Source organism: Gossypium raimondii, chromosome 11 (assembly GCF_025698545.1).
Source record: "Gossypium raimondii isolate GPD5lz chromosome 11, ASM2569854v1, whole genome shotgun sequence".
Classification (NCBI taxonomy): domain Eukaryota; kingdom Viridiplantae; phylum Streptophyta; class Magnoliopsida; order Malvales; family Malvaceae; genus Gossypium; species Gossypium raimondii.
In genome coordinates this window covers 14,990,176-15,062,264 of record NC_068575.1, presented here as the reverse complement: position 1 = coordinate 15,062,264, position 72,089 = coordinate 14,990,176, and the positions used below count along the sequence as shown (strand labels likewise).

Sequence of the window (72,089 nt, the reverse complement as noted above, 5' to 3'; positions counted from 1 at the left end):
AACAATATAAATTTAAATACTTAAAGAGATAAAAATTAAATGAAGAACAAAAATAATTTTTTTATAAAATTAAAAGTAGAAATAAATCATAATGTCAAAATTGAATAACTCAAATTATCGCATTTTTTCATAAGTCCCAATGTCTCAAACTTTATACAACTAAGACTTCATTATCAAATATTTTTCTTTAAAAATTCATTTTATGGAAAGCTTTTAAAAAATTGAAAAATATTTCGTTTAGTTTGAAAATAGATTTAATTTTCCCTAAACTAAAATATATATTTTAATGATTGCCACGTGATATTTTCATCTAGCGTGATACAATCAACTTTGTGAAGTTTGCTTTAATATTCTAGAAGCACTTAATAAGGTCCAACACAGGCACCATGACTAATTAATATGCCAATAATTGAGGCTTGCTTATGCACTTCATATTCTTATGGTTAAATGTAAGTAATATGATTAAACATTTTGCCTTTACTTTTTGCATGTAAATATAATTATGTTGAAAATTATAAGTCGGTGACGGAGCATGATAGGGTCATGATTCCTTAAAATAATAAATTTTTATTTTAAACATTTTATAATTTATAAAATTAATAATTAATAATAATAAAATTATATCTTGACCTAAAAAATAATAAAAATTTAATTTAACTCTTAAAAAATTATAATATTGTAAACTATTGAAATGATCCTAAAAATATACCATTTAACTTTTACACTACGTTTCGCCACTTACTTACCAAAAGGTGGGTGAAGACGGCAGTGATTGTCATGACTCTATTTTGACAAACATGTGTAGTTAAAGATACCTACGGATAAGATTATTCCCACTGCTTCACACCCCATCTAGAATACCATTTAAAATAATGGTCATTGATCCAAAAATTCTAAAAGAGCTAACTTTTCATCAGCTGGACAAAATATCACTAAGATTATAATTGTTTATATAATTAGATAACAATTTCTATATATTCTTTTTGAAATAATTTTGTATTTATAATCTTTATTCTATGTTTTGTGTAATTCTTTTGTTTACTTATTAGTATTACCATTTCTAATATATGTTCCTAATTTATAAATAAAAAGATAATATGTTTCAACGTATTTAAACTCATATTTTACATAATAATTTTTATAATTAAATAATACTTTATCCTATTGAAACTCATAAAATAAATTTAATTTAAAGAAGCGCAAACAATGAATAAGAGAAAAAAATACATGATACCGACTCAATTAATTAATTCATAATTTATGCATTTAATTTTAGATTTTTACAACTGCAATCACATTCACATTTACATTTTATTTCTTTTAATTAGGTAATTATTTAATCATATTTTAATATTAAAATTTCTTTCTAAAATAACATTTATCTCCACAGTGCAAATACAATTTTAGTGTTTTTGAATTAATATATTTTAAAAAATAATATTTTAAAGTCGTGATGAGAGATACACTGAGGTGGGGACAATAAAACAGCAGCAGGTTTGATGTCCCCTATTTTTGTTGGCCACAAATGAGATTATATTTTCTTTTATATTTAAAACCGATAAATTTATATAAAAGAAAAAGTTTAGACCAATGAAATTGTAGCCTTCCTTGGGAAGGGGAAGACTTCTGCAAACATGCCCTGTTACAATTTTAATTTTTATTTTAAAACTTTTCAAAATATTTTTAAATAAATTTAGAAACATTAACCTAACCAAATATATAAGATCTAGAAGCATATATGAAAATTTTGACTTCTGACTTATTAATTTGAATTCTAAAATATTTTTTTTTTTTTTGGTTAAGTTTTACAGGTAAAATTATCCAAACTGGTCACTTTAATTTCTTTTTGTCAAATATAGTATTCTCGTTAGTAAGTATTTTTTTTTTGTTTTGGTCACTATTCCGTTAAAACCCAAACGGAAAATTGACTAGGATACCAATTATGTATATAATTAATTATTTCAAAAATTAATTATAAATCTCATTATCATCTCTAACCCTGAAATCAAACCCTAAACCCTCGTTGACATCTCTAAACTTTAAAATCGTTGAACCTTAAACCTCTCTAGCCTCAAAATCAAACCTAAAACCCTAAAATCATTCAACCCTAATCTCTTTTTATTATCACATTTCATCAATACCCAAACAAATAGTTGGGTTGTTAAACGGAAAATAAGCCAATTTGAGAGGGAAAGGAGGAAAGAACAGACGATATTTACCCAAAACGGAAATAAAATAATTTTACAGTGATTACCTAAATAATTTACCCAAAGTTTTTATATTTTTATAAATTTGAGTTTTGTATACATATTTTTATTTGACTCATAATTTATATTTCACGAAATACAAAACTTCAACTTTTAAATAACAATTTCACATTAAAATTGCACATTTTCCATTAATTGTTTTCCATTTTAAAATTCTTCTATTTTTCAAACAATGAAAGTTTTGTATAAAAATTAAAAAATTAATATAAAATAATGAAATAAGTACACATCACATATATAATATAAGAGAACGTACAAAACATTGAGTTCTGAAATAGTTTTAAAATTCCAAAATAATTATTTAACTATATTAAAATGGGACTCGCTTAAGTTTTGAGATAATTCTTTTATGTTATATATACAATGTGAGTATTAAAATTACTTGCAATGATCTTTTTTTTTTTAATTCAACACAACTAACTGTTTTTTTACAAATAGTTAATGATTTTAAAACTTTAGATCATAATATTCTTAAATACAAAATATTTATATTAGTTTTTTTTTAAAAATTTAGATCATAATATTCTTAAACCACTATAATTTTTAACACTTTTGAATAAATAAAATATATTTCAATTTATCATATTATAAACTATAAATATTCTAAAATTACACATTTATATTGTTTTTATTTTCTCACGCATAGTATTTCTAAAATGTTTAAATTTTGTAATAATTTTAAAAAATAAATATAAATATAAATATAAATATAAATTTTAATTTATATATACAATCAAATCCGTATATTGCACGGGATAAAAACTAGTTATATTATAAAAGAAACTAAATAGTAAATAATAGGATAGATATCAAAATTATATATTAATTATGATTTAATGTGCAATTTGATATATGGTGTGATTATACACATGAAAATTAGATTGTAGTTCAAATATATATATGAAGCTTTGATTTTAATTAAATTGTACACATTTAAATAAATACATTAATTTATTTTGGCATAATGAATTTTTGTCCCTCCAACTTAAAAAAAAGTCATTTTAGCCTCTAATTAATTTCCACTTCTTTTAGCCATTGAACTTGTAATTTTTTTATCAAATCACCCCATAATGAATAGAAAAATTAACGCTTGTTAACTTTGCTAACATGACATACTCGTGAATGACATGTCAAGATTTAATTAATTATTAAAATTTAAAAATATTAAAAATATTTTTATAATTTAAAAATAATTTTAGGATTTTAGTTTTAAAAATAATTTTAATTTTTAAAATTTTTAAAATTTAATTAAATACTAACGTGTTATCCACGTGTACATTATGTGAGTAAAATTTAATTTACATTTGACTAATTTGGTTGCACCTGCAAAAACAGCCACACCAATCCCAAATGCAATTTTCTTCCAGGACATGTGCCACATAGCAGCCTTGAGTTTAATTTCATGTTAAAATTTTGTTTTTTTTTTAAAACAATTTGAAAAATTGTAGAGAGTAGAAACATTCCCGAAAATAATATTTTTACTAATAAAAATAATAATAAAGGAAGTGGATTATTTTTGTGGAATAAAATCAACTTTTTCTTTTAAACAATAATTTTATGATGTTAGAATCCACATAGTTTTGAGTTAATTTTTGGAACTTTGTAAGTTGGTAATTGTGATATTTCTTTTAAACTAGAAGCATTTAATAGGTACAACATAACCAAATCGTAGCTATCTACGACTTTTGACTATTCACTACTTTGGTTTCAGTGGCCGCCCTCCATCCCTCTCGCTTTCCTCTTCATTAATTCGCGCTTGCTTCTGTATTTTACTTTCTATATTATAAATATAAATTTAATATGATTATTTAATTATGTTTATAATTTAATTTTAATTTTTAAATATAAAATAAAACTACTAAACTCTAAATTCCAAAGAAATCAGCCTTTTGCACCACCAAAAAGTAGGTGAAGACAAAAGGACACTGTTTGCCTGATTCTATCGTCACAAACATGTGTACTTAATATACCTACGGATACTTGTACTAAAAATATATACTGATAATATTCTAGAATGACATATTTTTATATATTAATTACATATTTATTTTGAGTATGATCCTACTAATTTGAGTTATTTATGGCTTTTTATCTTGTAGAGACTAAATTGAAGGCAAAAGGAAATTTGGGGGCAAAAAGCATGAATTTAAAGATAAAATGGGTCAGCATGTGAAATAGGAAAGAAGTAGTGTAGAAATTACAAAGTGTGGAAGACTTTGGGGCCAAAAGTGCAAAGAAGAGATTTTATAAACACAAGACTATTTAAATTTTAATTATATTAGGATTATTGTTAAGATTATTATTTAAATCTAATTTTAGCTTTTATCTTTATTTATCTTTTAGAATTTAAATAGGAACAGGCTAGGTTTTCTAAGTACTATAAATAGGGGATGGAGTGACACAAATTGCACTCATCTTTTTGTAAAAGCTCCCTCTCCCAAAAGCTCTAATTTTTGTTCATTTTATTTTATTCAATAAAATTCCACTTTATCAAACGTTTTTCTATTTCTCAAAAAACATAAGCCACTAAATTTATTTAGCTAAAGGTTATCAGGATTCCCCCAAAAAAGTTCATGAGGCTTAGAATCCGCACTTAGCCTTCTCAACTAGTATTCATCGTTTCTCCGCATTACGGGACTGCTGCTTACGTCCATATCCTTCCAAAAGTGATCTTTTCATCTTGTGCAAAGGCGGCCGCTTTATATGTTTTGGGAAGGTTGCACAGTCAGTTCGTTAGCTTACTGCGTCAGTGGTTGACGAGCCCAAGAGACAAAATGGCGTGGTATTCACCATTGAGAAGTGATGATCTAGTGTAAGACGGTCCCACAAAAATGACAGTTAGCTAGAGTCAGGTTCTTCTAAATTGTAAGTCTAAAATCTAAGTGGAGCTGATGGTCGTAGGTGTCTTTTTCCATTATAACTGGCTTATTCTGTTCGAGAATGATCACCTAAAAGCCCAGGATTGAACCCAAGGAGGACCAAGATAACTGGAGGCTGGAATTTCTCAATCAAAGACTCTCTTTTCTCAACTTTTTTTATTTTTACAGTTTCAATTTCAAGTTACGCAATCTCAATTCATCCATACTTTTAATTCTATTTTTTTTTTTTATTTTCCAGGTACGCTATTTTTCTTGGGCACGACTCTGCCTGGGATCTCGAGGAACAGAAATTTGTGCAAATCCAGTCCCTGAGGATTTGACCTTACTTCCCTTATACTATTCTTTTCGTTATTTTATAGGGATAGGATATTTTTGGTACTCTCAACGATGCACTAAAATTTGGCGCCCTTGTCGGGGACTGGTAACGTACTAATCTTGTTTCTTTTGTTTCTTATGATTAGATCTGCTCTAGGTATTCTTGTGTTTGATTCAGAGATATAGAAGACTGCGTGAGCTAATCGCAAGGAAATGAAGTTACAAAAAAATGGTCACGAGTGGTAGGGGCTCAAAGTAACCCACCGCCGAAAATAGAAGCAGGTAACGAAGTTGAGTTTGGGGTTAATGAAAACCCTACTCAAACACTAGAGAATGAAGGAATAGGAGTCGATCCATCAGAAGAAATGTCTAACGCTAGGGTTAACATAAATTCGAATCTAGCGCAACAACCTATGGCTCAAACGATTCGGTAATTGGCTGAAGCTCCTACAGAACAACAGTCGTTATGCATTACGTGTCCTACTATGGATACTAATTTTAAACTGAAGTCATGATCAATCCAGTTACTACCAACTTTCTGCAGATTACAAAATGAAAATCTACACAAATATCTAAAAGAGTTTCATATTATTTGTCTTAGTATGAAACCTTAGGGCGTAACTTAGGATCAAATTGCATGCTTTCCCTTTTTCCCTAGCAGATTCTTCTAGGGAATGATTATTTTATCTACCCCCTGGATCTATTACAACTTGGATTGATCTGTCCCGTTTGTTTCTCAACAGGTTTTTTGAACATCGCGTGCGGCTGAGTTAAGAAGGGAGATCGTTGGGATAAGGCAAAAATATGTGGAGTCTCTTTACGACTATTGGGAGTGATTGAAGAAATTGTTTGCAAGTTGCCCACAACATGGGATAACTAAACAGTCTCTACTCCAATACTTCTATGAGGGCTTAAAACCCATAGAGATGAATATGATAGATGCCATTAGTGGAGAAGCATCGATCAACATGACTCCTCAACAGGAAAGGAACTTGATATCCACGACGGCTGCAAATACTCAACAATTTCGAGCCAATCCTGAGCCCATCAGAAGGGTTCACCAACTAAGTATTTCAACTTTAGAAGATAAAATTGATCAACTTACTAATATCATGAATTCTCTTTTTATAATAAAAATAAGACTAACCCGACTGTGCAGAATTTGTGCAACATCCGAACATACAACTGATACGTGCCCTAGTTTGTGTGGCGATACTATGGCCCATTTAGATGCTGTGGGGAACTTTACTAGACCGCCTCAAAGGCGATATGACCCCTATGCAAATACATATAGCCCAAGATGGAAAGGTCATTCTAACTTAAGTTATGGGACAAACCTGTAGTATAACCAGCCATACCAAAACCGATTTTCACAATAGCCGTGAGATTCAGGAATCCCTCTAGAAACCATAGTTAATAAATTAGCAGCTAATATGATTAATTTTCAACAGAAAATCGAGGCATCTATAAGAGAATTGACCACATCAATTGAGAAAATGAATTCACAAGGGAAGCTGCCGTCACAAATAGAACCTAATCCAAGACAACACGTAAATGAAGTGACGTTGCGAAGTGGAAAAGTACTGGAACCAAATCCTGGCAAGAATCTTGATCAAGATTCCGCCTAGAAAAAGAAGAAGAACGATGAACAAGTCCGAACGAAACCTCCATTGCCCATAATTCAACCTCCATTTCTAGGATTATTAAACCAATATCGAAAAGGTAAAGAAGACAAAGAGATCTTCGAAACATTCAGAAATATCTAGATCAACATACCATTGTTGGATGCCATCAAACAAATTTGGCGATATCCCAAGTTCCTTAAAGAGTTTTGCACTAATAAGTGAAAATTAACTGGAAATGAAAGAATAAGTGTTGGTGAAAATGTATCTGCAGTGTTGTAGCAGAGGATGCCAACAAAATGAAAAGATAGGGGCATGTTTGCAATACCATGCAAAATAGGCCAATTAGGAATTAAAAAAGCTGTGTGTGATTTAGGGGCCTCCATAAATGTAATGTATTTTTCTATTTATGAATCACTTAACGCGGGTTTTTTGACAAAAATAGGTGTTAACATTTAATTAGCAGATAAGTATATTGTGCATCCCGAAGGAGTCATTGAGGACGTATTAGTGAAAGTCAACGGACTTATCTTTCTTGCAGACTCTTATGCGATAAAAATGGAAGAGGATAATGCTCCTAGGTCTTCAGACATCTTGTTGGGGCTACCTTTCCTTAGTATTGCAAATACTAAGATTGACGTACGTAGCGAAACCCTCACAATGGAGTTTGACGAGGAGATCGTGAAGTTTAATGTTTATGACGCTATTAGTCACCCAAGTGAAATATTGAACGTAAACTGTGTCAACATAATTGACTCATTAGTCGAAGAAACTTTTGAGTCATCTTATGGAGATAAACTTGAAACGTTGTTTCATGATAATTTTGATTCAGGATCTATTTGCGAATTTAATTAATGAATTATCAGCTACTATGGATACTAAACTTCTACCTTCTGTCGTGCAGGCACCAGATATGGAATTAAAACCACTTCTTGAACATCTCAAATGTACATTTTTGGAGAATGATGAGACCGTTATCGACTTAAAAGAGATCAACCCCTTGACATGCACACATAAGATTTTTTTGGAGGAAAATACGAAACCAAAGAAAGAGGCGCAAGGATGACTAATTCCAAATATGATGCATGTGGTAAAAAAAGAGAATTTCCAAGCCCATATGAACAAAAGAATTTAGCTGGAACAGCCCCAATACTAGTTGGGACGTCAAGCTAACGATGTTAAACAAGTGCTTGTTGGGGGACAACCTAATTTTTATTTTTCTTTATTTTTATTTTATTATTTTATTATTTTATTATTTTATTATTTATTATTTATTATTTTATTTTGTTATTTATTACTATATTTTTTTTGGATATTAATAAATTTCTCTTCTTCTATCTAGGTAAACTGACGAGGAACAAACTCAGGAATTGACATGCTTTCACAAACATCCCTTATTCTATCCCTATTCTAAGTAGAAATAGTGCATCCCTGCTTTATACTTATCCAAAACCTGTATCCAAACATCTACCCTACAGCCAAATACCCTTTCTTTTACACCTTCAAACCCTAAACTTTTCCCCATTTTCACCCAAATAACCCTCCAGCCGCCGTCCCCCTTCTCCCTCACCCTCACCATCGATTTTTCCCACCACCATGGTTATGACTAGAAGCCGTGCCGTCGCCAAACCCTCATTCACATCAACTTAGTCGAAGAACGACTTCCTCCTCCTTCCCCTCCTTCACGCGACGCCAAACCTTCTCCTCCTTGTAGCTACATATAAACAATAGTGACTACATGGGGAGTTTTTCTAAAACCTTTTTCTTTCACATATTTTTTTCTTTTTCTTTCACATCGAGGGCAATTTGTTTTAAGTAGGGGAGAGGCATTCCTCATTAATTCGGTAATTTTATCTACTGCTTTTACTGTTGTGTTACTGTTACTGATACCTTGTGCTAGTTTCTGCCCACATTTATTTTTTTAGTATATATTGCCCTTTTTCATGCCCAATTTTGACAAGGAATTGCCTACTGTTTGACTTGCGAGCATGATTCTTGTCTACTGAGTTAGTTCTGATTTTGCTATATTGATTTCATCTCCACTGTTTTATTTCTATTAGGCTAAAATAATTATGATTAATAATAGTTAACCCTATCTTGCTTATAGTAAAATCAATTAAGTCTAAATGCAAATAGGACACTTAATACAATTGCATGCTAAATTTCTATTCATGACTGTTAGGTAGTTGCCAAAACTTATTTTTGACACATGATTGTTTTTCCTAGTCCTCCAAAAAAAAATTATGTTTCATGTTAACAATAAATTTTGATACCTCCGTGGTTATGAGTGCAGCTTAAAAACGTGACTAATTGAGTAATCGAGGTAGGGTGTTATCCTACTTCGGGTCAAAACATTGTGTGACATGTTAGGTAAAACTCTACTAATCGAGATTAAACAAAAATTTTTAAGAATGTGTTGGGCTGAGTAACCGGGGTAAGGTGCTTGAGTTGTCATCCTATTTCGCATCAAAAGGTTTAATATATTCTTAAGGAAAGAAAAGCTCATAATAAATTAAGAGTATGTTAAGCTGAGTAACCGGCGTGGGGTGCTTGAGTTGTTATCTCTCTTTGCGTCAAAAGGTTCAATATATTCTTACGAAAAAAGACATATATAAATATAATAAATTAGGAGTATGTTGGGCTGAGTAACCTGGGTGGGGTGCTTGGCTGTCATCTCTCTTCGCGTCAAAAGGTTCAATATATTCTTAGGAAAAAAAAAGAAAAGAAAAAAAGATGTATTAATAATAAAATTGCATTTGGGGACTAAGAGTGGAAACAAATAGGGTGTCTCGGTAAGTTTAGTACATTAACTAATTTTCATGAAATAATCTAAGACGATTTAATTTTTGTGTGTTTAAATTGGGAGTATGTTGGGCTGAGTAACCGGGGTGGGGTGCTTGGCTGTCATCTCTCTTCGCGTCAAAAGGTTCAATATATTCTTAAGCAAAAAAAAAAAATGTGTCTTAATAATAAAATTACATTTGGGGATTAAGAGTGGAAACAAATAGGGTGTCTTGGTAAGTTTAGTACATTAACTAATTTTCATGAAATAATCTAAGACGATTTAATTTTTCTGTGTTTAAATTGGAATACTTTTTCAGTTTTACTTAAAGCAAGCTAAATGTTCTCTTTTTTTTCATATGCATTACGCCTAATTTTTATAAAACTTTAGAGTGATACTTCTTTCAAGGTAAAATCTAAATTACACAGTGGACAGAAACCATGCTTGAGGGCAAGCATGGGCTAAGTAGGGGGAATTTAATAATACTCTGGAATGACATATTTTTATGTATTAATTACATATTTATTTTGACTATGATCCTACTAATTTGAGCTATTTATGGTTTTTTATCTTGTAGAGACTAAATTGAAGATAAAAAGAAATTTGGGGGCAAAAAATGTGAATTTAGAGATAAAAAGGGCTAGCATGCGAAATAGAAAAGAAGTGGTGCTTAAAATACAAAGTGTGGAAGACTTTAGGGGCAAAAGTGCAAAGAAGAGATTTTATAAACACAAGACTCTATTTAAATTTTAATTATATCAGGATTATTGTTAAGATTATTATTTAGATTTAATTTTAGCTTTTATCTTTAATTATCTTTTAGAATTTAAATAGGAATAAAGTAGGTTTTCTAAGTACTATAAATAGGGGATGAATTGACACAAATTGCACTCATCTTTTCTGTAAAAGCTCCCTCTCCCAAAAGCTCTAGTTTTTGTTCATTTTATTTTATTCAATAAAATTCGACTTTATCAAACGTATTTCTCTTTCTCAAAAAACATGAGCCACTAAATTCATTTAGCCAAAGATTATCGAGATTCCCTGAAAAAGGTCCATGAGGCTTAGAATCCGCACTTAGCCTTCTCAATGAGTATTCATTGTTTCTCCGCATTACGAGACTGACGCTTCCGTCCATATCCTTACAAAAGTGATCTTTCATCTTGTGCAAAGGCGGCAGCTTTGAATGTTTTGGGAAGGTTGCACAGTCAGTTAGTTAGCTTACTGCGTCAGTGGTTGATGAGCCCAAGAGACAAAATGGCGTGGCATTCACTATTGAGAAATGATGATCTAGTGTAAGACGGTCCCACAAAAGTGACAGTTGGCTAGAGGCAGGTTCCTCTAAATTGTAAGTCTAAATTCTAAGTGGAGCTGGTGGTTATAGGCGTCCTCTTCCACCATAACTAGCTTATTCTGTTTGAGAAAGATTACCTAAAAGCCTAGGATTGAACCCAAGGAGGATCGAGATAACCGGAGGTTGAAATACCTTAATCAATGATTCTTTTTTCTTAACTCTATTTATTTTTACAATTTCAATTTCAATTTACGCAATCTCAAATCATTCATACTTTTAATTCTATTTTTTTAAAATTTTCACGTACGCCGTTTTTCTTGAGCATGACTCTGCCTGGGATCTCGAGGAACAGGAACTTGTGCAAATCTAGTCCCTGAGGATTTGGCCCTACTGCCGTTATACTATTATTTTCGATATTTGATAAGGATAAGATATTTTTAATGCTCCCAACGATGCACCATATACCTAGGAATAAGATTATTACAACTAGCAAGTGACAGTCCATCTAGAATTGTTTATGGAATTATCTAGATATTCATTTACCATCGCTTTGACTTCGCCTTTTGACATGTTTGAATAGGGGTGAGCAAAACTCGATTCGACTCGAAAAAATCGAAAAAAAATTCGAATTTCGAGTTAAACGAATCGAGTTATTCGAGTTAATCGAGTTATTCGAATCAACTCGAATTTTTTTTTCGAATTTCGAGTTCGAATCGAGTTGAGTTTTCGAATTCGAATAATTCGAATAATTCAAATAATTCGAATATCAAACTATAATATTTTACATTTTTACCCCAAACTCCCAAACCTTTTTACTTTTTCCTCAAAACTTTTACTCCTTCCCACTTTCCCCCCAAAACCTTTACTCCCTTCCCCTCCCAACCCCCCAATCTACCCAAAATTCATTTCCTACCAAAATTTTACTCTCCCATTTATTTTTTCTCAAAATTTTACTCCCAAAAACCCTCAAAACCTTTTATTTTCACCCAAAATTTTTACTCCCTCCCACTTTTCCCCTAAAACTTTTATTCACTTCCTATCCCACCTCCCATCTATCCCAAACCCTCCTCCCTCCATTTTTTTAAATATTTTCCCTCCAAAATTTTACTCTCCCTATTTACTTTCCCTCAAACTTTTATTCCCCAAAACTTTTTATTTTTCTCCTAAACTTTTACTTATCACCTTAACTCTCAAATAAAAAATTAAAATTATCCAAAAAATCACTAAACATAAATAGTAATAATTTTATTTATATCTACTATTTATATTATTAAATTAAATTTCACATTTTATATTATTTATATTATTGAATTGTTTAGTCATATTGAATATTTATATTAAAATTTAATTATTAATTATGCCATAAAATATTCGTGTTAAAATTTTATATTGGTATCAATTTCACATTTTATTTTTAAAATAAATTTTATTAAAAATTATATTTTTACATTTAATATATTTTTAATTCTAAAATACATAGTGACAAGAATATGAAGATAATTGAAACAACTAAGCAAGCAAAGAAGCTAACCAGTATATAAAAAATTAATAAATAAATTATGAAGTGATGAAAGTTAATAAAAAATTTGATTAAGGTGGACAAATTTTATTACGATGGGTGACAATGGTTACAAGGACCCAAAATTATTTTTTAAAATTTAACTCGAAAAATATATTCGATTCGATCGAATGCTCACCCCTATGTTTGAAGAGCATCTTTCATACTTTTCCTTTTAGCAAATATTATATTAGCAAATATTATTAGTATGAATTAGAGCTACTCATGGGTCAATTTACCCAAAGATGTGTTTGAAAAATAAAATTTTTGATTCAATTGTGATAATTAAGTCTATTAATCAATATAAATTATAAAGTTAAGTCTTTGATCTCCAATTTAGTTTTTAAATTTAAAATTTAAAATTTTAATTCTAATTTAAAATAGTATTTGTTAAATTTTGAATAAAATGATACAATTTTATAAATTTTACAGTGTTATGTGACATCACATTACATGATAATATACTTGTAATATAAAGTTTTGGAAATAATTTTTTTATCATTGATCTAATTTTTCTATAAAAAATTTTATCGGTCTTGCCGACATACCAATGACACTCATTAAAAAATTATTTTTCTTTTTTTATTTTCACTATGAATACCTTAATTTTTTTAGAGGTTTTCGAAAAATACATACGGTGCTGTCTGACATAGTGACAGACAAAAAAATCTTTTTTATTTAAATTCAGATGATTGGACAATAATTAGATCGAAAAAATGGATGTTGCCGCTGGTCAAGTGACACTATCTCTAATTGTTGAAAACAAATTATTTTTTCCTAATTAATTAATATTTTATTAAAAAACGGATTTCTAAAATTTATACCCAGGGGGGGTCCAACCTTTACCAGCAGTTTACAGATAAGTATCTAATCGTCCGGATTTCTGTGACCCACTTCAGTACCTCTCTGTTTCTTTTTCTTTCTTATTATATCAAAATCACGACCGTATTGCAACCTCCACTGATCTTTTCCCAAATGGTTAGAGATACTTGGATATCTCTTTGTCTAATTTCGTTATTTGTTGTTTTTGTTCATTCTGTTGATGCATGTATATTTGATTCTCTACTTTACCTGACAAAACAGGATCACCTTGGTATCATGTCCATGGTTCTGGAGGGTGCATTGGAAGCGCAGAAAGAGGAAACACTGCGGTTGGAAGAGTCACATAGGGCTGCTTTTGTTGCGTTAGTTGAAAAGGAGAGGGAGCGTTCCATGCTTATCACGAAAAACCGCGACTTGGTAGCTAATGAAGCGCCCAAGGCAAAATTTGTTGAGCGCTTCATGGTTTTCATTGAGGCTATTGAGAATGATGATCTGGAGACTCTCCAGAGTTTCGATGAAAAAACTATGATGAATACTATTTTGACAATGATGAACTGTGACGGCGAAAACGGCGGTAAAATAAAATAAAATTGTGGAGCTGAAAAGACCCACTGCCCACTGGGCTGTTTGGATTAGGGGTGAGCAAAATTCGATTCGACTCGAAAAAATCGAAAAAAAATTTGAATTTCGAGTTAAACGAATCGAGTTATTCGAGTTAATCGAGTTATTCGAATCAACTCGAATTTTTATTTCGAATTTCGAGTTCGAATCGAGTTGAGTTTTCGAATTCGAATAACTCGAATAACTCGAATAATTCAATATCAAACTATAATATTTTACGCTTTACCCTAAACTCCCAAACTTTTTTACTTTTCCCTCAAAACTTTTACTCCTTCCCACTTTTCCCCCAAAACTTTTACTCCACTCCCCTCCCAACCCCCCAATCTACCCAAAATCCATTTCCCACCAAAATTTTACTCTTCCATTCATTTTTTTTTCAAAATTTTACTCTCAAAAACCCTCAAAACCTTTTATTTTCCCCTAAAACTTTTATTCTCTTCCCATCCCACCTCCCACCTCCCACCTCCCACCTCCCATCTACCCCAAACCCTCCCCCCTCCAATTTTTTTTAAATATTTTCCCTCCAAAATTTTACTCCCCCTATTTACTTTCCCTCAAACTTTTATTCCCCAAAACTTTTTATTTTCCCCCTAAACTTTTACTTCTCACCCTTTACTCTCAAATAAAAATCAAAATTATCCAAAAATAATCACTAAACATAAATAGTAATAATTTTATTTATATATACTATTTATATTATTAAATTAAATTTCACATTTTATATTATTTATATTATTGAATTGTTTAGTCATATTGAATATTTATATTAAAATTGAATTCTTAATTATGCCATAAAATATTCGTGTTAAAATTTTATATTGGTATCAATTTCAATTTTTATTTTTAAAATAAATTTTATTAAAAATCATATTTTTATATTTAATATATTTTAATTCCAAAATACATAGTGACAAGAATCCGAAGATAATTGAAACAACTAAGCAAACAAATAAGCTAACCAAGATATAAAAAATTAATAAATAAATTATGAGGTGATGAAAGTTAATAAAAAATTTGATTAAGGTGGACAAATTTTATTACGATGGGTGACAATGGTTAAAAGGACCCAAAATTATTTTTTAAAATTTAACTCGAACAAATATATTCGATTCGATTCGATTCGAATTCCATCTCACTTGACTCGATTCGAGGAAACTTCAAATAAAGTTAGGATGATAAAATGAGATTTGAAAACTCGATTAACTCGAAAATTTTCGATTCGATTCGATTCGATTCGATCGAATGCTCACCCTTAGTTTGGATTCGAGTCCGTATAAATTGTCTGATGATGTTTATGCAGGAGACGACGTTTTCAAAATCGGATTGAGTCTTGAAGAAAAAGCTACCATGGATGCGATTGTAGCCGCCGTGAACACTGGTGGGAGTTTTGGGGGCGACAATGGTGGATTTTCCGGTGAATACGGTAAACAGACTTGACTTGCTTAGATGTTCTCATGAATCTCATCACATGACCAATCAGGCTGGTTGGATTGAAAACCGGTCACTTTTTCTGTTCGGAACACATTAGTACACTGTATGAATTGGTGGTTTCGTGGTTGCTGTTTATGCAGGAGAGGACGTTCCTGAAATCAAACTGGGTCTCAATGAAAAAGGTACCATGGATACAAGTGTAACTATGGTGAACAACTACGGCTGTGGCAGCGGAAAAGGTGGTTTCGCCGGCGATGACGGTATAAAATTGCTTTCCGAAACAAGACCATATTCGGTAGAAATGGAAATTAATTTGGTAAGGGCATTGGGGTTTTTGTGTGCAGAGCATGGGGGAGCTACGGTTGAGGGAACAAACGGTGACGGCGATGGAGACAGAAACAGCGGTGGATATGGAGGAAGCTGCCACGAAAACCGCCGCCAGTTAGGTGACGGTGTGTCCTGTTAATTACATTAATATGCAAAGGTTATAAGATGTATTTCTGTGATTATTAATACTGGTTATACTTGAGTCTCTGTTTGTTGCTGGAACCGTCTACCATGAGTGGTGTACTGCATAGATGCATCTTCACTTTATTAATAAGAGCATGTTTTTGTTTTAAAATTATTTGGGGGTGTAGAATTTTGATTTTGATTTTTGAACTTTTGTTAGTTCAATAGCAGTGGTGCTATTTTGGTTGATTGAAATGAGGAATTGATGGGTTAATTATATTAAAGAATGTTTTAAGGAGAGGATTGAATTGGTTTAAATGTTAAATCAATTATCCCTAATTTAACTATGTCTTTATGTTTTTTCTTTCTTTTAACAAGTTTCTCATTTATCAATTTTCTTGTTGCACATGTTTAATAATTCCTAGAATTTTTTACAAAAGAGTATAAAAATAATAAGTTGATGAAAGAGGATATTTTATTTTACTTATTATTTTATTCTTTAAAAACTTTAGAATAAGATGAAATGTTTAATATATCAAAAAATTATAACTTAAATTCAGTTATATAACACAAATCCCTAAAAGATGAATTAAAATAATTGGAATGGAATTGACTCATTTAAATATATTATTTTAAGATTGCTAGTTGCTAAATACATCTAAAATTAAAGTTTTCTTAGCTGCCCAATGAGTCAATATGCGAAATAACCTTTTTGAATACTGTATATTATAAATGCATTCTTTTTCTAAATACAATATGTGAAACATTAAATGAATTAAAACTAAAATAAATTATCAACTTTCTTCCAAAAATCATCATAATACTTAGACGTAAAAAGAAACCAAAAAAGAATCACAATCACTATTTTTTGTTGTTGTTGTTGTTTAAGTATATTATTGAGGTGGATGCTAGCACAGAGCTTGTCCTTATTCTAGATTGATAAATCATACAAATAAATGCAACAAGACAAGATTATATAGTCACACCTAGCCCCAATTCCAAGATTGAGATGAAAATGAACACCAAAACTATTAAACTCATCTTACCTTACAACAACATTTGAACCCAAATTTCACTCAACATTCTACTTTTATTGCCATATCATATCATCAAAATCATCTATTGCATATAAACTTCAAGATTCAAATATCATGATGAGCAAACCTCAACTCTTTGATGATGGATTGTGGAGTTTTTTGATTTTTTAATTTAATTTTGACATTAAATGCAGCTTCAATTTGGTATTAGAGATTAAATTGATTTTCATCTTTTATGAGAACTAATTTTGTAATTAACTTTTTAAAAGTTAGATTGTTAAATTAGTTAGTGAAAAATAAGAAAAAGAAGAAAAGAAAATAGACAGGTGTGGCGAGTGTGTTGGTGTCTTTTATTATCATATTAATTTTTTTATCAGTGTGATGCAGAAATTTATTGCATATATTTATAAAAAATAAAATTTAATATCAAATTATTTATTTATTTATATTTAAATATCATAAAAAATTAACATGCACGTAACATACACCCACTAAATTAAGTGCTAAATTAGAGATATAATTGAAAGACCGAAAGCATTAACATGCGTTGGATTAGTATTAGTAGAGTAACATTGGGTAAATGATTGTATAAAACAGTAACGTCAAATCATTTGTATCCTTTTTTTCAATAGTTTAATTTTATGTAAGGATTTCTATCCTGAAAAAATTAAATTCAAAAGAATTTCTAAAATTCTGGATGAAATTGTTAATATAACATATTGAAAGTGATAATATTCCTATTTCATACCATCCTTTATATAATTATACTTGTTAATGCAATTACAGTGTTAATGCTATTACATATATTGATACCACTTATTTAGGTTTAATAATTACAAATAATATCTTCAAAATAAAAACAATGGCAAATATTATTAAAGTGATTAAATTTAAATCCTAGAATGAGATGTTTTAAAAATGTACCAAATTATATAAGTTTTGATATAAACCTTTTAAAGAGAACTAATAAATCTAAATACTTTATAAATTGGATATTGAAATTACAATTTTAATATTTAATATTTAATATATTAATTTAAACACTAATTGTAAACTTACTTTACAAAAAAAAAATACCATTCATATTAAACTAATAAGTATTTGTTGTATGGTTTACTTCTAACCTTTTAAATGAAATTCAAGTTATGAATTATGGTCTTAATTTTCGTATTAAAATGAAAATTGAAGATGTGATAAATATATTGCGAAAGAAAACAATAAAACTCAATCCGCCTTCTATTATAATAATTAATTTTAATTTTAATTTTAATGTTAATTATTTGAATATTGTATTATTTGAAATTATAATTGTGATTCTAATCATAATTAAAATTTTTATATATCAGAGTATATCACACTCCATGGAAAATATAATTATGTAATAAATATATATTGAGAAAACACTTGAGGCACCAAGTGTAACAGTCCGTTTTTAATGAAATCGAAACAGTGATTTTGGGACCAAAAATCCGAGGTCAATTTATTTTAATATTATTTTGTGATCTTCAGCATGATAATGTTATAGTATAAAAATTTCATTAAGAAATTTTAACGTTTACATGTTCAATTTGATGAAAAGGACTAAATCGCGTAAAGTGAGAAAGTTATGTTCTATTAGCTAAATTTATTAAATAACTATAGAAATTTAAATTGGAAGTCCTTATATGGTAACTAGACCATTAAATGAGATAGTGGATGTGCATCGCTTGGCATTAGTGTAATTTTTAAAGTTAGGTAAGGTTAAATTGGTAAATAGGTAATAAATGTTATATTAAAACAAAACAAAATTTTGTTCATTTTCTATCATCTTCTTCAACAAAAAGATCAAAGAAAAATAAGCTTGGGAGCTTGCTAGGTTCGGCCACTTAGGGTTCTTTCATGTGAGTATTTTCTCATCCCGTTTTTAATGATTTATATGTTTTCAGGATCGTTGTAGCTTAACCTAGCTAGCTTGGGGACTAATTTGCAAAATTATTGTATTGTTTGCGTTTTTCCATTGATGAATAAGTTATGGTTTTGAAGTTTGATGGAAAAAAATGAATCCTTGTTGTTATATAAACAACATTTGTTAAGTGACTTTTGTTAAATTTATTAATTAGGGGTTAAATTGAAAAATGTGTGGTAAATGTGCGAAATTGTGAAATGTATGGGCTGCTATAAGCATGTATAGAATTTTTATAGGCTTGAGTGTGAATGAAATTGCATGAATTCCATTTTACGAGCTTAGGGACTAAATTGTAAAGAAGTTAAAATTATAGGGCAAAATGGTAATTTTGCCAAAACATGATTGTTGGACTAAATTTTTTAGAATGGAGTTTGAATTAGTTAAATTTGATTTATAGATCAAGAAAAGCAACGTACGGATTTAGATCGGGGAAAAGACAAAGTAGTGGATTAAATGATCGTTTTTCTCCGTACGACTTTGAGGTAAGTTCGTGTAATTAAATTGCGTATTTATATGCTTTAATTGAAATCTATGTATGTGGATTTTATAAATACTATGCATAATTATCGATCGCATAACTGATGATGTACGAAGAATACCGAGCCCCGTTTGAACGTTAGGAATTCGTAGGATACAAATGACATGCCATTAGGGTTGCCGATTCCAGATCTTATGAGCTTACAGATACTCAGCTCGTATGAGCTTATCGTTATTTAGCTCGGAAGAGCTTACCGTTTATAGCTCGTATGAGCATACATGTGCAAGAATTGACGGATTACAGTTCAGTACAACTCGTGTGTACTACTCGCATATCTAACGATATTCTAAGTGGTTTAACAGGTACAATTCTATTACGAGTTTATTTGAGTTCGATATGAACTAGTACATGTATTTACATGGAAATAGTTTATATGATATACGTATACACGGTATAGATGTTACATGTACATGGAATTCAAATAATTGACGAATTCATATGTGATTCTCGGTTTTTATATGAATACATGGCTAACTTGATTTGTGATCATGTGTTAGTCTTTGGCCAAATTGAATTGTGTTATGCTTTGAGTTACTCACATGAATTGTGGTTAAATGGTAAGTTAATTTCTGTGTTATATGAATTTACTAAGCTTAATTGCTTACTCTGTTTATTTTTTCGTGTTTTATAGTGTTTCAAAGCTCGTTTGGATTGGAAGTTGTCGGAGATCTCATCACACTATCAAACGCTTATTTTGGTACTTTTGACAATATATTTTGGTTAAATGGCATGTATAGGTCATCTTGACTAATGGTTGCCTATATGTTTTGTCATGTATTTAGCCATTTGATTTGACTTGTTTTTAGGTATATTTTGTTATGTAAATATGTGCAAATGGCCTTATTATATATGGTGTTTGGTTGCCATATGAATGTCTTGATTGTGAATTGGTACTTTGGATATCAAATAGTTAAGTTTGATAAGTGACATGCATGTTAAGTTTTAGGCACAAAGATGCATATATATGTTTGACCATTTAGGTAGATTTTGGAGACATATTTGGCATGTTTATAAATGGTCAATTGAGTGCTTATGGGCATCATGTTTGTATGTATTGATATTACATGTTTTAAGCTTGGTTTTGGTTGGTTTTGAATGCCTATTTATGTAATGGCTATATGTAAATTTCTGTGTTTTGGTTGGTACCAAATTGGGTGAGAAATATGGCTTGGAAAATGACCTATTTTTGTCCACACAGGCATGTGTCTCAGCCATGTGTGACACACGGCCTGGTGACACGGCCGTGTGTCCCCTGTAATTTCTAAAGTAAACAAGTTAGTAGCTTCACACAGCCTAGCACACATGCGTGTGGCATGGCCGTGTGGCATGAGTCAGTATACCCTCCAGTTTTCACATGGCCTAGCATAGGGCTGGCACACAGGCTTGTGAGGCCATTTCAAAGGGTACACAGCCTACCACATGGGCATGTGGTTTGGCCGTGTGACCCAAGTTAGTGAGTTACACGGGTATGGACACGGGTTGGGACACACCCATGTGTCCCCATTTCGAATGTCCACATGGCCTGAGACACAGACGTGTCTCTTAGCCGTGTGAGACACATGGCCTGGCACACGAGCGTGTGTCCCCTGCACCTTTGAAAAATTTTCATGTTTTTTGAAAAATTCCTTGAGTACTCGGTTTAGTCTCGACTTGTTTTTAATGTCTATTTTGGGCCTCAAAGACTCGTATTAGGGACTATATGATTGGTTTCTATAATGATAATGTGATATGAAATTGAAATGTCTGTTTATTCAATTATAAGTCCAGTAATGCTCCATAACCTTGTTCCGACATCGGATACGGGTTAGGGGTGTTACACTAAGTGCCTAGACTGCTAACATCCCTCCGAAACACACTAGAATCACTATAAACATAACACGATAGTATGCAACAAATGCTAGATTTTGGTATATTTAGTGAACAGTAACAAATCAATAATCACCATCTCATCACTAGTCAAATTCGTATCGCGCAAATTAAGAACCTATTGGCATGCCAATTGTATCCAATCCTACGTTCATCAGGCTCAATATAACACTAAATAAGAGTTTCCAATTCAATTAATTTATTGACTCACATTAACTTATTTCAATTCAATTATGTCAGCATATCCAAAAATCTCAACTCGTAGTTAATATAACATCTAATTTTGTACAAAATTAAACTGTACAAACTTATTAGGACTAAATTGTAGTGAAAACAAAAGTTCAGAAACTATTTAACAAATTTTCCTTTTCCTCAATTATCTACTTGTTATTATATGCAAGGCCGAAGTTCCTAAGATAAAAAGAATGGTGTTTTGGCTATGGTTTGAAAGAATTGAAGAAGATGGTCCCTTAACCCTTTTTGTTTTCCTTATTTTATTACTTTAACACTTTTATTAATAAATTTCCCTAACCTTTTTTGTTTTTCTTATTTTATTACTTTAACATTTTTATTAATAAATTTACTACAAAATAACTTAATAAGCTTAAACCGTCCACTAAATAACGAAATGACTTAATTGCCATATTAAATCATCTTATTTTATTTAAATACTTAATTACCACTAAAACCCTAAAAACAATTGACCTTTTCACTTTTTACGATTTAATTCTTTTCCTTTAATTAACTAACCAAACATCTAAAATTTCAAACCAAATTTTAATACAATACTAATGATCTCGTAAAATTAAATAATTAATATTTATGAATTGACACGTCGAAATCGTGGTCCCAAAAGCACTATTTCTGACACCATTGGAAAATAAGTTGTTACAGGTTCTCGTTACATGGAGTGTGCATGTTAGAGTCGAAATACAAAGGAAAAAATATACAGATTTCTTCTAAATCGATTAAAACTTTTTTAAATCGATTTAAACTCTCTTTCCGTTGGTATGTTTTTCTAGCCAAATTGAGTTCTGTGTTAATAGAAAAAACCCCCAAAGTACCATACTCGAAATAGAAAACATAGAAATTTTGGACAAGTTGTGACGATTTTCAATGCTTTGAGCCCCAAGAACTTAGGCTCTTGGTTACTCTTTTTGATGAAATGAAATTTCTTGTTTTAGAATTACATTTAAACTTTTAATCAATATTCTTAAAACCACTAAATTTTTAAAGGGCATAGAGTTTTCAGGGCTTAAAATGAGCAAAAAAGTCATGTAATTTTAAAATATAAAATATAAATTTTTTATTTCATTTTAATATTATTGTTGCCCAAATTATGTTTTGTTAAGTTAAACACCATATTCATTTTTACATTTTATATTTAAAAGTATTACAAAATTGTATAATCATCACAATGGTTTAGTTACTTGAAAGCTTAATACACAATCAAAATGCCTAGGAATTAAAACCCTAATCGCGACTGAATTCAGAACCCCAAACCGGAAACCAACCATAAAACCCCAAATGGAAACTCTAAACTAAAACCTAAGTCAAAACCCTGAACCTAAGGCTTTGAACATATTTGGGTAACAAAATTTAAGGCTTTTTAAAACCATATATTCTTGCTCATTCTAGACAAACTTTAGGCAATTTCTATTTTATGAAATGTGATCTTTCCATTGGTATGTTTTTCTAGCCAAATTGAGTTCTATGTTAAAAGAACTAAGCTTTCAAATTCGCCTACTTGAAACAGTAAACTTAGAAATTCTGGGCAAGTTGTGACGATTTTCATTTTTTTTTTGTGCCCCAATATCTTAGGTTTTTGGTTATTCTTTTTTATGAAACAAAATTTATTGTTTTAGAATTACATTTGAACTTTAAATTAATATTCTTAAAACCACCAAATTTTTGAAAAAAAATAGAGTTTGATGGCTTAAAATAAGCCAAAAAGCCATGGAAATTCGAAATATAGAATACAAAAATTCGATTTTATTTCATTTTAATATTATTTTGGACAAATTATGTTTTATTAAGTTAAACATCATATTAAATTAATTTTCATTTTTATATTTATCTATATTACAAAATTGTAAAATTGACACACTTATTTAGTTACTCATGTGGTTATTGTACAACTGAAATGCCTTGAAATCGAAACTAAAGCCAAAACCCCAAACTAAAATTTAAATTGAAACCTTGAATTTGAATTGAATCTAAAACCCAAAATTGAAAACTTAAACTAAAACCTAAGTCGAAACCTCAAAATTAAGGCTTTTAACATATTTGGGTAACTAAATTTAAGGTTTTTAAAGCCGTCTATTCTTGTTTAATACCTTGGTCCATTCTATAAAACTCCGTAACCCAAAATGATAGGTTTGGACGCGAGTGACACACTAAATGAATATTGTTGGCTCTTCTGCACTATCCTTAATTTCTTTCACAACAGCCCTGCATCAAACGTGACCGCCCTTTATCTGTCCACTATATATTTTCGTTCACTTTAGAAATAATGTTACCAAGCATAAATATGTTTTTTTCACAATCCAGGTTACTAGCAAATGATGTGTCTCCTTCTATACGAAATTGATCTGCTATGCTTGTTGTCATATGCTTGTATTGTAAACCCCCATTGTACGATTGAGATCACTGGTCGAAGGGTTTGTTAGCAAGTTATGTCGTATTGCTATCGTTAATAGCCCACAAGATTTCCAACATTTTATGAAAACGATGTTGGACGAGCTTGTACCATGTTGAGGAAAGTAAATAGTTCATCCATTAATGCAAATACTGTTAAGCGGTTAAATTATGATAGTTTAAATAGAGGTGAATATATTCTGATGTTAATGACTTGTGCCCGTTGACTATCAAACTTGTGTTGTCCGTAGTAGTTAGCATCTACATTTCTTAGACAATACCTATGGTGATTGTGGCCCCAAAGGCTTCTCTACAGTTCAATCGTGGCAAGTATTCTGGGGCCCTTATTAGAAATTACACACATATTAAGTTGCAGGATAATATGTAGAGGTGCTCATGGGCCGGGCCAGGTCGGGTTCAGGCCGGGCCCATAAAAAAATTTTGAACACGGGCCCGGCCCGACCCAAAATATGGGCCTGAAATTTTGCCCAGTGCTGCACGGAAAAAATCATAAGCTGCCCTACCGCCCATTTTTTTAATAAATACCAAAAATTTATTTTAAAAATTAAAAAAAAGTATTTTAAAAATATTTTAAAAATATTTTAAAATTAAAAAAATTTAAAAATATTTTAAAAATATTTTAAAATTAAAAAAAATTAAAAATTAAAAATATTTATTATATCGGTAAAATTTGGTGGTAAAGCAAAAAGTGGTGCCCGAGGAACGGGCCTCGTTTTTTTGCCCAAGCCCATATTTCGGGCGGGCCGTCAGGCCGGGTCGGGCCGCCCGGCCCATGAGCACCTCTAATAATATGCCATATCAAGTTAAATAGGAAGAAATCCCAATCATTTGCCTTTTCTTCCAACATTATTACAAAGGCTATGAGTAAGATTTTTCTATTATCATCTTATGCAACAACAAATAACAACCAATGCTAATATCTTCAGTACAGGAATGTACCATTGATTTGTACCAATGGTTTACCATACCAAAAAACTTATCGACATTGGTCTAGAATCTAGAAGAAATGATGAAAACTCGACTTTTTTGGACCAATCGATCTTAGTAATACGTAGGCATCGTTTCTAATTTGGATACGAAACATGATACCCACTGACTAAGTACTTGACACCATTTTCATGAATTATTATACGATGAGCCCTACCCATTATGCATATTCTTCATGGCCTTCTATTTTATGATTCACACCTTGTGGTACTATGACGTGTAATTGTATTAGCTATGGATATTGGCAATTATAACCAACACGGGAACCTAGAGGCTTGATTTCACCATAGCCATATTATATTCGAATTCATCTTCGAATTCAACTTTGGATGATCCTATCTAATACCTAGAATAAAATAAGTATTTCAAAATTAGCAATTCAGTACCACAAATATCAAACAGTCTTTACGCAGTACCCATGACAACACACGTATGTGAAGCGATATATTTCTTGATGGTCCACAACCCTATATTTTTCTTTAAAAGCCATGATTTTCAATGGACATCTATTGTCTCGCATTGCACATTTCACCTCAAATTTCTTTGATCAGGATTTAACAACATAGAAGTTTATCTCATTCATTATGTTATATCGCTTCACTGTTGCGGCAAAAGCATCTTTAGAGGAAAACTCCTTCCCTGGTTCTAAATCACCAACATTCTGTATGGGTGTTCTAAAAAGTCCAACCCATCTTCTACTGAGAGGTTTACATTATGTATGTGGGTCAGAGGTCAGTATGCCCTGAACCATGGATCTTCTTCCGTAGCTTCGTTCGGACCTTCACCATCTGAACCTTCATCTTTTGGTTTAGTTGGAACTGACTCTAGATTAGAAAATAATGTAATTTCTGACCATCTGACCCAAACTCTTGCATTGGGTCGTCATGAAATTAAATGCCCTTTTTAATCTCAACCTCCTAGGATGTCTAGGGATAGATGTCTCTCCATCGATGAAGGTTGTAAGGAGTACATTATCCTTTCTCGTATAGTTGTTGGTACAACCAAAATCACCTACGGCTCGCTCACTAGTGGAACTGATATCATACCCCTACAAGTGTTCCAGATTTAGAACATTAGACTCTCAAAATTGAAATCAAAACCACTAACAGATTGTTGTGCTAAGGTGTTGAAGTCTCAATTATCGTCATGCCCCAATTGCTAAACGTTCTATCTACCACAGTTGAAATCTAGGGATGAAACTGGTTAGTGTCTTATTATTGATGATTTCGAGATATCATAATGTGAGCTTTCTAACAAAGTCGCGAACCCATCGTACAACCGTGTCGTTGGACTCTCGGCTTCCTCTTTCGTTTTGACCTCTTGAACTAGAACAAATGTTGAACTTCTACTGCCTTCATTTGTGTTGACAAACTCCACATATAACTCGAGTATTGATGATCTATTAGCTATATGCTTCCTGACCATTGCCTCGATCGGCATTAGGCCCTTGACATCAATAACCTCATTTTTGACGGGGTCCATTGACGCTAAATATTTATAATTCAAGGATGATACCCTCATCCAGGTGAATGCGATGACTTTTTGCCTAATTTTTCACAAAGTTCCAGCAATTGTATGTTTGGTTGAAAGTATATAGACTATTTTAACCATTTTTAACTCAAATTCATGCAGTTTCGTAATAATTCTTGTTGAAAAATATATAATAATTATAAAATAATTAAATTGCACTAAAATTATTAACATATTGAATTTTAATTAATTTTATAATAAAATTTCATAAATTTTGATTTATTTTCAACAGATTTGCACAAATGTTGAAAATCGACTCAACAAATACTACTAAAAGCACATAACGTGAAGTGATTTCTAAAGCATCGAGGCGAATTAATTTTTTAGCCTAAGACAGTTCAAATGATGAATATTAATACATAATATAATTAATTTTAATTATATCCAATTTATTTTGGGTAAAAAAATTATTTATATTATGAAAGGAGGCCCGATTGTGCTAAATTGAAAGACTGATCCAACCAAGCAAATGGGCTAGCCAAAATCGTCCAACATGCTAACCTAATCAACTCATATTAGTTGATTATTTGACTTGCAAATCAACACTTGAAGTTTCTTTGAAATTGAATTCAAACCCCATAACTTTTTGTGCTTTTAAATATTTTCCCAAGCTAAATTTACCAAGTTTGAAACATTCAAACTTGCCATATGTGTGGCCGGCCAAGGGGGTATATGACTGCTGATTTTTTGCTATTTTTAGCAGACAATCCCACCTATAAATACCCCCTCACCTATTCATTTCAACACACTTCTCATTCCTCACATCTCTTTCTCTTACCTTACATCTCTCTCTCTTTCACTCACTTTCTCTTCTTATATCCCATTTTTCTTTCTTGTCCTTTCGTTGCTGATTCCCATCTTGTAGAAGAGCCCTTCAACCACCTTGGGTAGCAGCATTCAAGTGCTTATAGAAGCATCGGTTCAACAAGAATGAGCGGAGAATGAGGAGCAGAGTAAATTAGTCTAGCTTCAGAGAAACACCAGATTTGATTCTAGTTTCTTATCCTTTAACTTTTCTTACTGTTATTATTAACATGTCTATGTATATTTGTTATGTTGTTATTCTAAATTTAATTAACATGACTTAAATTTAATTCATGTTAGGTTGATTGCATGTCGTCTACTTAAGTTATTAAAATCATGTTTATGTTGTTATAGGTCTTGGTAAATTGTTTGATTAAGTAAAACCATAATTATGTTATTCTTGCATTACGATTGTAAAGTAACTAATGAATTAATTATTAATCATATTGAAATTGTAATTAATTGACACAATACTTAATCGATTGCATGTTTAATCTTCTAAGGTAGCTAAGGGTTAAATTAGCGACAATATTAAAAAATACATTAGCATTGTATAACTTGCAAGATTATGTGATTAAACTATTTCAATATAGGTATATATTGTTACCTCACTTAATCTTTTACTTACTTAATATAATTGATTAATTGTTTGAATTGACATAGTAATATGTTTAAGAGATTAGTTAAATTTGTAAGTCTGTTCGTGCTATAATTAAAAATTACCAAGTTACCATGAATTTATTCCTAACAACATGAATATTGTTTTAATAATATTAAGTTAAGAAATGTGATTGATTTAACACAATTATGTCATATTGATTAAACTTATTTTTAGAAATTGTGCTTGAATTTGTACCTTTAAATTTTTTCTTAGTTAAATTACTTAGTTAAAATATAGTTTTATTAAACCCTTTTTCAAACAAACGATTTTCTTCACCAAAGTGTTTTTAATTGCATTTCATAAATATTTTCTTACACAGTCCCTATGGGTACGATAACTCTACATTTACTTGCCACTTTATTACTTGTTGTGATTGTGTACACTTACACATTTCTATCATTCCAAGTTTTTGACGCCGTTGTCGAAGATTATTTTAAAATTCATTATTTATGAATTTTTTAATTTTGCATTTTAGTTTATTTTTCTGTTCAATTTTAACTTAATTAATTTTTTGTATTTGTTTCATATGTTTATGACTATTAATTAAATTATCGATTTACTCCCCATAGACCCTAAGATTGAAAGAACTTTTTGACAACGAAGAAAACAAGCAGCTCAAAAAAGTACTGGAAAGATGAATTTTGAAAATCTAAATCAAGGAAATAGAGCAAACCCTGCTCAAAATCCTATCCTTATTGCTAATGATTAGGATAGAGCTCTGAGATAGTATGTTGTGTCAGTATTTCATGATCTTAATCTAGGTATTAGGAGACCCAAAATCGAGGCACAATAGTTAGAGCTGAAGTTGGTTATGTTCCAATTGCTTCAAACAGTGGGCCAATTCAGTGGAATGCCTACCAAAGATCCTCACGTTCACTTAAGATTGTTTATGGAGGTGAGAGGTTTTTTCAAGCTAGCTTGAGTACCCGAAGATGTACTACGATTAAAGTCGTTCCTATATTCACTGAGGGACAGAGCTCGAACCTGGTTGAACTAAATGCCACCACATTCCATTTCCACATGGCAAGAGTTAGCAAAAAAATTCCTCATAAATTATTTCCTAACTAGCAAGAATGCTAAGTTTAGGAACGAGATCACTACTTTCCAACAAATGGATGACGAGTCATTGTATAAGGCATGGGAAAGGTACAAAGAATTATTACAGAAGTGCCCTCATCATGGAATCCCGTATTGCATCCAACTTGAGACATTTTATAATGGTCTCAATGTTCACACGAGAATGGTAGTAGACGTTTTTGCTAATAGTGTTCTCCTTTCTATGTCTTATAATGATGCTTATGAAATCATTGATAGGATTTTTAGCAACAATCATTAATGGCCAACCAATTGAGCAGTGTAAGGAAGACGAGTCATTGGAGTAAGTGAAGTGGACGCTTTCACTTTACTTACATATTAGGTATCGTTAATATCATCAATGCTTAATAATTTTACCATTAATGAGTTTAATAGTTTTACAATACAACCATCTAATCAATTTGAAAATATAGCCTGTGTTTATTGTGGGGAAGAACATTTTTTCGAAGAATGTCCATCAAACCCAAAATATGTGTATTACATAAGTAATCAGAACCAGAATCGAGGAAGGCAAGGACTGCAATACAATTTTTATAACCCATCTTTGCGAAACCACCCTAACATTTCATGGAGTAACCAGGGGGCTGCAATTAGTAACACTTATGCATAAGCTAGACCGACCCAACCACCTATTTTTACCTAACAAGTTCAGAAATCAACTCAAGCTAAATCTTCCAATAGCTTAGAGAACCTATTGAAGGGATATATGACAAAAAATAAAGTCGCTTTAAGGAATTTGAAGAATCAAGTGGGTCAACTTACTATTGAACTTAAGAATCAACCACAATGTACTCTGCCTAGTGATGTAGAAAACCCAAGAAATCCAGGGAAAGAGCATTGTAAAGCATTAACATTGAAAAGAGGAAAGACATTAGAGCCCAACGTTGTCGAAGTTGAAGAAGAGCCAATTGATACTTAAAATTTAGTGGAAGTTCAACTGAGTGTTGAAATTCCAACTTCACCAGAATTTGTAAAATTCGGTAAGGTAATTTCTGAACTAGTCAATTTTAATAAACTTACAACTTTGTTAGATGCAGAATTGTCACAGAAGATAAATCAACTAGTTACAGTAAAGAATCCTCTACCACCCTACCCTCAATGACATCAGAAGTAGAAGTAGGAAGTCCAGTTCAATAAATTTTTAGATGTATTCAAGCAACTTCGTATCAATATTCCGTTGGGAGAAGCACTTGAGCAGATGCCAAACTACGTCAAATTCTTGGAGGATATCCTGTCTAAGAAACAAAGACCATGAGAATTTGAGATGGTAGTCCTGACGAAGGAATGCAATGCATATCTTCAAGAAAAACGACCCCAGAAGTTGAATGATCTTGGATGTTTTACCATACCTTGCAATATTGGAGCAACTTATTGTGGTAAAGCACTATGTGATTTGGATGCAAGCATCAACTTGATGCCTATTTCCATATTTAGGAAATTGGGGATAGGTGAAGTTAAACCTACTATAGTTACATTTTAATTAACAGATCGATCCTTAGCACATCTAGAAGGAAAAATCGAAGATGTATTGGTATGTGTAGATAAATTTATTTTTCATGCTGACTTTTTTAATCTAGACTTTGAAGTAGATAAAGAGGTGTCAATCATCCTAGGAAAGCTTTTCCTAGCAATTGGAAGGACCCTTAATGTGCAAAATGGTGAGCTTATTGTGCATGTTTAGGACAATCAGGTAACTTTAAATATTTTTAAGTCTAGGTGATTCCTTGACACAGTTGATAACTATTTTGCAGTATCAGAGTTAGAGGATTTAACTATAGAATGGGAACTCAACTCTGTTGAGGACCCATTAGAGCAAGTTTTGACATAAGACCCTACAACTGATGAAGAGGGAGAGGAATACTTAGCCTTGCTCGAAGCTAATCAAAGGGGGTTTAATCCGTAATCCCGCTTTGAATCTTTGGAGTTAGAAAGTAGAGATTATGTCCAACCAAAAGCATCAATTGAGGAGCCACCTAAATTAGAACTGAATATACTTCCCTCACATTTAAAATATGTTTATTTAGGTAACGCTTCTACTTTCCTTTGATTATTTTAGTAGAGTTGACCAAAGAGTAAGAAGAGAAACTCATCCTAATGTTGAAATAATTAAAGAATGCTATCGGATGAACCATAGCTTACATTCGTGGCATTAGTCCATCTATATACATGCACAAGTTAATCCTGAAAGATGGCGAGAAAGGGATGATTGAGGGATAATGAAGACTAAATCCCATTATGAAGGACTTGGTAAAGAAAGAAATCATAAAATGGTTAGATGCAGGTATAATTTATCCCATATCAGATAGTTCATGGATAAGTCCAATCTAGTGTGTGCCAAAAAATGAGGTATTATAGACGTTGAAAATGAGAATAACGAGTTAATACTAACAAAAATGGTTACGAGATGGAGAATTTGCATAGATTATCAAAAGTTGAACAAGGTGACTATGAAAGATCATTTTCCTTTGTCGTTCTTGGACCAGATGCTGGATATACTCGTAGGGTAAGACTATTACTGCTTTCTCGATAGGTACTCGTGGTATAATTAGATCACAGTAGCACTAGAGGATCAACACAAAACAACATTCACATGCCAGTACGATACATTTACATTTAGACGCATGTCATTTGGTTTATGTAATACACCTGCTACATTTCAAAGATGTATGGTGTTTATTTTTATTGATATGGTTGAAAAGTATTTGGGAGTTCTTATGGATGATTTTTCAGTATTTGAAGATACATATGATGACTGCCTAGCCAATTAAGCCAAGGTATTAAGACGATGCGAAGAAACAAACCTTATACTTAACTAGGAAAAGTGTCATTTCATGGTACGAGAATGTATTGTTCTAGGGCATCAGATAACGAGACATGGGATCGAGGTAGATAAAGTAAAGGTAGCTATTATTGAGAAATTCCTACCTCCAACATCTGTAAAGGGTGTTAGGAGCTTTTTGGGTCACATTGGTTTCTATTGGAGATTTATTAAGGAAGTCTCCAAAATTGTTAAACCCTTATATAAAATATTGGAGGACACAATGTTCAAATTTGCCGAGGAGTGTTTTAAAAGCTTTTAATGATTTGAAGAACTGGTTAGTTTTAGCACCCATCATCGTCACACCAAATTGGAAATTGCCATTTAAATTGAGGTGTGCCGGAAGTAACTTCACAATAGGAGCTGTAACAGGCCAGTGAAGGAACAAAGTTTTTCATCCCATCTACTATGCAAGTCAAACTCTGACGGGAGCTCAATTGAATTACACGGTAATAGAGAAAGAGTTACTTGCTATTGTGTTTGCTTTTGATAAGTTTCGATCTTATCTTGTAGTTACTAAAGTGATGGTCTATACGGATCATTTGACAATTAAGTATTTACTTGCCAAGAAAAATGCTTTGCCGAGATTGATTCGATGAGTACTTTTACTCCAAGAGTTTGATCTTGAAATTCATGATCGAAAGGGAGTAGAAAACCAAGTAGCAGACCACTTGTCTAGACTGGAGATGCAAGAAGGGACTTATTCACTTATACCCATTTAGGAGACATTCCTAGATGAACACATATTTAAGATAAATCATATCTATAATACCCATTGGTTTGCTGATTTTGCTAACTATCTAGCTTGTGGTTTGATGCCTTTGGATAAGTCATATCAACAAAAAAAAGTTTCTTCATGATGTGAAGTATTATTTCTGAGAAGAACCATACTTGTTCAGAAAGTGTGTAGATCAAATGATTAGGAAATGCGTGACAGAAGATGAAGTACATGAGATTTTATATCATTGCCATACAACTCCAAGTGGGGGACACTTCGGAGGTACACGTATTGCAGCCAAAGTATTGCAAGCCAAATTTTTTTGGTCAACGTTATTCAAAAACGTGTATGTTTACGTAAAGAATTATGATCGATACCAAAGGGTTGCAAAATGTTACCAACAGAAATGAGATACCCTGAACAAACATCATTGAGGTAGAATTATTCAATGTTTAGGGTATTGACTTCCTTGGTCCTTTCCCTCTGTCTTTTGGTCACAAGTATTTGTAGTAGTAAACTACGTGTCTGAGTGGGTTGAGGCCAAGGAATATCTAACAAACGATGCCAAAGTTGTGATGTAGTTTTTGCAGAAACATGTGTTCACAAGGTTTGAAACTCCTAGGGCTATCATCAGTGATGAGGGCCCCATTTTGTTAACAAATGGTTGAAATGGTTACTTGACAAACATGGAGCAAAGCACAAGGTTTCCATAGCTTACCATCTGTAGACGAATGGGCAAGCTGAATTGGAGAACATAGAGATAAAAGGCATACTTGAGAAGGTAGTTTGTCCGAACCGATAAGACTGGTCCAAAAGACTAGACAATGCTTTATGTGCTTACAGGACAACATACAAAAAACCTTTAGAGATGTCACTCTATAGGTTGGTTTTTGAGAAAGCCTGTCATTTACCCTTGGAGATAGAATATAAAGCTTATTGGGCTATTCAACAACTTAACTTGGATCTTAAACTTGCTAAAGAGAAACAAATGCTTCAACTCAACAAGTTAGAAGAGTTCCAAATGTTCTCATACGAGAATGCCAAACTATTCAAGAAAAGACTTAAAAGATGACATGACAAGTAGATTCGAGTTCGATAATTTGAAGCAAGTCAGCAAGTCTTGTTATTCAATTCCAGATTAAGGTTCTTTCTAGGTAAGTTAAAATCACGTTGGTCCAGTCCATTTACCATTCACCAAGTTTTTCCATATAGAGTTGTCGAACTTAAAATTGAGTGGGATAAAGTCTCATTCATTTTATCAGATAGTTAATTTTCGAGTCAGTGCTCGACGCTTATAACATTATTGGGGGGATAAAATTGAGTGAGATAAAATTTTTCTCGTTTTCTTTTTAAATAAATGATTTAGGGTATATTTTTGGGATTAGTATGTTTAAATAAATTCTATCTAGGAGAGAACTTAAGTAGGAGTGCTTGTGACCTCTCAAATCTTTCTTCAAAATTGATTTAAATATGATCTTTCGAGAAGTTATTCCTAAATGGCAAAATAAATTTTAATTTTACTAATAAAATGATCAATTTTGATTCAAGTTTTAATTGCAACTCAATTTTTAAATTTTCTTTAAGTTTAAGTACTTATTTGAATTATTTGAAAATTTTGGTTGTTCTTTTGTAAATATTAAAAATTAACCGTCTCTTTTGTAAATATTTTTAAAATATAGCTAAAATAAAAGCTTTTAATTTAATTTTTAAATAAGATGATAATAACTAATATAAAATTATATTTATTATAATATATTAATTATTATCAACTTTATATAGATTTAGAATTTGTTTAAATTTTATCATATTTTAATTTCAATAAATAAAGTAATAACAAATAATATTTTAATATACATCATATTAATTAATAATTCATATTCACTTTGTATGGAGTTAGGACTTAGAATATTTTATTATTAAATTGTTCTAAGAGTTCTAATTGAATTCCTTCCTCCCTTCACTATTAAATCTACCAATCTTGTCCACCATTCACATCACCTTAACCTACCACACCAACACCTACTATCGGCACACCAATAGCCCTAACGCGCACGCCTTTGCTGTTTCTAGCTCTAGCTCGTGCACACCTACTGCTTATGCCAGGTCTCGCTCGACTCACCTACTTGCGCACTAGCCCAGCAGTTGCTTCCTATCGCTGCAGCTACTCGCATGCCTAGCTCCAAATTTGCTCATGCACGCACCCGTCTTCATCACACCATGCATGTTATTGTTGTTGGCCTAGCCGACGCATCTGTTCATGCCAAGGTCGTGCTGCTGGTGTTCATTCCTTATGCCATGTGCACCTTAGCCATAAAATTCAAATCTCTTGTCACTTGTACACCACACTTCCACCACATATAGCACCAACCAGTCACCCTTCCAACCAACCCTCAATTAAAATCTTTTACTTCTAATTTTATTTATTGAGTACTTAATTTTTATACAAAGGTGATAAGAAAATTTTTCTCCTAAATTTTAATTTTATTTGATTGTTTAACTTTTCAATTTATTCAGTTATTAATATTTTATAAAAATTGAATTTTTGAGAAAATTTGTTCCCATCTTATGTTTAGGTTAACCATGCCTTGTAAAATAACTCGTGCCTCTGTCCAAATTGAAGAATCACAAAACAAATTTCACTATGAAGAAGCCAAAGTGAGATACAATAGCATTTTCAAGAATCAATAAATGCACCTTGAAAAAGGCTTTACACTAAAAGCAAACAACTATATTGATTTCATGGAGCGTATTCGACAAATTACCGAAGCTCTCGATTGGGAGTTGTTTTGTGAGAAAAGACCTAGTGTAGATGAGGAATTAGTTTGTGAATTTTATGCAAATTTGACCTCAAACGAATTAACAAAAATTTCTGTCTGAGGAATCAAGGTACCAATAAGCTCAAATGCTATTAATGAATTATTTGAATTACCTAATTTTGAAGACGACAAATATTCTTCCTTAATGAGAAATATTGAGGCTAAAAAATTGAAAGAAATTCTCAAGGAAATTACAATACCGGGTTCTAAATGGACTGTGTCAAAGCATGGAACTCACACATGTCGTAGAGAATATTTGACACCATTAGAAAAGGTCCTATTTCATTCGATTCAGCCTTATGCCTATTTCACATGGGACTAGAATTTCATTAGAGTGAATGGTCTTGTTATACTCGATCTTAATGGAAAAGACCATTGATGTGAGAAAAATATTCTAAGAGAAATGTGGAATTGTGCCGCTAGATGTTCTGGCTTAGCTTACTTTCCCTTTACGATAACAATTTTGTGCTTAAAAGTTAAAATTCTTGCAAATGTAAAGAAGACAGGTTATAGCAAGGGCACAATCATAGATTGGGACCTCTACCGAATAGCTGGAGATTCTATTCTACAGCATCGAGTTAAAGAGAGCGAGGATCTTAAAGAAGAAGAAAAAGATCCCACAGAGATTGAACCAAGGCAGTCAGTTGAAATACTTGATAAGGCAAAACCAATGGAACCAATAACCGAACCTGACATGGCAGCTTCAACATTCAGAGCTCAATCGCCTCATCCAGATCTTTGAGATGAGCTGTTAAAGTTTATGGACATAATGCAACATATGCAATGACAGCAACAAGCTTGCTGAAGATATTCAAAAATACGAGAGGACTCAATGAGAACTCTTACGAAAATATTCAATGACCTGCTTATTTTTGTGCCTGAGTTTCCAGATTCTATATTTGAACCATGGAGTCCGATATCGAAGAGGGAACGAAGCGATTCATGCAAAAACAAAGACGATGGAGCAAAAGATGATTTGGATTATGAGAGATCTGTAAATAAATAAAAAAGGGGGATCTTTATTTTATTTTATTTTCTTTCCTAGGTTATTTAATGTTTTAGGATTAGGTTGTATTAGGATTTTTTATTTCTTGCATAATAAAACAAGAGGTGGAAATCATAAATAAAAATGAACAAATTTTAAAATAAGAAGTGTTGCAATAGATATGTACATGTCTAGGATTGGATTTAGAGAGAGCTTGGTACTTAAGCAGTCAAATTGACTCACCTCCTCTTTTTTAGAATCCTACCTGGTGTATAGTATTTATTCACTTCTAACAACGAGGACATTGTTCATTTTAATTAAGGGGGATCAAAAAATTGAAATTATTTCTTTCAGAGTAAAATTTTCTTTTAATTATGGTTAGGTTATATTTTGTTAAAAAATGTGAACTTTTGTTAAGTAAGCTAAAATTCAGTATGAATAAAGCTCTATTATTTCAAGAATTGTTATGATTAGCTGAATTATGACATAAATGTACTATTAATAAAGCATGCAAACCATACCATACAATTTTTAGTTTCTTAGGATAACTAGTCATGCATGAAAGTTTAAGTCTCTAGAATTGACTTAGTAATTTCTTAAGGCGATCCTAGGAAGCATGGAATGTTGAAAATGATTTAGGAAACTTTTGTTTGGACTGTTTGAGCCTTTCAAGCCATCCTTGATGGATTTTTATCCTTTGAAACCCAACTTTGAGATTATATGAGCCAATCTTATTTGAACCTTTGCAATATTTAGCCATCACTTCTCTCATAATTATCTTTAAATTGTCCTAAGCACTAGACTTAGTACTATGCAGAATATTTTTTGAAAATAAGTTTGGGGAAGTTGAAAAGAAGTATCAAATGCTCAAAAAAGAAGAAGAAGAAGAAGAAGAAGAAGAAGAAGAAGAAGGAAGAGCATATGTACTCAAAAGAAATAGATGTACAAAAGATCATCACTACACCAAAACAGGCTTTTAGCGGCATTTTTCGCGGCGTTTGGATGACAAACGCCACTAAAAATTAAGCTTTAGCGGCGCATCCCGGAAAACGCCGCTAAAAATAAGCATTAGCGGCATTTTCCAAAAAGCGCCGCAAATAGACTAAGCCGAACGATTCCGTTTCCATATTTTTGGGCCTTTAGCAGCGTTTTTGACAAATCGCCGCTAATTCTCCGACCTTTTAGCGGTGATTTTCGTGAAGCGTCGCTAATGCTCTAGCCTTTAGTGGCGTTTTCTTATAAGCGCCGCTAATGCTCTGGCCTTTAGCGGCGTTTTTTAATAAGCGCCACTAATGATCTGGTCATTAGCGGCGTTTTTGGAAAAGCGCCGGTAATACTGTGTCATTTAGCGACGCTTGTTTAAAAATGCCGCTATTGTTCGTTCTTTTAGCGGCGTTTTTTGTGAAAGCGCCGCTAATAATAAAATCTAAAACCATTTCAATTATCTCATTCTTTGATATATTCTCAAGTAATGTTTGAATTACATTTTTATATTATAGGTTGAAAAAGTTGTATTTATTATATATTGGTCAAATTTACATTTAAAATGATAACAAACAATATTGTTTAGAAATATTACAAATTGTTTTTATTAAAGAGAAGTCCTATATATTATTATTTTTAAATCACAGTTTATTTAATTAAAATACTTTAGTAGAAAAATATATTAAATTATGAGTAAAATAAAATATCATAAAACTTAAATTGTTGTGTTGTAAAGAATAAAAATAGAATAAAAATTTATAAGAATAATAAATTAATTTTGATATATATAGTCGAGTACTAAATAAATCAAAGAAAGTAATTATATATATAAAACACCAAATATCGTGATAAATAATATTATATATTGATAATTTATTACGTACCAATAATAATTTTATATATAGTACGTACTCAATATCAATAAGAACAAAAATGAATGAAAAGGGACAAATGAGGTTGTTACTTGGTGTAATACATACCCATTAGAAATTAATAGCTAATTAAGTTTACATTTTAGTGTTAATGTGAGGTCAGTGTTTACGGCTTACAAGATAATGATCAAATTTACTGTTTTAGGGCTTGATCAAATTTATTGTTTTAGGGCTTGATGTTTAGCGTTAATGATTTGAATGTTACTTAATTAATGCATGATTTTTGCGTTTCCGGAGTTGCATGAAGAATACGAGTTAGAGTTTAGGCTTTAATTTTAAAATTTACGGGTTATAGGGATTAATAGCTTTGGGTTTTAGGGTTTAATTACTTATCTAAAACAAAAGCAAAAAAAAAAAAAATTGAAATTCTTAATTGTTTTTTACTTCTTATTATATATATATCATTAGTAGGATTATAATTAAGTATAATTGGTTATAGAAAAGATATATATGCAACTATATATATATGTTATATATTATGAAACATATAAATATATTAATATTGTGTTAGTTACATTCGCTTGTTAGCTTAAAATAGAATATATATAAATTAAATTTGTTATACATTATTTGAATAACTTCAATACTTTATAATTTATAATGTTGATTATATTTAAATTATACATATATATCTGCATCGAAATTTAAAAAATTTAATAATTTCATATTAATGTATCAATTTATAATAACGTTATAACAATTATCAAAATTAAAAATCTATTAAAAATCATTAAACTTATAAATAAAGAGAAATAAAACATTTTTAAAAATTGAATAATTAGCGGCGTTTCCACAGAACACGCCGCTATAGAGCCAAATTTGTGGCGTTTATTGTAAAAACACCGTAAAAAATTAAACCAAAACGACTTCGTTTTCATCCAGCACATTCCTTTAGTGGCGCTTCTTAATAACCGCCACAATGGCTCGGGCCTTTAGCGGCGGTTTTTCCTAAAGCGCCACAAATATTTCTTTAATACGACATCGTTTAGTGTTCTGCTCTGGTCGAAAAATTCGACAAAACGACGTCGCTTTGATGATGTTTATCGGTATTAGCGGCGGTTTTACATAAACGCCGCAAAAATTTCTGTAATACGACGTCGTTTACTTTTATTATTTGGTTGAAAGTTAGACAAAACGACATCGTTTTTATACTGTTTATTGGTATTAGCGGCGTTTTTATAAAAAATGCCGTAAAGGAAATAAATTATATTTTAGGGTTTCGAGATTAATATTTAAGTTTTGTCGTGTACGATTTGGGGTTTTAGGGTTCATTACATAATGTTCATTATTTTAGGTTTACAGTATTAAGTTCAGGGTTTTGGGTTTAGGTTTATGGCTTGGGGATTGGGGTTTAAGGTTTAGAGTTTCAGTTTACATGTTAGTGTTAATGTGAGGTCAGTGTTTACGGCTTATAAGATAATGATCAAATTTACTGTTTTAGGGCTTGATGTTTATGGTTTATGGTTTAGCGTTAATGATTTGAATGTTACAATGCATGGTTTTTGCGTTTCGGATTTGCATGAAGAATACGAATTAGGGTTTATAATTTAATTTTAAAATTTATGGGTTATAGGGATTAATAGCTTTGGGTTTTAGGGTTTAATTACTCATCTAAAACAAAAGCCAAAAAAATGTAAATTCTTTGTGTTTTTTACTTCTTATTATATATGTCATTAATAGGATTATAATTAAATATAATTAGGGTTATAGAAAAAGATATATATGCAACGATATATATATATATGTTTTATATTATGAAACATATATATTAATATTGTGTTAGTTACATAACAAGCATATTAATGTGCCAATTTATAATAATGTCATAACAATCATCTCAAGTCAAACAAGTTTTTTACTCAAAAGATCCAACTGATGAGGGTTGGTACGTTGTACTCCGTAACATCCCTAGAGACTTGTTTGACATGGGCAGTGGAAGTAGAGATAACATCGACGACAGATTAGAAACTTTGCCATTTCCAAGACAAAACTTAAACGATAATATCCCTAGTACTAGTGCAGAATTTCAATGGGTTCGTCAGGATACGGATGAAGATATTTACGAATAATGATGTAGTAAGATTTTAAGATTGTTTAATTATATGTAACTTACATTAGTATTAAATCTTTGTCTTATTATATATTTCAACTATTTTATATGTGCTGTTATTGTTGTAATTAGTTATTAAGTTTAATTACATTTTATGTGTATTGCAGATAAAATGCCTAGAAGAAAAATTATAAGGGAAAGCATTGTTCAAAATGATCCAAACTCGACAGAAACAAATAGTACTGAACAACGGACAGCAATTGGATCTTCGAATGTTCCGATTACACCTGAAGATCCTATGGAAGTTCAAAATAATTTTACATTTAATTTACATGCGTGTTGACTTATAATTGATTTATTTTTCAAATTCTTATATTATAATATACCATTTATAGCTGAAAATGGTGGGATGCGCAGAGGTCGAGGATGTACGCTACTTAGAGAGTTATACGAGTTAGATCCAGTTGAGCGTGTCAAGGTATGCAGAAACAGTTTTGGTCAGCCTGTTGGATCAGAAGCTCGACTTTTAGCAGGATACATGGACATTTTAGCACGAAATGCGAATATGTTGCCTATCAACTACGAGTCATGGCATCAAATGCCCGATAGCAACAAAAACCAAGCCCTCGGTAATATTAAGGTAACAAATTTTATTAATGTCATCTGTAATGCTTGGGAAATAGTTTCATTTATATTTACTTTATTAACTTGTGTTTTTTGTAGTCGAGTTTTGCTTTAGAGGTCTCGGATGCTTATGTAAAGAAGGCATTGGGAAAAAGATGGAGAGACAATAAAAGTACTTTGAAGAAAATTTATTATAAGACAAAAACAACCCTCGATGAGAAATTGCAAAATGTCCCGCCGGGTATGTTGAGGTATCAATGGGAAGATGCGATTAGATTTTGGCATTCTCAGAAAGGCGAGGTACGACGTACTTCCAAACTATTGTAATTATTTTGGTTTATAGTATTTACTATTTATGTACTAAAAATTTTATAACGTAGGATCGTGAACGAGTTGGAAAAAGCAATTTACAAAGAACAAAAATTCACTCACACGTAGGGTCGAGAAGTTTTGCATGTGTAGTGAGGCGGAGGTATTTTAATTTTTAATATTCTCAAATATGTATAACTTTCTATTAAATAATATTTTTACTACTATATTGTAGGAACGGTCGTTCGGTCAAAAAGTTGGACGCCTTCAACTTTTTGAAATTACATATAAGAAGAAAGATGGATCTGCTATGACTCCTGAAGCTGGTGAAATTATGGTACGTTTACTTAATACGATTTGACTTGTTTTAGTTATTTATAGTGTTTATTTTCTAATGGTTTAATTCATTGCTTGTAATGCGACTATTGTTATATTGCATTTGTTTTTTTAATATATATTGCGTTCCTAACTATGTGATTTATTTATTAGGAAAAACTAAAGGAAAAAAAGACGGAGTACGAAGTGATTGCTTCTAGTGATAGTTCTGTTCATCTTGAAGACATTGATAACCGGATTATTACTGAAGTTTTGGGTCCTGAAAAGTATGGCCGGGTTTGATTTCAAGGATATTTTATCAGTCCAACCCAATATTTTGGATCCAGCTCGCACCAATACATGGCTTCGGGGAGTCAATCTCAAGCTGAAGTTCAGAGGTTAAAAGACAAGATGGCTCAGATGCAAGCAACCACATTTGAGGTTCAAAGGAAATATGAAGAACTTCAGCAACAACTTAAAGCAGAGGCGGCAGCGAGGGAAGCAGAGGCTACAGTGAGAGAAGCAGAGGCCACAGCGAGAGAAGCAGCGATAAAAGCAGAGGTTCAAAAGAAATATGAAGAACTACAGCTACAACTTCAAAAAGATGCGGCATCGAGAGAAGCAGAGCAGAGCAAAAAGTACGACGAACTTCAACAGCAGCTTCAGATTATGATGAATATGTTTCAGCAGTCGCAACTTCCGCCGTCATAGTGTATATTGCATAAATATTTTTATCATTTTAACTTTTAACGTTTTTGAAAAGAAAAGTATGAATTCACTTTTATTTATATCAATTAATATTATTTTAGTCATTTAATTTGAAATATTATATAAATTTATTGTTTTTGGTTAGTTTAGATCTGGTTGCTTTTGATTTGTTGTTGTAGGAGGGCTGAAAAAAATAGAAAGTTTTAGTTTAAAAAAATCCCAAAATTAGTGGCGTTTTTTAAAAAAGCGCCGCTAAAAGTCATACCAAATAGTGGCGTTTGTGAAATAAGCGCCACTAAGGAACACTACTGTTAGCGGCGTTTTTGACCAAGCGCCGCTATAGAACATTACTTTTAGCGGCGTTTTCTTCCTAAGCGCCGCTAAAGAACATGATCTTTAGCGGCGTTTTTTCATAAAGCGCCGCTAAAGAACATGATCTTTAGTGGCGTTTTTTTCTGTAAGCGCCGCAAAAGTTAGCAACGTTGTCGTTAGCGGCGTTGTCGTTAGCGGCATTTTTTGTGGCGCTTCTTCAAGCGCCGCAAATGCCTTTAGTGGCGTTAAAAAGCGCCGCTAATGGCCTAAAAAAACGCCGCTAAAAACCTATTCTGGTGTAGTGCATGTAAAAGCAAAATGAGTTTGTGTATTAAAGGTGCTTATTCCGAAGGTCTGATGCAAGCTGAATATAGGGTTTTTATCCTACAATTTATCTGCCTTTTACCTATCCCTAGCCTAGCCACGGTACAACCTATTTAAAAGACCTATTGATTCAAGTTTCTATGCTAACTACATTAGTGGAGAGAAATTGCTATGTTCAACATATTAAAACATAAATTAAACTTAATGATTTCAACTTGATCTTAAATAAGGAATAAAAATCAAATTGGTAGGGATTTAACATGTATTTATTGAGAAAACACTTAGTCTATTTTTACTATCATAATAATAGTTGAGATTAATTTGAATAATATGTATACTTAAGTAGCATAAATCTTAAAATTTTTATTCTTGAGCATAAGTATACTAAGTTCATAATTTTGAGAAAATAGTTTTTGAAGGAAAATTTCTAAAGTATTTCCAAGAAATTCTTTTCAATTTGTGCATTACTCTAGACAAGCAATGGATTAAGTTTGGGGGTGTGGAAACACAAAAAATATAGAGTCAAAAAATATATTATAATTATAAAATAATTAAATTACAATCAAATTATTAACATATTAAATTTTAATTAATTTTATAATAAATTTTCATAAATTTTGATTTATTTTTGACAGATTTGCACAAAAGGTGAAAATTGACTCGGTAGACAGTGCTAGAAGCACAAAATCGTGAAGCGATTTCTAAAGCATCGAGGCGAATTAATTTTTCAGCTAAAGCAGGTCCAAATGATGAATATTAATACATAATATAATTAATTTTAATTATATCCAATTTATTTTGGGTAAAAAAATTATTTATATTATGAAAGGAGGCCTAGTTGTGCTAAACTGAAAGGCTGATCCAACCGAGCAAATGGCTGCCCAAAACCGTCCAACATGCTGACCCAATCAGCTCAAATTAGCTTATTATTTTACTTGCAAATCAGCCCTTGAAGTTTCCTTGAAATTGCATTCAAACTCCTCTACTTTCTGTGCTTTTAAAGATCCACCCAAGCTAAATTTAGCAAGTTTGAAACATTCAAACTTGCTACATATGTGGCCGGCCAAGGCGGCATATGGCTGCTGATTTTTTTGCTATTTTTAACAGCCAATCTCACCTATAAATACCCCATTCTCCTATTCATTTTAACACACCTCTCATTCCTCACATCTATCTCTTTCGCTCACTTTCTCTTCTTATTTCTCATTCTCTTTCTTGTCCCTTCCTTATTGATTTCCCTCTTGGAGAAGAGCCCTCAACCACATTGGGTAGTAGAAGTTGAGTGCTTATAGAAGCCTCGGTTCAACAAGAACAAGCAGAGAAGGTGAAGCGGAGAAAACTAGTCCGACTTCGGAGAAACACCGGATTTGATTCTAGTTTCTATCCTTTAACATTTCTTGTTGTTGTTTTGAATATTTCTATGAATATTTATTATGTTGCTATTCTAAATTTAATTAACATAGCTTAAATTTAATTCGTGTTAGGTTGATTGCATTTTGTCTACTTAAGTTATTAAAATTATGTTTGTGTTGTTATAAGCCTTGGTAAATTATTTGATTAAGTAAAACCATTATTATGTTATTATTGTAATACGATTGTAAGGTAACTAATGAATTAATTACTAATTGTATTAAAATTGTAATTAATTGACACAATACTAAATCAGTGCATGTTTAATATTCTAAGGTAGTGAGGGTTAAATTAATGACATATTAAACAAAGACATTAGCCTTGCTTAACTCGCAAGATTATTGTGATTAAATTGTTTCAATATAGGTATATATTGTTACCTCACTTAATCTTTTACTTGCTTATTAAAATTGATTAATTATTTGAATTGACATAGTAATATATTTAAGAGATTACTTAATTTTGTAATAACAAATTACCAACTTGTCGTGAATTTATTTGTAACAACATGAACATTGTTTTAATAATATTAAGTTAAGAAATGTGATAGATCTAACACAATTATGTCATAATTAAACTTATTTTTCAGAAATCGTGCTTTGGAATTTTTACCTTTTAATTTGTCTTAGTTAAATTACTTAGTTAAAATTTAGTTTTGTTAAACTCTTTTTCAAACAAATGATTTTCTTCACCAAAGTGTTTTTAATTGCATTTCATAAATATTTTTTACTACGGTAACTCGACATTTATTTGTCACTTTATTACTTGTTACGATTGTGTACACTTGTACATTTCCATCATTCCAGACCCCAACATCGGTGTCATGAATTTTACTATCGTAATAAATAATAGCATTAACTTGTCCACTCATTTCGCACCAAATAACTTGTTTCACATGTTTAAAACAAAACATTATGCAAAAATAGAGTAGTAACTATCTATTAACAACAAAAATCGAAGCTTACTTGAAATAGTTACTTGTTTACTTAAAAAATTTCCTTATGGGAAAGTCTTGCGAAATTCACCTTCTTGTGTTTTAGTATGCTAAAAATTTCCTTTTGATGTCTCCAAGTGAATTACTAATTCATTTATACAACTTTTGCCTCAGAATCATTTTCATAATATGCAAACCTTTTGCCTTAGAAGCTTGGCTTGCAAAAAATTATCCCGGGCAAAAGTTTTGTATACTGTGAAAAGTTTTCCTCACGCAAGACTCCTTTAGATATCCTAAGATTCCCGAATAATATTTTCAGGGCACGCGAGTAGTTTTTGCATATTTACTCAGTCCCATTATCAACTCCCATTTCACAATATCCACCTCAAACACGAACGCAATTAAGAATTTAATCGATTAATTGTACAATTGAATCGAATACCATTTTAATTTGAGAATGTGTACATAAAAGTAAAGTTGTAATTTTGAAACATAGATTGATTTATTTGGTCCTATTTTTATTTTTATTATAATGTTTACTTCAAATAGTTAATATTGTTGATTACTTTGATAAAAAATTTACATGAATTTTTAAACAAAATACTATTCTAACAAGAAAAATACTTTTGCATGATGTGTTGGAATAATATTTTGTAAAAAATATCTACATTAGCTACCAAAATTATCTAATAAATTTACATCCATTGAATTTTTTTTGTTACATAATAACCATATATTTGACAGAAAAAAATTAAAATATCGTTCTAGTAAATTTAATAAATAATTTTATTAATGTTAATAATTATAGTTAAATTGGTAAATTCAAGAATTCAAGGGTTTAGACATGAACATTATTAATGTTAATAATTATTAATGTTAATAAATTCAAACATGAACATTATTAAAATGACCTAAACCCTAAATCTTTACCCCATGAATCCTAAAAACATGTCTCCTAAAAAACCCTAAAAATTCTAAATTGATTTAGAAGGGAGAATGACAAAACATGTCCAACTGGATGCGTTTTGCTAAGCAAAAAAAGGCATCCAACTGGAAGCATTTTATTATCACTCATGCCTAAAACATGTCCCGATCAATATGTTTTGCTACAAAGTACACTTTTTTCAAAAATTAGTTTAATCCCACAAATATTTTAAAAAAACAGGCTAATCCTTTAAATATAAAAAAATTGACATTTTCTTCCCATTCACCCTTTATTATGTGTATATAATTTTTCTATTTTTCCATATGAAATATGTAAAAGAACAAAAAATCTTTAAATAATAAAATTATTTTATAAATTAAAATATTTTTAATTAAATTAATATTTGATTAAAGAGAAGAAAAGGATAATGGAAACTTAGGGAAGGGTACAAAAACAAAGCTTTTTTTTTATTATAAAAATAACCTTAAAAAATTAATTAATTATTTAAATAACCTATTTTTTTGATAAAATATGAAAAAAACCCAAAAATCTACCGTAAAAGTTGGCGGAGCTAAAGTGTTTGACGCCACCAACATGCCACGTCAGCAATCTACATTAAAAAATTAATTTTTTGATGGAGCCATGTAAAATGACACCACTTGTATAAAAACTAAAGAAATACTATGATTTTTGAAAGTAAAAGGGGTTTAACCAATTTTACCTTTTTTTTGGTGGAGCCAAATAAATTCGTGCCACAAGATTTCAAGAAAATAGCTGCGTGTCACCTATTTCCTATTAAAACAGGTAAAGGCAAATTTTTTATTCTTTTTTCCTTCACGTCACTTTTTATGATTTCTCCTTTTTCATTTTTCTTTCTTTTTAAGTTTTTATTTATTTACCTTTTTTAAGTTATTTTATTTGTCTTTATTTATTTGTTTATTATTGGTTTTAAAAATTTGAAATGTTTTATAATATTATTTTTAAAATTTTAAATATATATTTTAAAATTTAAATATATTTTTAATAATATAAAATATTTAAATATTTTAAAGATATGATGTTTCAAATGTATTATTAGTTTTATAATATTTTAAATGTAAATTTTAAATATCTTTTAATTTTACATATACTTTTTTAAATTATGATTTTTAATTATTTTTAAAGATATTCAAAACTTTTTAAATTCTATTTAAAATTTTAAAAATAATTTTATTTAAAAAGTGAAAATTGAATTAATTAGAAAAGTAAAAGAATTATTTGTTAAAATATGACTTTATTTAAAAATATATATTAAAAGTTAAAATGTAAATTAAAAAATTAAAATATATATTATAACTGGTCACATCGTGTCAGTGACATTAGCGGTGTAACCAGTCATTAACCTAATTATTAATTAAAAAAAAAGAAAAGAAGATGAATGTCTAGCTATTTTACCCGTCTAATCAAAAAAATTTAATATTTATAAAAATGTCCCTGGTTAAAAAACATTCACCAAAATGACCTGAAATGAAAAGTAAATTTGGGTTTTAGGAACCTAATGGCTGACACCCCATTGTGTTTTGGCCCCATCATTACCTGATGATTGTGTCAAGCTTTAAGAAGATGAATTTTTTGAGTTTGGGAACCCAATGGCCGGCACCAAAGTATTTTTTTTAAATCGTATCATACTGGTATAAAAAAATACCAATATTTGAAAAAAATTTGGTTCTGGCCATGTAATGGCCGGCACCTGAGACATTAAAATTTTTTTTGGTATCGCCGATAGATGGCTTACACTGTACATTTTCGATTTCCAAGGCAATTCTTTGTACTTGGGGACACTGGTGGCCGGCACCAGTGTCAATTAAAAAAAATTTTTGGGTGCCAGCCATTACATTTTTCGAGTCCCAAGGCAAATTTTTTTTTTTACTTTGGGACACAGATGGCCAACACCAGGTACATTTTTCAAGTACCAATGCAATTTTTTTTTTACTTTGGGACATTAATGGCCAACACCAGTGTCAATTAAAAAAAATCATATGAAAAAAATATGAAATGAATTGAAAAAAAAATTTAAATGTCCCTGGTATTGAGACTACTTCTAATTAATATGAAAAAAATATGAAATGAATTAAAAAATTGAATTGAAAAAAGATAAATTGAAATGAGACTACTTGTGATTAATAAAACATATAATTTGAATAAGTAATAGTAAACAACAAATTAAATTTACAGATCCAATAAAATACAAGTATTCTAGAATATTAATACAATAAAATATAAAATTCAAACAAGAATAATACGCACTAAATTAAATTTAAACACCCAACAAACTACAAGCAGATGGGTAAAATTAATAAACGAAAATTTTAAATTCAAACTACATATAATACGGGCTAAATTAAATTTAAATACCCAACAAATTACAAACAGATGGATAAAATTAGTGTACGAAATTTTAAATTCAAACTATATATAACACAAACTAAATTAAATTTAAACACCCAACAAATTACAAACAGATGGGTAAAATTAATACACAAAAATTTTAAATTCAATCTACATATAATACGGACTAGATTAAATTTATAAATACAAAAAAATACAAATATTCTAAGAAATTAATACACGAAAATATAAAAATGAAACCTTAAATCCTAAACAACTTGTAACGCCCCAAAATTTTAATTTTGGGTATTGTGAATGTATGACACAAACATCTGTCAGCTTTAGTGGTTATGTGTTCTGTGAGTGTTTGGGAGGTCCTAATTTCAAGCCAGGACTTGGGTAAATTTTGATATTTTTGGTCAGTAGGCTTTTAAGTAGAAGTTGGCAAATAATTAACAGAACGGGCTTGTTGGTCTAGTGGATAAGTGGAGTCTTGGTGTGAGGGAGGTCATGGGTTTGAATCTTTGGAACAACAAAAATTGTATTTTTGCCCTTAATTTCTGCAAGAGTTGTGCTAAACTGGGTTTCTGAGTGGTGGATGTGCAGTGGGAAGTGAAGGAGCTATTTTAGTAGTGAATTAGGGGATTATGGAGGAGAATACCCAAAATTTGATCACTTTTTTCTTTTTCAAAAAAAAAGTTGTTCTTCTCTCCATCTTTCTGATGTTTTCTCTCCCCCATCTCTACCGAATTTTTTTCTTCTTTGCTTCTTACTCGATTATCTTTTCTTTTCTTTCCTCTACTGCCAAAACTTCCTTGTTCCCCCTAAACCATTCTTTCCTCTTGATTTCGTAGTGTTAAGCAGCACTTGTGCAAATTCAGTAAGTTGTTGGGTATCATATTAAGGGATTATTTTGTGTTCAATAGTCTAATTCCGGGGTGTTGGCAGCAGCATTTCACGAGGATTAAGGTTCTCCTTGTGATTTTCGTAAACGTACTGAATTGAAGTTTTTGCGGTAAGTGTTCATCGTTTTATGAGTAAGTATTTTGGTTTCGGGATTTTGATTAATCGCGAGGTAAGACTGATTGAGGTGTTATTTGTTCAATTACGGGCTTTGGAGTGCTCAGGGACTATTTTAGTATCGAACAAAACCAGGAGTGTACCCGAAACACAAAAATAAAGGATTCGGCGAAAAGCCAAAATTGCTTGCTGTTTGGACAGCAACAGTAGGCTAACTTTGAAAAATCACCATAAATTATGGAAATCTAATTAGAGAATGAAAAAAAATATGGGATTAAAGATATTTGAGCCTAGTTTCTTATAGAAGAAACGAAGTAAGAAATGAATTTCATATTATGAGATATTTGAATTTTAGTGAGACAGGCTTAGAATGATTTTGGAATCCCCTGTCCTGAATTTGGAAAATTTTTAAACATTGTATAAAAATAATTATGGGTTAGAATTTATATGTTTAAAATCATAAATGAGTCTACTTTTAAGAGAAACAAACGAGAACATCATCCGAATTCTGTATGAGAAGATAATTAATTTTTTGTGCAAAAAGGTCAAAACTGTCAAACAATAGAATATGGGAAGCTTTACAGAATAAAATGTACTTATTGGCTAAACCAATAATTCTAAAAATTTTATGATAAGAAGATATGTGAGTCTGGTTTCAAGGAAAATTTGTGGATCTTAATTCAGAATATTATAGCTTAAGATACAAATAATTTAGTAACAATGACTCATTTAGACAGCTTTCAAGGATCATATGAGTAAATAGTGGAAACACATATGAATAATTAACAAGCACGAGTTACATTATAATGGATCACAAGGCCAATGCCAATTTGGGTTATGTAGGCCACACGGGAGAACATCATAGGCTTGTAAGCCCATTTTCACTATTTGACTGATAAGGTTTCACGGGTCACCCAAGTTGACTGTGAATTTACTGTAGGGTCGGTAAGCTTACCTAGACCCCTAATTGATTGAAATGACTGTATGACTGATATGATCAAGCCTGATGATGTCCCACTAATTTGATACTGTATTCCCTCCTCACATGCATGATATTATGTTATAGTATGTCATATCTGTATATTGCATTGCATTGGGTTGGGGGATTATAATGTTCGAAAAAAGTGTACTAAAAGGCCTCGAGCCTAATTTACTAGCAGCTCAGCTGCAAACTACTGTCTAGTGCTGCATTCGGTACTACTTAGAGTGTAGGGATGGGTGGGTTGATTATATCCCCACATGGAATGTAGGATTGGACGGAGATGATGTGTAGAGGCTGGATGGGTAGGGTTTTTGTGACTGCATATCTGCTACTGCTACTTATACTATGATGGGCTAAAGCCCTATTGCATGACTGTTTTTGTATTGAGATGGGCTAAGGCTCAAACTGGACTAATACTGATACTGAAAAGGGCTTAAGCCCAAACTGTGATTATATGTTTACTGTCTGTTCATTTATGTGGGGATTACACACTAAGTTTACGTAAACTCACCCCTTCTGTTTAATTTGTACAGGTAATCCCCAGATTTAGGCGGATCTGTGTGGCGGAGGACTCAATGGTGGCCACAAGACTTCTTTTTCACTATTTATTACCTATTTATGATTTTACTTTTATTTGGGAGTATTTTGCTGTAATTATGGTCTTTACAGATTTTGGTTTAAATTTGATTTTTATACGGTTTTAGTGTTAGGTAAAACTCAGGTTTTCAATAAAATTAATATTCTATCAAAAATACCACGAATACACAAACTGATTAAAAGCTTCCATAATAAGAAAACATTTTGAAATTGAATAATGATTTGTAAATGAATAATGTTTTGGAAATGAACGACACGATTTGAAATTAACATAAGATAATGAAAAAAAAAGGTTAAATAGAAAAGGGGATTTAGCAACGACATATTTTTCGAAAAGCATTACCTTGTGACATCGTCAGATTCGGCCATAACGTCTAGGCCGGGTCTGGGGTGTTACACAACTACATTAAATTTATAGATATAAAAAAATACAAACATTCTAAAGAAATAATACAATTATTTTGAATAGTAGTTTCTTCACAATTAGTCATCTTCTGCTTAAATCAGGTCTACGTTACATCAGTACCTCACTTAGAAGTTGCGGAATAAACGCTCTTACACCATAGATATTGTCCATCTGTGTTGGACATCTCGGTTAGCCATCTATGGAGCAGATGGTCATCCAACCCTTAATGGCATAACCTTTAAGGTTGTCATGATGGTATATAATTCAACTCTATTAAAATATGACAGTATATAATTCAACTCCGAAATTCGGTTGTTCACTACGAAAAAACTCTCATCTACAATCCACTACAAAAAACTCATTTAATTATACTACAAAGCACTCTCATTTTGATGGCTCTCTAAAAAAAATTATCATCCATTTACACTATCAGAACCCAAACCACCCATTATATATAGGGTTTGGTGCCGGCCATCTGATTCCTAAAATTAAGAAAACTAATTTTTTAATACTTGGTGCCGACCATCGGTGTTCCAAAACCAAAAAAAAAAATTCGGGACCCGAAAAAGGTGGTGTCAGCCATCAGTGTTCCAAAATTAAAAAAAAATTGCATTGGGAGTCAAAAAAATGTACTTGGTGTTGGCCATCTACTTGCCAGCACCCAAATTTTTTTTAAATGTCACTGGTGTCAGCCATCAGTGTCCCAAAATAAAAAAAATGTGTCTTGGGAGCCGAAATATGTACCTGGTGCCGGCCATCTACTGGCCAGCAACTAAATTTTTTTAAATGTCTCTAGTGCCGGCCATTACATGGCCAGAATCATTTTTTTCAAATACTGGTATTTTTGTATATTAATATGATACGATTTTAAAAAAATACCCTGATGTCAAAAATTGGGTTCCCAAACTCAAAAAGTTCATTTTTTAAAGCCTGACACAATCATCAGGTAATGATAGGGCCAAAACACAAGGTGGTGCCAGCCATTGGGTTCCCAAAACTCAAATTTATTGTTAATTTCAGGTCATTTTGGTGAATATTTTTGAACTAGAGTCATTTTTATAAATATTAATTTTTTTTGGGTTAGATGGGTAAAATAGCTTGAATGTCTTATATAAGGTGGGGTTTGGTCTCCCCTTCAAATATTTGTTGAAGGAAGAAAAGAGAAAAAAAAAAGTAAGTTATTTATAATTTTTATTTTGTATTTTTATATTTTATAGTTATTGTAATATAATAATTAATTATATTGTATTTATGTCTTTTTATATTATCTAGATATCAAAACAACTTCTAGAGCAAATACGGATCACATTTCATCAAGGATCAACGAAACAATAAAATTAATTATAAATTAAATAAAAAATTATTTTAGTTTCTCGTTTTTTCTTGCTAAGCGCCACTTTGCTCAACGTCTTTTAATTGCATGAAACTGATCTCTATTTGGTTGTTATTATTCCTTTTTAACTCTTTTTTTGCATGAAATTGATCTCTACGTGTTAGTTATAATTTTTTTATCTAGTACACATTCATAAATTTATATTTTAATTTTTTAATAGGATGACCTTTTTGCTGAATTTTACTATTTACTGTGCTTGGTTCCATTTGTGGGGTACAAAAAGTTATATTTGTCTTTAACGAGTGAATATTTTTTTATAAAAGTTCTCGCATGTAAAACAAATTTTTGAGTTTGAATATGTCTAGTTTATATTATATGTAAAACTCTATGTATTATTATAGATATCAATTCAATAAAAATAAGTCTTTTTATTTTATATTTACCCATACCACCTATAGTTTTTAGGACACTATTGTTTTTTTATGTACTTTTTGTAGTTATATAGTTGCCTTTAGTTTTAATGCTTAACTATTATTAGGACATAATAATCAAATTTAATTTCTATGTGTTATTATTAATATTTTATGACAAATCTTCATTCTATTATTAACATTTTATTACTTATTTAATGTAACTTTAATAAAAAACACTTAGAATGGCTACGTTGGTATAGTATAAGTGTGATGTTTTTTTGTTTTCTCAACCTTTCAATTTTACTCTTCAATATATAATTTTATGTTTAAATTATATAGATAATTGATTTATCATATTTTTATCAAAATTTTACCATACAGGATGAGTATCGGGTTTTGAGGTCGCGGTTTCATTTTCCCAAGTACGATCCGGACGAGCGGGTCATGACATACTTACAGTTGGTAGGATTTGAGAACGCGCATTAATCCAGAGGTTTGACCTGAGGGCGGACTTAAAATCTGCCTTGGTTGAGCGGTGGTGTACGGAGACCCACACCTTCATTATGTCGTGCGGGGAGTACATTATCACATTGGAAGACGTTGCTATGCAACTTGAGTTACGAGTTGGCACTGCTATGGTCACAGGTCGAAGAAAAGTGTTGGAACCTTCAGTACTATGCCATAGATTGCTTGGACGGTGCCCTAGTGATGGGGAACAAAATTTCATATACTTGACATTGGCATGGTTAAAAGCAAATTTTAAGGAGTTATCGAACACTGCCACTGAGCACGAGGTGATGTGTGTTGCTCGAGCTTATATTATGCAGCTGGTTGGGGGGTACTTATGTTGAACAAAACATCTAATAGGGTTCACTTAAAGTACTTACCTTTATTGGAGGATTTCTCTCATGCTGGTAGTTATAACTGGGGATCGACAATGTTGGCCTTATTATACTATGAGCTTTGCCGAACAACAAAATATAGGGTTAGTAACATAGCTGGTTGTCTGGGTCTACTGCAGTATTGGGCTATATACATGATGTCGTTTCTAGCGGCTGTTAGGCACCAATCATATTCGTGGATACTTATAAATAGGTAAAAACAAAATTATACTTAACATTTAACGACTCATAAGTGTGGATAATATTTTTCAAAGTTTAACTGGGAACGTGTTTGTTTCAGTTTCAGATGAGCCACATCTCTAGAAATTGGTGTGAGCCAAACATTAATAATTTATCACCAAATGATAGAGGCGTACGCCAGAGAGAAAGTAATATATATTAATATGGTTTAAGTAACGTTGATTTAACTTATCCACTTGCAGTATGTGATGTGACTTGACTCATTATGTTATATTGTGCAGTTCTTGTGGATGTCATATTCTGCACCAAATATTGCAACCCTTATTTCTCAGTGGGTTTATGCTGAAGCCCATATCGGTGCATTAACACGCCGGTGCTCAACTTCTCAACCGTTGAGGGGTACAACGGTGATTGGGTTATGTGACAATTTGGGTGTAGACAATTTGTGTCGGTCGAACCACAACAATTTGCTGATGTCCACGTTGAGACCATGAGGGGGAAACATACAACAGATTGGAGCATGGAACATCAATGTTATGTAACACTATGGAATGCCCTGTACGACAAACGACCTGAGATGCACTCTTGCATGTTTGAATTTAGTTCCTCGACTGAATACATGCAGTGGTACATGACTCGATGGTGCGTTTATTTATATGGTGGACAACTTATGATACTACCAGGTCACGGCTACAAATGTGGAAATCAACCTATGGGGGAGCTAGATGATCAACATATGGTGAATCTCGACTCGGAGGACCAACCTTTGAATACATCAGACCAATGGGTTGACGCTTTTTGTGATGAGCCACAAAGTAGTTCATTTCACCCGGATATGGGCGGTTCGAGTTCATATCACCTTGACATGGGCAGTTCGAGTTCATATCACCCAGACATAGGCGGTTCGAGTTCATTTCCCTCCACCTCGCCTCAGGCCACATTTGATCCAGCTTTCGATCCTCTTGATATGTACAATACACCCCAACGTCCACCCCGTCAATGAAGGTCTATAAACTGCTATACCCCAAATGATGATACCATTCTCGGTTCTTTTCAATTTTGAGTTATGTAAATTTCAAGTGTTATGTAATATTTGTTGTATTAGTTTAGGGTTCCACAACTTATATATTAGTCTTTTTTGTATAATTTATAATATCTTGTAAAGTATTAAAAGTTGCAACTGTTAATTTTAAATAAAAGCTTACACTAAATAATATAAACTTTATTTCTAAAAGATCATAAAATGAAAGCATCAGGTACAACATTTAATTTCTTTCAGGCCGTGAAGATTGACCAATATAGACATTTCTATGAGGACATTTCCTCCGATTGTGGCCAACTGTTCTACATATGGTTCAACGCTTTGATCGACTTATTCTCTTATATCCATGTCGTTCCGAATCCTCATTGTTGTTGATCGACCTTTGACTCCCATACGTAGTGACTGATCTGGCAACATCTCGAATGCAAGCGGTTGCACTCGTTACCCCAAATGCACAATGTACATTCAAGTGTGTACACATCGTCAATATATTGTTTGACATTCAAACTGTAGGTAGCACACGCTGTAACCACATGCGCACATAGGTATCATAGTGTTTGGAATATCCCGCACTTATACCATCTGTTTTGGATATCAACTCTGTAGGACCGTGGCGCGATCCCCGACTGACGATTGATGTACTCTGTCACTGGAAAAGTTTCCAAGTTTCAGGAATACAGTTCTGTATTTAACGACCTAGCCCTTTAAGCGTTCTCTTTCATGGCATCCCTAATTTTTTTCGATGTACACATTTCTTGCCTCTGACTGTTATGCTTGTTTCAACCCTATTTTTGGTATTAAGGTTGCTAGCCTGTCAAATGTGGCTGAAAAAACAACTAAAATTGCCAAATGACGTGTACGCCTCATGACAGAGTTAACGGCCTCAACGAGGTTAGTTGTCATATGACCATATCGGTACCCCTCGTCAAAATATTGAGCCCATTGCCACAGTTCTATGCTACCCAACCACTGTTTGAGAGAAGGTTTGGACCCTACCATATCAATCTCTAACCTCGCCAACTTATGTCTGAATCGGTATGCTTCCAGCTCGTATCCTACATATGTATTCCGATAAAATACGTTACCATCCTAATTAGGAAATGGACTCAAAATATTTACAAATACGAATTTAAATACGATATTTTTACCATGTTCATAATTCATTTGCCTCAGTCTTTGTTCTTGTACTCGTTGTGAAAGTTGATAGCGATGTGACGAATACAATAGATGGGCCTCCACGAAACCTTCGATTGTGGAATCGTAGCAACAAGACCCTTCGATCTGTCAGAGATAATGCGAATGTTATCTTGCCAAACAACATGCCTCCGCAAGTTTCGAATGAAATATGCCCACAATTCGAAGTTCCCCAAGTCCACGATGGCAAAAACGATCAGTAGTACATTTTTGTTACTGTTTTGTGCAACCGCAAATAGAAGTATCTGCGTGTATTTTCCATAAAGCCATGTTCCAAAAACTTGCACTAGTGGTTTGCAGTAGGAGAATGCCCTAATATATGGATCAAAAGTCTAGAACAGTCGACAAAAAACTCTTCTCCCCAGTTCCAGTTGTCCATTTGGGCCTTTATAAGGCAACGTTTGCAAGTCCACAATAGTTCCTGGGATGTACTCCACCATGGCTAAAATTTAACCATGAAGTTCATTGTATGACTCATCCCAGTTACCATACAATTGTTACATGGCCATTTGTTTCGCCCACCACACTTTCCTGTATGACACTCTGTACTAAAATCGAGCTTGTATGTCTGCAATCAATGTCGACACAGGAATGATTCGGCTATCTTTCACTAGTGGCATGATGCAGTTGCAAATAATTTTAGCATCTAATTTTCGTTGGTCTTGAGATATACGTGCGATAGTGCATGTATGAAGCCCTTCCAATTTGCGTATTTTCCACTGTTGAGTCCTCTATATAAATGCTGCCCGAACTCACCAACCACACCCATCGTCAGTTCTCCAACATTCCCCAACATATAATGTCAGTGTAAATTTGACAACCTTGTAATCAATCGACAACTTCTTGCTGTATTGTTTGATGGCAAACACACAGTCCGTCTTGTTCTCGAACTATTGCCCAATGAACAACTCCTCAAACTGTGAATTTGACGCCAATCTATGAGCAGGTACTATATCAACCTACTTAGGGAACTCGGATGCATGCGCTGCATCTGGATCTACGTTCAACATATTACCCCTAGGTTCATTTCGTAAAATAATGCCATGACTCGGGTTACTGAATGAAGGGCCGTGAACATCTTTAACCTCCTCTAGGCCTTCATCACCAATATCGTCCGGAACTTCATCAACATCGAGGTCACTAAAATATTCAACGTCCTGATTAGAATCTTAAGCATCATTAGTCATTTCTCTGACATTTGCCTTTGCGCTTATTATCACCTCCGAATGTATTTGTAGACGGGGACTAGGGATAGGGTTGTTATACGAACTCCCACCATAATTAGGATTTTTGGGTATCTGCGATGTCCTTTCGCATTCTAATTGGTTTGTCCATCTGACATTAAGATCAAAGTCAAATCCACAATGTTGACTTATTGGACTAACATTCTCAATAGGCTTTAAGTCTGCTAACTCAACAAATAACTCAACTAGTTGAGAGTTCTCACTCCCAGTCGACCACTATATTTCCATCATAGTACCCAAGTAAAATAATCTGGACATCTCTCTTCCACAACTGATAGCTATTTTCGCATTGATCTTCCTTTTCATTTATGCTAGCTTCACATTTTTTTGAAACGCAAACCTACTCTTTTCCGACCTTGAAATACACAACCAAAATCACCTTCTACAATTTCACCATAAAAAAGAACATACACCAAAAACACCTCATTATTCATCTTCAGCAGAATTTTTAAACTCTCTTATTGAACACAACAATTTCACCAATATATATATGCTAGAGAACCAAGAGGTGGAGCCATAAAGAATGGCCCCACCAAAATATAATATTAAATATTAAATATTAAAATTTTATATTAAAAATATAAAATTACACTTGTAATAAAGTGATGAATGGCTCCACCAAATAAAACATTAAATTTTAAAATTTTAAAATTTTAAAATGTTTAAATATCTTAAAAATTAATTAAAATTAAAAATTTATAAAAATTATATTTAAAATTAAAAATATTTAAAATATACATTTAAAATATTATAAAACAAATAATAAATTTGAAAGGTCATATCTTTAAAAATAATATATTTTAAAAATTAAAACAAATTATAAAACAAATTAAAAATATTATAAAACAAATTAAAATTAAAAATTAAAAATTTAAAATATTATAAAACTAATAATAAATTTGAAAGGTCATATCTTTAAAATATTTAAATGTTTTATATTATTAAAATATATTTAAAATTTAAAAATAATATTATAAAACATTTCAAATTTTTATAATCAATAATAAACAAATAAATAAAATAAATAAGGACAAATTTAAAAATTTTAAAAAGTAAATAAATACAAACTTAAAAGAAAGAAAAATGAAAAGTACAAATCATAAAACTGACGTGAAGGAAAAAAAAAATTGCCTTTACCTGTTTTAATAGGAAATAAGTGACAGACAACTATTTTCTTGAAATCTGGTGGCAGCAATTTATTTGGCTCTATCAGAAAAAGGTAAAATTGTTTAAACCCTCTTATATTTTTAAAAATCACAATATTTCTCTAATATTTATATAAGTGGTGCTATTCTATATAGTTTCACTATAAAATTAATTTTTTTAATATAGATTATTGACGTGACATGTTGGTGGCGCCAAACATTTTGGCTCCACCAACTTTTACGGTAGATATTGAATTACTTTCGTATTGTATAAAAAAGTAAATTATTTAAATAAATGAATTAATTTTTTAAAGTTATTTTTATAAAAAAAAGCCACAAAACAGAGAGAAGGACAAAGGCAGGCTGGCGAATGACCCAAACAGGTTTTAAAACGCAATTTATGGAAGTGGATATCATAACAATTATTGTAATTACTTACAGTGCTTTTTTGCATAATTTAATGTAAAAAAATCATATTAATTTTAATCTTAGAACTGCATTCAATTTCAATGGTTCTAAAATATTTTATAAAAGGTTTTACAACCCCAGATATATACATTCTCATCTAGGACTTTGATAGTTTTACAATTTCAATGATGAACTTCTTATCAACATTTATGATAAGGTCAAAGTTTACTTTTGTTAGCACACATTAAACCTACTTAGAAATCTAAATTAATGAGATATTAACTATTTATATAATTAATTAAGGAATTTAATTTAAGCATTGATGCTTTAATTAATTTTCATTCTAAATGTACTAAAATTATTTTGCTACTAAGTGACGTTTTCATATTTATAATAATCGTGCCAAAAAAGTCTCTCCCCAACCATTAATCAATGAATACTTGATTTTTGTTGTTTTGCTTTAGGATATTAGGGTTTTATTATTTATGCCAATTTCGATACCCTACTCCGAACACTAGAATTTAAGGATTTCAAGTGTGGGAGTGCATTTTCTGTGTACAAAAAGAATCTGGCAATGCCCTGTATCATACTTTTCTTATTAAACATTAAAATTCCCATTATTTGTCTAGTTTATTACCAAAAGATTGTACATGTGAATTAAGTACGAAACCCAAACATTAAATATAAAATTAAAAAAATATATATTCAAAAGTGGAATGACTGAGATACGATACTTGATACTTGATACTTGATACCTGAGTCAGCATTAGTTGTGAAGAAGTAATGAGTAATGACAAATAAAAGTCTTCAAAGTGATTCTGTCGTAAGCGCGCGGTTCATTAACATCCACGTCGGATAGACGCGCGGTTTCAGAAGCAGGGGCTCCTTTTTAAGCACACGCAGTTCCTTTGTTTCATGAATTGCGGCATTCTTGGATCAGTTCATTGTTTCTTCCTCCTGAAATGGTTAGCTTTCTTCTATTCCCCCCTTTACTCTGATAAAATTCTATTTCAAATATGGCGGCTTTAGGTGTTTTATACTAATACCAGTGTTTAATTGTGCTTTTGTTGGGTTCCAACTTACTATCGTTTTCGTTTCTATTTTTTCGTGTCGTTCAAATAGGATCCAGAGGAGCAGGATGTCATTAAGTTCATCTTATACCTCATGCTCTTGGAAGTTGAAATGAGAAAGAAGAGAGAGAAAACAAGGGAGATGGAAGAGCAGCTAAGGGCAGATCGAGCTGCACTGGAAGCTATGGAAAATGAATGTTTGATGCTTATGAGTGAGAGGGATGACAAGATCACAGAGAAAAAAACTGTGGACAAATTGGTCGCTGATTTTCTTCAAGCAGATGCTAACGGCGATTTTGAAGCGCAGAAAGCTATGGAGAACCAGATTGTAGCTTTGATCAGCCGTAACGCCGGCAACACGGGACCATCTGGAGGCGGCAGTTAGGTAAAATAAAAACCCAAATGAAAATTCAATTTTATGACTTGTTTGATCCAGATTAACCAGTTGTGGTAAAAAAAAGAAAACGAAAAAGGGATAAAATCTTTCTCCAATCAAGTTGGATAGTGATTTTATGGTTGTTGTTAAGTGCAGGATGAGTGAGGCGGGTGAGGGCGAGTGATAGCTACCAGAATCGGCGGTGACTACGGCAGGGGTTACGTTAAATAAGGGTGATGCGGGCTTTTACCATTAACATGAAAAATAAAAGACCGAGCTGGTGGTGAAAGCAAAATGGGATTTTAGAGTAACAATTACAGTATATGTGTACTTTGTAAAAAAGAGATTGGTTGTAGCTAAAGTGGACTAATGTTGGATTGGTTGTAAGTGATTAATGGGTTTTGAATTTTGATGCGGGATGTTTAAAACATGGGTTTAGTATTAAATACAGGAATTATATTCAAAATTAGAATATATATAGCTAATTGATCCCATAATTGCTTTAATCAGGTTGTGTTGGCGAGATAATTATTTATTTTTTAAATAATTGATCATGGAAGGTTTTAAAATATATTTAAAGCATTTTTCATCAATCAATGTGTAGAGATTGATTTAGGGAAAAAATGTAATTTAATTCTTAATATATACTTATAAAAGTGATTGTTAATGGGCTTGCTTTTTTAGAATTAGCATGTTTAACTCTTTCGAGAGATGCTCAAACGGATGCTTTGAGGGGAAAAAAAACTTTGGCTATCAAAAAAATTTCCTTAATTTTATTATCGCAGCTAATGTACCTAAAAGCTCTCTACATTCGCCGATTTAACAACCCAAGAAATAGTTAATAATTTACAAAAGAAAAAAATAAAAATTAATCTACAAATTAAGAATAGTTAATAATTTTAGTATGCTAATCAAGATCCATATCCATCGTTCAAAACCACACAAGAGTTAATGAATTTGGGCTAAGGGATTTAGCCATGTAAGTCCAAGGATATTCAGCCTCATGGAGAAGACTAATGGTGAATTTATTAGTTAATGGACATGTGAAGCCTCCGAGCTAATATCAATGAGATAAAGCCCAAGGATTGATCAAAGATTAAGAAATGAGTGAGACCCCAAATAAATCACAACCTTTACCTCTAAATATTATAAATATATATATATATATATATTTATCTATATCTATTTTATAGTCTATGTTTGAAGTTATCATTTAAAAAGGATATGAGATTTTTTTACCTTGTTGTCAATTTCAATCCTAATTCTTTTTGAAAGCTTTAGAAAATTTATTTTTAGATATTCAGGTGAAACCTAAGACCTTAAGTAGACGAAGAAATGCGGCAAGTCAAAATTATTGTGGGTCAATTAAAGTCATCATGGTGAAAATGATGACTATGTGTGTCGAAAGTTTTTTGGAACTCGACTTTTTATTTTAAAAAATGAAAATAGAGTCGCTATCAATCCTTTTTAATTAGGTGTAATTGGATCACCTCAAAACTTAGTTATTTTAATAAAATGTTAGGTTTACTAAAACGATGATTTTTGGCTTACAAAATCCAGGAAATTGGTTCGAAAGTCGGTTACGTATGAGGAAGGTTAGCACCCTCATAACGCCCAAAATTGGTACCTAGTTGATTACTTGATGTTTTGATGTCAAAAATTGAAAATTCAAAAATAATATAAAATACAATCTCTCTTTGCATGATGTTACTTGATTAAAAAATAACTAACTAAATTAAATTTGATGGAAAAGACCTTCTTATTTTGAGTTAATCGAGAAGAAAAAAATTATACCCCGTAAGTTAGGGCATGAGGTCTTGAATCCTCGAAAACAAGAATAATCGCCATTTAATTATTATCTAAGTCCTACGTGTCTTGAATTTTAAATAGGATGTTTGGTTATTTCGGTTCTAGGAAGAGGCCATACTTCGTAAGTTAGGAGCATGACTCCTCGAATATTCAAAATAATGAACATTGTCTCAGTTTCAATTATTTTTTTATAAGCTTATGCCGAAAAAATAGATGAATGTATGTAGCATAATTTACAATGTACGATGATGGCAAAATTATGGTATTAACAAAATAAGCATAATATACAATAAAATAATGGCAAAAATACAATAGGTACATAGGTACAAACAAAATAACATTATAATGAAATAATAATAAAATAAAATGATTGTAGTAAAGGTAATGAGGGTAAAATAGTAAATAACTATAACATGATAATAATAATAGTAATAATAATCATATCTAATGACAAAAATAAAATTAAAAAAACTACTCAAGGATGTAAATAAAATTGCATAATTATAAAGGCAAAATATAAAAATCATAAAATAAAAGTGCTGGAAATAATAAACTAACAAATAAAAAATAAGTAGGCAAAGGACTAAATTGAAAGCTAAAAGAAATTCTAAGCATAAATTAAAAAACAAAAAAACAAACAAAGTATTAAATCAAAACAAAATAAAAAGTACAGAACTTAATTAAATAAATAGGGACTAAATCAAAATTATAACTAGATTTTAGTGTATAAATAAATAAAACAATAAGTAAAGGGTTAGATTAAAATATAATAAAAATGCATGGACCAAAAGGGTAAATAATCCAACCCCAGTACACGTGTCACTCCCTAAAGGGTCGATAGTCTGAGGACTAAAGTGGAAACAAATTAAAATTAAATGGAAAAATTAAAAAGAAAAGAAAAGAAAATCAAAATTTGGACCAGATTAAGTTGTGCCTAAAAGCGGAATGACTTGGGCAACAATTAGACCCTCCCTTTCGAAAACACGTGGATCCTAGGGAAATCTGGGTCAAGTTATCGGGTCAGCCTTAAACGACATCATTTTAGGCGTCTGAAGTCAAGCCCAAAACGACTTTGTATTAGACATATATATAAGTAAAAAAATAGAAACAAAATCATTTGGGTTAGTTGTAAAACAAAAAAAAAATTCTTTCTTTCTTTTTTTTTTTCTCTGAAACCCCTTTAGGCCGACCATGAGGTCTAGCGAACTTTCGCCGTGGCCATCGGTCATTGGTGATGGCGACCGCCGTCTTGGGTGGCCAAAAAATTGAAAAAAAGTATCCTTTTGATTCTCTTTTCACGTGGAACTCTAATTTGGGGTTAAAATCCCTAAAAATTTAGTCAAAATTCAACAAAAAAGAGAAACCCTTAGATTTTTTCACCCTTTTCGACGCGGCCTTAGGCAAATCCCTAGGGATTCGGAAGCCTTTCAAGCTAGAAGGGACCACCAACGACGATGGTGCAGGTAAAAAACAATCTTTTGTTTCTTTTTTCTTTTTTATATGTATTTTCTCCAAAAATAAAAGAAAATAAAAAATCAGTAAAGATGACAACTTTTTGTTTGAACTTTTGTTTTTTTTGTTTTTGTATTCTATTTCTTCTCTTTTTTTTTTTGTTTACAATCGTCTTTGGCTTTTATAGCCAAACATATATTACAAAATATATGTTTTTCTTTTCTTTCTCTCTATTTTCTTGCTTTTGTTACTTTGCTTATGTGTTTCTGCTTTTTTTCTTTTTTGTAGGTGTCTGTGGCAGTCAACGGTGATAGGAAACCACGCCTTGCCATTTCAGTAAAAGGAAGGCAGACCTCGAGCGATGTACCTACTGACATGGCGAAAGCATAGGAGCGGCGGTAGCTGGAGGCTTAAAGGAATTTGGGTTTTCTATTTTAGGTTTAAGGGATTTGGGCTTGGGCTTAGGTAATTGGGTATTTAGGTTTTGTATTTCGGTAGTATGGATTGTTAGATACTTTTATTTGTTTTGGTTTATTTTTGTTTTTCTATTTTATTAGGGCGGGACAAAATTTGGTCTTTACAACTGCCCATCTTTGCTCATTGTCATGTAATGGGAATAGAGCAAGGACTTTAAAGGAGGACCAATTTTGTCTGGTCCCGCTGAATCTCGACTTCTCTGGTGCTGTTCTTTTTCAAATAGCCCACTCTTTCAGTCCATTGGTTACTTTACTTCACTATATCTACTTCGCTATAACTTTAGGAAGGTAGGATATAGTGTTACAGTTTCATCTTGCTCCATTGCAACTTCAAGGAGATAATGTTTTTTATTGTAGTCTCAATCCGACCCACTGCAACTTCAGGGGTATAGGATTTGTAGCTTCACCTTGCTCCATTGCAACTTCAGGGAGATAATATTTTCTATGGCAGATTCAATCTGACCCACTACAACTTCAAGGATATAGGATTTGTAGTTCAATCTACTCCACTGCAACTTCAGGGAGATAAGATTTGCTATGGTAGATTCAATCTGACCCACTGCAACTTTACGGGTATAGGATTTGTAGCTTAAATTTGTTCCATTGCAATTTCAAGGAGATAAGATTTCTATGGCAGATTCAATCCGACCCGTTACAACTTTAGGGGTATAGGATTTGTAGCTTTAATCTACTTCACTGCAACTTCAGAGAGATAAGATTCGCTATGGTAGATTCAATTTGACCCACTACAACTTCAGGGGTATAGGATTTGTAGCTTCAATTTGCTCCACTAGAACTTCAAGGAGATAAGATTTGCTATGGCAACTTCAATCCGACCCGTTACAACTTTAGGGGTATAGGATTTGTAGCTTTAATCTACTTCACTGCAACTTCAGAGAGATAAGATTCGCTATGGTAGATTCAATTTGACCCACTACAACTTTAGGGATATAGGATTTGTAGCTTCATCTGCTCCACTACAACTTCAGGGAGATAAGTTTTGCTATGGTAGATTCAATCCAGCCCACTACAACTTCAGAGGTATAGGATTTGTAACTTCATCTGCTCCACTGCAACTTCAGGAAGATAAGATTCACTATGGTAGATTCAATCTGACCCACTTTAACTTCAGGGGTATAGGATTTGTAACTTTAATCTACTCTACTGTAACTTTAGGGAAATAAGATTCGCTATGGTAACTTTAATGTAACCCATTGCAACTTTAGGGGTATAGGATTTGTAGCTTCAATTTGCTCCACTACAACTTCAGGGAGATAAGATTCGCTATGGTAACTTCAATTCGACCCACTGCAACGTCAGGGGTATAAGATTTGTAGCTTTAATATGCTCCACTACAACTTCAAGGAGATAAGATTCGCTATGGTAACTTCAATCTGACCCACTACAACTTCATGGGTATAGGATTTGTGATTTTACTGATCTGTTACATCGTTCTCTAGGGAACAAGACCTGTAGAATACATTTCATAGGCCTATTTTATGCCAAGCGATTAGGATGTTATGATCAGAATGAATCAAATACTCCTAACTGGATGGATATGAATGATATTTGTATGAATACAGAATGTCATTTTCGAGAATGATCCCCTTTTTAATGTTTAGGTTGACATTGCTCGTTGTTCGTCAAGGTTCTATCACTGATGTATTACCATGACTTCTTATTCAAGTCTAGTATTTTTGACAGGAAACCCGAAGAGGTAATCAATTTGGACTATTCGTTCCAAGATCTTTCCAACCCTTAAATTTGGTTAGTTGTAACTAGTGGTCTTGTTTCAGGTCCCTGTACTATTTAGAAAATTTCAGAGTGATATGTAGAAATCCTTTTATATTTTGACATTATTAGTCTACTAACCATTATTTGAATGCAAAAAATACTTGAACAGGGTCGTAAAAAAAGGGATAAGACTGAAATTTATTGGGAGCAAAGCCCTTAATGAAAAGATTAAAGTGGAAAACATTGCCAAAACGCAAAGTGAATGAAAATGAAATCAGGTGCCCCAAATATCGCAATATGAGCTTCTCCGAGCAAACTTGCTGTGGCTCATTCCAAGCCTGATATGTGTTTAGGAGGTCAAAAATACTTTATTGATGCCTCAAGATGTAAAGTTTCTCCTTTTTGTTTCCTTGAGGGGAAGCGACTATTACATGCCCATTATTTGGTCAAATTTGAGCCGCCCTTTTCAGGTTTTCAACTCAAAATTCCTTTGGTCTCAATACGCCCTTTGTAGGTTTTCATCTTGGCCTCTCATTTTTTTAGGTGAAATACCTCTTGGCTGAATCTGAATTCATAGTGTTGGACAAATCTCTGCCATCCATATTGGTCAAAATCAATGCTCCTCCAGAAAATGCCTTTTTTACCATATAAGGTCTTTCTCAATTAGACATTCATTTTCTTTTGAAGTCCTTTTGTATGGGAAGGATCTTTTTCAACACCAGGTTCCCCTCATGGAATTCTCTAAGGTAAATCTTTTTGTCATAAGCTCACATCATTCGTTTTTGGTACATCTGACCATGACAGATAGCTTTTAGACTCTTCTCTTCGACCAAGTTCAGCTGATCATATCGAGATTGGATCCATTCTGGTTCATCTAACTTCAAGTTTGATAAAACTCGGAGAGAATTAATCTAGACTTCAATGGACAATAGTGCCTCCATTCCATAAACTAATGAGAAAGGTGTTGCCCCAGTGGAGGTTCTGACAGACGTTTGATAAGCATTGAGGGCAAATGGTAATTTCTCATGCCAATCTTTATAAATTTCTGTCATTTTCCTCAAAATCTTCTTAATATTCTTAGTTGCTGCCTCCACTGCACCATTCATTTTTAGACTATAGACCTTTGCTAACGTATTGTTGTTCAAATTTAATGCATTGTCAGATATGATCCTTTTTGGCATTCCATATCAACATGATTTCTTTCTTTAAGAATTTGCTAACTACCGACTGTTAGAACACCGGCACCCTTACGGCGTAACGAAAAAACAAAACATCCGGCGATCCTAACCATGGATCCATGCGTGAGGAATGAATCGGGGTGAAATAAAGGTTTCAAAATTATCGAATCTTTATTCTAAGTAGATAGTGATGCCTCGGCAACGAGTAATCTGATCTACTATCGAACCAAGCTGTAATCTATCGTGACTCCGGCCTCTACGTAATCCTTCCTGTTGACAATGAATGGAAGGAATCCCCAAAACTGTATTGGAGAAGACTTTGCTTTGACGACTGCTAGACCCCCAAACAAAGAAAAATAGGATTTTATATCTATTTTTAGGGTTTCTAGAAATTAAATAAATATAACAATGTTTTTAAATCGAAAATTATAATTACATTAATTATAATAATTTTGGTAAACTATATATTTATTTGAATTTATATACGAACCAAAATCATGTTCTCATTATGCGTACAACAACCTTGTACATATAATGTATTCGATATTTGATTACCTAATTAAATTAATTTTATAATTAATTTAATTCAAGCGACAACCAAACATAATACCAACTATGTTTTACTCCGTTCATTTCAACTATAGGGTGTGACCCTGTAGGTTCTTGTAACGTTAGCAATAACACTAGAATGATTCCAATGTTACAAACAATGAGTGGCACCTAGCAATGCATCATTGCTACCTAAGTCACAAGAAATCATGATTCGACATAACCTTTTATGATTAACCTTTCATGCAATAATCCTTAAGTCCTTTATCTCTGGATTGGACACAAGTCATGGAATAGTCACACTTGCATAGTCCATTCCATGTTTCTTGATATCTTCAGTAGACTATGATATACAAATAAGTATGACATCTCATATCAGCTTATTTGAGCATTGTCATGCATTTCTAGTCTCACTCAATCAAGTGGCCTAAGATATTGTTGCCATTATGTAGGAGGGACTTATCCTATATCGATCAACCATATCCCTCTACACAGATCGTGGTATATCCAACATCAGCCTTTATAGAACAACCCGATTTGATTACGTTTGACTATATCAAAATATACAACTCACGATGTTGGGATTATGATGATCTCAAGTCTGAGGATCATATACATATTAATCACTATGAGTAATGTTGTGACAATTACATAATAATCCAAGAAGCTTACTCATAACAGGTCAGTCTGATATGTTGTTCTCTAACACACATATTCATGCATCGATTTTGACATTCCATATCAATGACAACTCTTTATCATCAATCAACTATATAATAATCTTAATGCATTATTGTTGTCCTAGCAAACAATAATACTTGACTAAGGACCATTTAAGAATAATCATATTATTCTCAGGACATTATTATAAAACAGTTTATTTATACACACAGAAAAGAAACTGAAATAATAATAGTAACGTCTAACACCGACTTTGTGACATTGGTGTAAGAAATGACTTCTAACTATTTGGTGAAGTAATCAATGACCACAAAGATGAATCAATGCCCATTTGAAGCTTTTGGCGAGATCAGCCCAATGACATACATGCCCCATATAGAGAAAGGCCATGGAAAAGTCATAATGTGAAGAGGTGAAGGCGGCACATGAATTTTATCTCCATAAATTTGACACTTATGACATCTCTTGGCATAATTGATACAATCTCCTTCCATTGTGGACCAATAATATTCGAATCACATGATTTTTCTGACCATTGTAAAACCATTAGCATGTGTTCCACAAACACCCTCATGGACTTCTTCTAGGATTTTCTTGGCCTCAACAACATCTACACACCTTAGTAACACTTGTTCTTTTCTTCTTTTGTATAAGATCTCCCCATCAGGGATGTACTCAATGGCCAACCTTCTTAGAGTCCTTTTATCATTCTCGGTTGCTTGCTCAGGGTATTCACGATTTTTTACATATCTCAATATGTCCTGGTACTAAGGGTGATCATCTTTTTCTTTTTCCTCGATGTTGTAACAATGGGCCAGAACCTCGTAAATGCTTATCTAGATAGGCTTTACATCCTTTTGCCTGTTCACTTTGACCATGGAAGCTAAGGTAGCCAAGGCATTGGCCATCTGGTTTTCATCTCACAGGAAGTAGTAGAATGTGATGTTATCAAACTCCTTAATTAACTCGAGAACGAGCTTTCGATAATCAATCAACTTGGGATCTCTCGTCTCCTATTCACCTTTGAGTTGATAGATTACTAGTGTAGAATCCCAATATACCTCTAGTACCTTGATCTTACATTCTATAGCTGCACGTATACCCATGATGCAAGCTTCGTATTCTACCATATCATTTGTGCAATCAAAATCAAGTTTACTAGTGAAAGAATAATGATCTCCATCTGAGGACACCAAGATTCCCCCAATTCTATTACCGATGGCGTTTGAGGTGCCCTCAAAATTTAGTTTCTAGAGATATTCTCTTTGAGCACCTTCTTCAGTGGTTGCAACATACATCACATCCTCATTTGGGAAATCAACATTTAAAGGTTTGTAACCTTTTAGAGCTCTACTAGCAAGGAAATCTGCTATTGCACTCCCATTTACTACTTTCTAGTTTACATAGATTATATCAAATTCAGAGAGCAGAATTTACCATCGAGCCATTCTTCCGTTCAACGCGGTTGACTCCATCATATACTTTAACAGATCCATTTTTGAGATGAGCCAAGTCATATGGTATAACATGTATTGTTTCAACCTTCAGGTAGTCCAAATTAAGATGCATCAAAACTTCTTGATTGGTGAATATCTTGCCTCGCATTTAGTAAACTTCTTGTTGAGGTAATAAATTGCTCTTTCTTTCCTCCCTGACTCATTATGTTGACCAAGCACACATCCCATAAAATTTCTAAATAGTGCCAAGTACAGTATTAGTGGTTTATTTGGGCTAGGTGGCATCAACACTAGGGCATTGGACAAGTAATGTTTGACCTTGTCGAAGGTTTTCTGACATTCTCTATCCCATACACTTGGGTCATGTTTCTTAAAGAGACGAAATATGGGGTCACACTTCTCAGTTTGAAATAAATCGAGCAATGTAATTTAATCTCCTTACGAAACCTCAAACCTCCTTTTGGGTACGCAATGGTGGTAACTCTTATATAACCTTGACTTTATCTGCGTCAATCTGGACCCCTTTCTCGACGTATCCCCGAAAGTGCATTTTGTTAGATTCAGCTTTAGCAGGAATTTTCTCAATCTAAAAAACAATTTCCTCAAGACTCACATGTTCTTTTTCTGTTCAGGATTTTGAGATCATAACAGTGACATAAACCTCAATTTCTTTGTGTATCATATCATGAAACAAAGTTACCATGGCTTTTTTATATGTTGCTTTCGCATTTTTTTAGTCTGAATGGCATCACTTTATAACAAAATGATCCCTACATTGTCACGAATGTGGTCTTCTCCATATTTTCAGGATTCATCTTTGTCTTGTTGTATCTTAAGAAACCATCCATGAAGGAGAACAATAGATGACCTGTCGTGCTGTCCACTAGGGTATCGATGTGGGGTCATGAGAAATTATCCTTTGGATTGGCCGTGTTTAAATCCGCGTAGTCTACACACATTCTTACTTTCCCATCTTTCTTAAGGACAGAGACTATATTGGCAACTCACTCTGAATATTTGACCAATTTTAGGAAACCAGTGTCAAATTGTTTCTTGACTTCTTTTTTTATTTTCAATAGGACGTCGGGTCTCATCTTCGAAGTTTATGTTGAACCGGCTTACATTATTCCTTTATGGAAGCCAGTGTACCATGATATTGGTACTTAGACCAGACATATCTTGATACGACCATGCGAAGACATCTTTGAATTCTTGGAGTAACTCAACGATATCTCGAATTGTCTTTGTAGTGATGTAAGTTCCCATTTTCACTTCTTTTTGTTCTTATTTATCCCATAAACTCATAATTTCCACTAACTCTTTGTGAGGTAGGGTCTATTTCTTATCTTACTCTACCATCCTTAACAAATCAGGAGATAAATTACAATCTCGATCATTTTTAAAGTCCTGAGGTTCTTTTGAACACATATCCTGCTCAAAATGAGACTCTAAGTCAGTAGCAGCGTTGCTTATATCATTGATATATGGATTCCTGTTATAAGAATAAAAGGAGACGCAAGGGAAAAATGAATTTAAGAATGATTAAATGTGTGGTATGAGTATGAGAAAAAAAAAGAAAAAAAAGAATTTTTGCCATGTGGGACACAAAGATGCATTGTTTTCATTGAAAAAAATAGTGGACATGTTCCTTTTTCACAAAAGGATTTCGATTGCTCCCAAGCTTAAAGTAATAGATGTGTTTTGAACATTACTTTGAAATAGTCCTAAAAATTACAGGGATCTCCCCTACA

At 32.0% G+C, this 72,089-nt stretch overlaps 1 protein-coding gene, 1 long non-coding RNA gene and 1 other non-coding gene across 3 annotated transcripts; 2 read left to right on the top strand and 1 right to left on the bottom strand.

Moving 5' to 3' along the window:
• The first annotated feature begins 13,587 nt into the window (after window positions 1-13,587).
• On the top strand, window positions 13,588-16,213 carry LOC105801591 (uncharacterized). The gene is made up of 5 exons (XM_052624463.1): window positions 13,588-13,692; window positions 13,798-14,110; window positions 15,458-15,580; window positions 15,729-15,848; window positions 15,933-16,213. Exons 1-5 carry the CDS (start codon window positions 13,690-13,692, stop codon window positions 16,052-16,054), a joined length of 681 nt encoding a protein of 226 aa, XP_052480423.1. The 5' UTR covers window positions 13,588-13,689; the 3' UTR covers window positions 16,055-16,213.
• A 12,929-nt stretch (window positions 16,214-29,142) lies between these two features.
• LOC128035025 (small nucleolar RNA R71) lies at window positions 29,143-29,249 on the bottom strand. The gene has a single exon (XR_008191429.1). It is a non-coding gene; the product is annotated as a small nucleolar RNA R71 (small nucleolar RNA).
• A 31,128-nt stretch (window positions 29,250-60,377) lies between these two features.
• LOC105801592 (uncharacterized) lies at window positions 60,378-61,508 on the top strand. Its single transcript, XR_008191277.1, has 3 exons — window positions 60,378-60,521; window positions 60,679-61,011; window positions 61,159-61,508. It is a non-coding gene; the product is annotated as an uncharacterized LOC105801592 (long non-coding RNA).
• The last annotated feature ends 10,581 nt before the right edge of the window (window positions 61,509-72,089 follow it).

Coding starts and splice junctions, on each gene's coding strand:
- LOC105801591 (XM_052624463.1), top strand. Junction 14,111..15,457: donor CTGTGACGGCGAAAACGGCG/GTAAAATAAAAT, acceptor ATGTTTATGCAG/GAGACGACGTTTTCAAAATC. Junction 15,581..15,728: donor TGGATTTTCCGGTGAATACG/GTAAACAGACTT, acceptor CTGTTTATGCAG/GAGAGGACGTTCCTGAAATC.